At 36.4% G+C, this 65,592-nt stretch overlaps 1 protein-coding gene across 4 annotated transcripts; it reads left to right on the plus strand.

Moving 5' to 3' along the window:
• Positions 1-25,590: 25,590 nt before the first annotated feature.
• Positions 25,591-56,451, plus strand: RIPK2 (receptor interacting serine/threonine kinase 2). Of its 4 annotated transcripts, none has more exons than XM_025870802.2 (11): positions 25,591-26,091; positions 30,543-30,696; positions 33,294-33,449; positions 40,294-40,451; positions 41,350-41,399; positions 42,232-42,393; positions 46,608-46,693; positions 50,926-51,015; positions 51,865-51,958; positions 53,590-53,745; positions 54,331-56,451. In XM_025870802.2, the coding sequence occupies exons 1-11, from the start codon at positions 25,919-25,921 to the stop codon at positions 54,666-54,668; spliced, it is 1,617 nt and encodes a 538-aa protein (XP_025726587.1). In that variant the 5' UTR covers positions 25,591-25,918; the 3' UTR covers positions 54,669-56,451. The 4 variants fall into 4 exon arrangements, with proteins under 4 accessions (XP_025726587.1, XP_025726588.1, XP_073749042.1 ...); XM_073892941.1 differs by having other exon boundaries at positions 25,592-26,091; positions 50,932-51,015; XM_025870803.2 differs by lacking the exon at positions 50,926-51,015.
• The last annotated feature ends 9,141 nt before the right edge of the window (positions 56,452-65,592 follow it).

The following is a 65,592-nucleotide window of genomic DNA, read 5'->3' on the forward strand; positions in this document are numbered from 1 at the left end:
CTTATGTTTTTCTCCTTAATTTCTTATTCCAACTCATTTCTTGTATGTCTTTCATTCTTTTCCTTTATTCTGGCACCCCCTCTTCAATAAGCTTTTTTTTCCTATTTCCATAAGGATTACTCTAAAGCTATCTAAAACAGTAAAATAAATATTCTTTTTTATTTTTGGTATTTAGTGGAAATTATATATGTATACATCTTTACAAGGACAAGATCTTTAATTCTGTCTAGGTTAAAATGCATCCAGTGCTATATACAATAGGTATTCATTGAGAATATCAGGGAAAGCAATTTTACTTAGACCACAGTATCTCCTGAGACCCTTCAGATATTCTGTCTTGTGCCACTATAACTATGGTACATGGGTTAGCAGCACTGGGCACTCGCTGGGAGCTTGTTAGATCTGCAGGATCTCAAGCCCCACCCATTCTGGTTGAATCACAAGATTCCCAGGTGATTCATATACTCAGTAAAGTTTGAGAAGCACCATATTAAAAACCATACAGAAACTCATTTTGACTTTTCTGCTAGAGGACTGTCAGTGTCCAGAATTTCATAAATAAATGCCACTAGCTTAGCACATCAGAGCAGAAAACTAAAGGCTATCTTGGTGGCTTCAAAGACTTACTGTCATGTAATATAACCTACAATCTAAGATGATGACCCAGGCAGAAAGGAGAGTAGAACAGGTTAAATGTTTGGTACTATTGCAGTGGGGGGTCATGAATAATTGGATATTGTTCTCAATAAAGGGTACTTGTGGTTATAGTCCGTACAAGTGTGCATAAACAAATTACATATTTCCTTAGTTTTTATTTGAATGTCTGACTTGTTGGAGAAGCTAGACATGTATAACCAGTTTAGTGTTAACAATCATGTTCAGGAAACAGTATGTAGACTTCCTCCTAATTCTTCTATGGAAGGCCTCCCATGACCTTAAAGGAGTCCAAAATTCTCATGGTACTTTTGTGAATTATTTTGCTTGATTCATATATGTATCTTCATATAATGGCTTTTAATAATAAGGGATATTAGGAAATGAAAAGATTAGAGTAACTGAGCCCATTAAATTGGTAGGTTGCCATCTTTTATAAGGATTTACCCTTCTGGTATACCATGTTTTCATTACTGTTTTTTGTATTATTTTTGGCTTAGATTTTGAGTCCTCTATTTATGAAAAATCAAATGAAGTCCTTTAGCTATGCTGCTTTGTAATTAGGAAGCATAATGTGAATACTTGTTATCATTCTCCAGTCACACACTTACTAGAGATAAAAGGTAGAATTCAAACCATAATTCAGGTGATCCAGGCTTTACTGTCAAGTAACTTGACTGAAAGATTATAGTTTTTGAATGACTAGGAACTGCTTTTCTCATTTTGAAAGAATTATTCAAAAATATGATCCCATGGAAAACACAGAGGGTGTTAAAAATGCAGAGTTTGTATCAACCTTTAAGAAATTCTGTAAAGAACCAGAACAATGATGCTCCTTACAAGGAAACATATGAGCTTCCTTATTCACGAATAATTTGATCCTTTATGATAGGCATTGGAGAGAGGAGCTGCAAGGGTCAAAATTCCAATATATAACTCCTTAATCCAGAGAGGGAAAGAAATGAAGCAGCTTCTTTTCACCATCCTTCTGTCTTCAAGAGTAAGAAAAGAGATCACAGAATATGAGGTATTAGAGACATGACATGAGGCCCTCTTGGAGAGCTGTAAGATATCCCTACTTCAAGAGAAGAACCAGCTAATTAGTGAGATGCTAAGACACCAGGTCAAGAAAGGAGGACTCTCAATCAGTGCACATTGCACTGAGAACTAAAAGGTTCTCAGCAGCCCCACCAAAAGCAGTTTTCCTAGAAGCACAGGTAAAACAGATATCAACTTTAAAGGAAATTAGTATTTATTAATCTTGCTATTTCTGGTACCTTACATGGTGAATAGTGGGTACTTAATGAATAAGGAAAAGACTCAAGGACCACAGCAGATGCAAAAGAATTAAAATGTTGGGGTTTTTCTCCTTTTTCTCCCATATTAGAAAGATGAAAGTTAAGGAAAATAGTACTTTTTTACAACTAAACAGCAGGTGTATTTAGTAAGGATACCTAAAGTGTCTGCATATTCATTTGTTTTATCTTTTTCTACTTTATTTTTCCATGTTTATATCTGGCAAAAATGGTTAATTACACATAGTAGGTATGTTGTATGCTCAGAGAAAAAATGATATTGATTGGGTACTTACTGATATTAACATAAAATGTTAACAATGGTTATCTTGTAGGAGGTAGAAGGAGTGATTCTTTGAGAATCAGGAAAGGCTTTCACTTATTGCATTATCCACACTTGTTGAATATTATGTACAAATAGGACTTTTTAAACATTTTTCTAAGTTTTATTCATTTAAGTAATCTCTACACCCAATGTGGGGCTTGAACTCATGACCTCAAGATCAAGAGTCTCATGCTTTTCTGAGTGATCCAGCCAGGGACCCCCAAATATGAAAGGTAACTTCCACTCCTTTGCCTCATGTTTACTTAAAGAGATTATACTAATATTCCTTGCATCGCTCCTTCCCAGATAATTCAGATAATAACTGAATTAAAACAAGAAACTGAGACAGTTCACAGACACTCTCTCAATCTTTTCAGAGCCAGTCTGTCAACCAGAAGCATGCATTTCTTTTTTGTTTCTGCTGCCTAAGGCACCCTGCTTTACCTCCTTTCCCCCAGAAACAGAAGAAAAAAAAGAAAAACATACAGGAGAGCAAGGATTTTGCCTCTTTTATTCAGTGCTGTGTGTCAGCATCTAGAACAATGTCAGCACTCATGGAGTGCTCACTAAATAAATACTTTTTGAATAAGTCAATAAATTCCCTCTACTCTCTACCGTGTGGTGAGGTGCCTGCCCCATCTGGAGAACCTGGCAGTTGTCCATCAGTGCTGAAGGCTGAACCCACTAACCTAATTCAGAGCTGAAGTTGTCAAGTCCCCTGTGGCTGCACCAGGCCTTGTGTGTGTATTCAATCCATTGCTCCTTCACATGACAGCTGGTATTTGGTACCTACCTGCTGATCACTGAGTTCAACTCTTACTTGGCTCCAAGTTCAAGAAGAAAGATATCATTTGTTAGGTATATTCAAATCACAATATTTTTATCATTAAAACTTTTGATTTGAAATGGACTTATTTTATTAGAGAGCTATATTACTTTTTAAAAGCAACGTTAACTACATTGTGTGCTCCTACCACTCTCTAACATGTATGAGTAACCAACATGGATATATAATCAAATAGAAGGCAGGTGTGAAAGGATACTGGGATGACAGAAAGGAAAACTGAATTCCATCTAAAAGGCCAGCACACTTTTGCTTTTTCTGTGTTCTCACAAAGCCAATGACCATCCAGCATATTTCAGAGGATCAGAGACCTACCTCCACATGTATCTTTGTGAAACAACTTGCCCAATCCTTGCTGCAATTCCTATGTACCTACCCACTGAAGACCAATGAGAAACATAGCTCAGCTTCTCTAGGCCTTTTACAAATACAACATAAATTGGGTTACAGAAGTCTGGGGTCAGCTGCTGGAACTGCATGCTTATAGATAAAATAACCAGTTCCACAGAATTCTTTGCAAAACTATACCCACTAAGTGACCAAAATGCTTATTGGTTTAGGTCAGTGCTGATCTCAAAGATTGTTCATAGACTTAAAAAGAGACAGAGAAGGTGGGGCACAGACACTTTCAAAGATGCATTGGAAGTTTCTTTCAAAACTATACATACTTTTACCATATGATCCAGCAATTGAGCTCCTTCATATTTACCCAAAGGAGCTGAAAACTTATGTCCACACAAAAATCTGCACATAGATGTTTATGGTAGTTTTACTCACAATTTCCAAAACTTAGAAGCAATCAAGATGTCCTTTGGTAAATGAATGGATAAATAAACTGTGGTACATCCAGGCAAAAGAATATTATTTGGCTAAAAAGAAATGAACTAGAAAGCCATGAAAAGACACGGAGGAAACTGAAATACATATTATTAAGTAAAAGAAGCCAGACTGAAAAAATTACATATTATATGATTCCAGCTATATGATATTCTGGAAAAGTCAAAACGATGGAGACAGTAAAAGATCAGTGGTTACCATGATGGGGGGGATCACGGGTGGGAGTGTGTAGCACAATTTGTAGAGCAGTGAAACTATTATGTATGATACTACAAATGATGGATATATGCCATAATATATTTGTCCAAACCTACAGAATGTATAACACTAAGAATGAACTCTAATTTAAACTATGGATTCTGAGTGGTTATATATGTTTATCAGTTATAATCAATGTACTACTCTGGTGAGGGATATTGATAATGGGTGAGATTATTATGCATGTGTTGTGGGGTAAGGATATATGGGAAATGTCTGCACCTTCCCCTTAATTTTGCTATGAGCCTGAAACTGCTCTAAAATTTTAAATCAAGGGGCGCCTGGGTGGCTCAGTTGGTTAAGCGACTGCCTTCGGCTCAGGTCATGGTCCCAGGATCCAGGATCGAGCCCCGCATCGGGCTCCCTGCTCCGCGGGAAGCCTGCTTCTCCCTCTCCCACTCCCCCTGCTTGTGTTCCCTCTCTCGCTGTGTCTCTCTCTGTCAATTAAATAAATAAATAAAATCTTTAAAAAAAATAAAATAAAATTTTAAATCAAGAAAGAAAAGAAAGTGAGAGAGAGAGAAAGAAGAGAGAAAGAAAGAAAAAAAAAGAAAGAAAGAGATCATACTCTTCAAGAAAAAAAAAAGTGAAAGAGAGGCACATTCCTGTCAGGAAATTATTGGCACTATTTTCCCTTCTACTTAGCATTCTAAGGCAGCAGGGCCATATGCTTGCAAATGACATTTGAACCAACAAAACAAATGTTAAGATGAAGGAGTGGATGTGTTGAAATGGGGCAGAGGTGTTGAATATACCTCCTTCCTTTCCCTGCTGGTTCAAAACATAGCTGTCTTCTTGCCAGGTCCTAGTATACAGTTTAGATTCATACCTTCCCCAATCTTAAAGCCTGGAAACACATCTTCCAGCAAAACCTTAAGTAGCAAAAAAATAACTCTACAGTCAAGCAACATGGAAATGGTATGGAATTCATTTTAAGTTGGATATTGGCTGAATATTAAAATAACAGTTTAAAGGCCCAGAATAATTTTATTAATTAAGACTTACCTATAACTTGAGAGTCATTAGTGTCTTAAATTCTTAAAATTTCAGAGACTATAAAAGCAATACAGCCCGGCAATATATTTCAGTCAACACTCAAAGCACTTAACACTAGGTAGGGTCAAAACATTTTTAAGAGACTGATAAAATGCCTGAGTTGCCTGCTAAAGCAGAGGAGGAAACAAAGCAAGAAAAAGAAGACAAAAATAAAACTGCAAAACAAGATCAGAATTCCAGTCACTTGATATGCTTTTAGATAGCTGACCTCCCTCCAGATTCCTGTAGGATTTCTTACTTGATCTGAGTCCCTTTATATATGGTACCCCTACTGTAATGGCTTAAGTGAGACATCCATTTGTTATATATGCCACTGAGTACCTTTTATATATTCTTCTCTTGAAACTCCAAGAACAAGTCACAAAGCTTGTTTTCCCTCAGAGACAAGACTATCAACTAGGCCAACTTCCTGAGGTTAACTTGCTGGTAACATTGTAAAGGGAGACTTATTTTGTTATTTATTTGTTTGTTTTGAGGAGACAGCTAAGATAGCAAGAAATGCCTTAGATTTCAAACTCAAGACTAGACTTTGTCAGACAGAACAGGAATCTGCCCGGTTCCCTGCTTACTAACCATTTGGCATGGGGAAGTAACATTAACCAACTATTACTTACTAGGGCATTGTTCTAAGAGCTTTGCTTGGATTAACCCACTCAACCCTCAGAAAGATCTTACAAGATGGGACCCTGTAAAATGAAGTAACAGAATAAGTAACATGCTCAAGATCACAGAGATGATAAAATAAAGAATTGAGATTAAACCCAGGTAGTCCTGTTGCTAGAGCCTATACCTCAACCACTTCATTGGTGGTTTGTTTTTTGTTTGGGGGTTTTTTTAGAGGGAGATGGGGGAGAGCAGAAGGAGAGGGAGAGAGAAAGAGAATCTTAAGCAGGTTCCACACACAGGGCTGGATCTCACAGCCCTCGGATCATGACCTGAGACGAAATCAGGGTCAGACGCTCAACCAACTGAGCCACCCAGGCACCCCCGTTGGTGGTTTTTAAAAATTTTAAATATAACCTAATATAAGAAATATTTTTACTATAGCCCATAGAAAGTAAGAAATATGTTCTATAACACAACCCAGTACATGCACATATACGTATTATATATAATTGAAACCATTTTATGAAACCATTCTTACTCTTACTTCAAGCAATGCATTGATAGTTTCTATTATATTTTATTTTTTTAGAACTGCTGATCACGCCTCATCAAACTGATTTCAGGATCCACTGAAAGTCATAACCTGAAGTTTGAAAAACAAGGCACTACATTTCTTTTTACCACCATAAGAATTTTGTGAGGATTACATAGGCTAATGTGTGCAGAACATTTAGTACAAGGCCTAGTGCATACTGTGTGCTCAATAGATGGCAGTAATTATTATTGAGCTTGTAAACTAGCTCTAATTATGGGAGGCAGAGACACTGAGGGAAAAACCATGACTGGGCTGTAGATAAATTTTATTGCCAGTTAGCATCTATCCCTGGCAGTGAGATAGGGAATTTCCCCAGTATTTTTAACTTATACTATAATAGAAATCCATATTCAGAGAACTGACTGGTGGCTAACTCTGGTTTCCTCTTCTTCACTAGAAAGAGCAATTTACAAATTGCTATGCCTCTCTGCTGGAACCCTCAGTGTACCCAACTCATTGATCTATGTTTACATTCAACACTATTCTGGACACTAGGAACTATACAAAATTGGTCTTCATGAAGGAGTCCGGCTGAAGAGATGTATTCATTTCCTACGGATGCTTTATAAATTACCATTAACTTAATGGCTTAAAGCAACACAAATAGATTATCTTCCAGTTCTAGAGGTCAGAAGTCTGAACTGGGTCTCCCTATGCTAAAAGCAAAGGTGTTGGCAGGGCTATTTCTCTCTGGAGTCTCTAGGGGAGAATCTATTTCTATACATTTTCCAGCTCCTTTTAGGGTTTATTTGTATTCCTTGGCTCCTGGCCCCTGGCCCCTTCCTCTACCCTCAAGGCCTGCAACAGCAGGTTAAAATATCACATCAAATCGCTGCTATAAACATTGGGGTGCACGTACCCCTTCGGATCACTACATTTGTATCTTTGTGGTAAATACCCAGTAGTGCAATTGCTGGGTTGTAGGGTAGCTCTATTTTCAACTTTTTGAGGAACCTCCATACTGTTTTCCAGAGTGGCTGCACCAGCTTGCATTCCCACCAACAGTGTAGGAGGGTTCCCCTTTCTCTGCATCCCCACCAACATCTGTCGTTTCCTGACTCATTAATTTTAGCCATTCTGATTGGTGTGAGGTGGTGGCTCATTGAGGTTTTGATTTGGATTTCCCTGATGCCGAGTGATGTTGAGCACATTTTCATGTGTCTGTTGGCCTTTTGGATGTCTTCTTTGGAAAAATGTCTGTTCATGTCTTCTGCCCATTTCTTGATTGTATTGGTTGTTCTTTGGGTATTGAGTTTGATAAGTTCTTTATAGATTTTGGATGCTAGCCCTTTATCTGATATGTCATCAAATCACTCTAACTTTGACAATGACTTGTCATCTCATCTCCTTCTCTGAATCTTCTACCTTCGTCCACCCTTTAAGGACCCTAGTGATTACATTGGGTCCACCTAAATAATCCAGAATAATCTCCCTATTGCCATGTAAGATAACCTTCAAAGATTCTGGAGATTAGGATGTGGACATTTGGAGGTAGAGGAGGGACAACTGTTCTGCCTAACAGAGGAGACAAACTACCCACAATAAGATATAACAAAAATAATAACACATAACATTTATTGAGCATTTACTAGGCATTGTTCTGAGTGCTTTACTTGCCTTGACTCATTTCCTTGTAGAGAAACCAAGGCTCCAGGAGATAATGCAAATTGCCCAAAGTTATACAGATAGTGTCAAACCCAGGTCTGTCTGATTTCAAAGATCATGCTCTCTACCCCTTCACTACATATAAAAAAATATTAAATGTGTATACATTTAGTGGTTTGCAGCTTCTCTCCATCATGAACTCCTTTTACTCTTTTTCCCCAGGGACCTTATTTTGAATGATTTTGTATATTAAATGTTGTTCTTCATTAATCAAAGACAAATTTCTAATTGTAACATCTGGTAGCTTTGAGCTAGTCTCTTTGCCTCTTTTTGGATTTACATAGTTCCAGGCAAAATAATGCTACATAATGTTTTATTTAATATATTTTGGTATCATTTTGGAATAGTGAAAATGGGAACTCAAATAACCCCCTTTGTAGATGCCTAGGAGTTCAGAGAAGAAGGAAACCAATGGGGATGGAGAACTGTCAGAAAAATGGGGTCTGACTTCAGTCTCAGAGGAGATATTTCAGACAGACCAGAGAAGAACAAAGAACATGAATGATGTCTAGGAGATGGGAAAAAGTATATGTAAAGATGAAATGTAGGCACCTTGTTAGGGAGAACTGGAAAAAGAGACTAAAGTGGAATAAATAAAGCATCAAGGCTTTGAAAGAGGTAAATAAGGTTAAATTTAACCAGCCAGGAAAATGCAGAGGCTGGAAAGATTCTGAGCAGGAGTTCTTGGGCTTGGAGAGGTTAACCAGGTAGAACAAAGAGCAAGAAAGAAGGAAGAAAAAAACTGGCAATTGTAATTCGCCTTCCAGGAGAGATATTTGGGTGGCTGGGAGGCATGGGAGGGGGTAGGGACTAATTTTTCACTATATCCCCTTTTGATTCTTCTAAATTTGATGCAATACACAAATATTAGCTAGTAATATATAGATACATATAAGTACATCATATATATCTGAAATATATTAATACATGTATATAAGACTATCTTTACAGACTCAAAGTGCCATATAGGTAAAGCTAGGCATCTAAGTACACTTAAGAGCTCAGGATAAACCTCTCTGTCATCCTGCCCATTCCTGCCCCCTTAATAAAACAACTTCATCATTTTCTCATTGGCTTAAAAAATTGGGTCTCTTATTTACCAACCTCATTCTAAGCATCAACTCAAGGTTAGGCTAGTGCCCAGGTATTTTGCATTACTTTTATATGGTTGCCCAACTTGAATGAAAACTTACTTCAGAAATGACTCAGAAATCTCACAGGCTCATGTCATTTACCCCCAGGATCCATGATCAGTAATAGAATAACAAGGCCTACACATTCCAACCTGCCCAGAATCCTCACACCCTAGGCTCCACTTCATCACCAGTGGATTGTCATCAGTATTTATATTTTAAATTAGTATGCAATTTAAAGGAATTTTTTTTTGTCTCATAGATCAACAGGTATCCTACAGTTATCTTGTTTTTAAGAGTTAACTAATGAAATAACTCCATCACTGGGACACCTGGGTGGCTCAGTAGGTTAAGCTCTGCCTTTGGCTCAGGTCATGATACCAGGGTCCTGGGATCCGCCTACATAGGCTCCCTGCTCAGTGGGGAGCCTGCTTCTCCCTCCCCCTCTGCCCCTCTGCTGGCTTGTGCTTGCTTGCTCTATCCCTCAAATAAATAAAATCTAGAAAGAAAGAAAGAAAAAGAAAGAAAGAAAGAAAGAAAGGAAAGAAAGAAAGAAAGAAAGAAAGAAAGAAAGAAAGAAAGAAAGAAAGAAAGAAAGAAAGAAAGAGAAAGAAAGAGACGAACTCCGTCACTATTTTTGTGGTAAGATGTTGAACCTTTGCACTTTCTTAATCCATGCTTTATTTGTAGTACTGGAAAGCTCAACAGTCAAAGCAAGAACCCTATAATGCCGAGGCAGCCAACCTGCTGCATTCACTAATGTTACGTGCAGTAACTGAGACATATGAGGGCTTTGGAATTCTTTAAATGTTTTGACATTTAGGGAAAGAGTTGTATTAGAAAAGATTCCTTGGGGGCACCTGGGTGGCTCAGTTGGTTGCGTGTTTGACTCTTGATTTCGGCTCAGGTCACAATCTCATGGTTGTGGGATCGAGTCCCGCATCCGGCTCCGTGTTGGGCATGGAGCCTCTCTCTCCCTCTGACTCTCCCCCTCCCCTTCTCTCTCTCTTTCTAATAAAAAAAAAAAAAAAAAAACTATCCTTAATCAGGTTGTGACTTACCTATATTCAAAAACATAGTATTAAGCTTTTGTTAAGAGTTTAGAGATGACACATGAGATTATATAAACAAACAAGTTACAGCAAGCATAGGAGATATAATAAACCAAAACTGACTGGCACAGCTAGAACCCCAAAGCCAGTTTGGTTACTCTTTGCACATTTTGCCAAATTCCATGTGTAAGATTAAATGCTTTATTATATGAATGAAGGTGTTATATCAATTACCTGATCCCTCTGCCTTATGTTAGTCAGTGGAGAAATCTTCATTGAGCTCCCCACAGATGAGTAATTTTAGAAATTATGTTAGCAGACAAACATCCAAGGGTGAATAATTGCTAAGCCTCTAAAAACCGCTGTCTCTTCTCTTGGAATTCCTGGAAGACGGAAAATACCCCGTGTTTTTCTATATGTGCCTAGCACAGTGCTTGCCCTCAAATGACACTAAACTAGAATAAAGAAAATCTTAAAGCAGAGCCTTGATTCAAAACTGAAATTAATTAATGTGTCCCAATTCATGAAGCACTTCCATATCTGTTATCTCATTCATTCCCCTCATAACCCCTATGAATGACAACAGCAAGTTTCAGTAAAGATAAGCAATGTGGGTACTAAAATAGAGACTGAGCTTGCAACCAAGCACAATATTATTAACATGTCTTTATATGTGGTTAAGGCCAGGCACACATTATGCAGAATTAGAGCCCTTGGCCATTTACCCACAAATTATAGATAAGATATTACAAACTCATATTATGGAACTCAACTCTTAAAACATTTTATTGCCCCAGAGTGTAGTAGAGTACAGACTTGACTCACTATTGCTTTTCCTCCCTTATATCATTCAGGCCCATGAGTGGTCCTGAAAGACATGGTTTTCATTCTTGGACCTTGTAGTCCTCTCTAAACATACCAAAAAGTTTCTGGGAACAACTTTTCTCCTATCTGTAATACCAAAAATGGTCCCTTCCTTTGAACTGCATCTTCAGATCACCTCTTTCCATGTTTTCCCAATCATTTAAACTCTACAAAACAACAGTGATTCAATTCATCATCCATTACCTGTCTAGCAACTGCCACGTTTTAGAATGAATATTACTGAATCTCCTTAGGTATTTCTGTTAAATATTTATATGTTTATACATATGTACACTCTGCTATGTCTCCAATGTAACCTTTAATAACTGAGGTATCTCAGGCACTTAGTTCAGATGTGCCATTTGAGTACTCACTAAGTAAAAATATACACAATGCATTTTTTTCTACAGAGTTCATCAACTAATAACAAAGAAAATACGAAAAAAGATGCAAATTTATGATATTTGGCTCTTTTATATTTGTAGGTCCTAGCTTTACTATAACTCTAGGATATACATCACAGATTTAGTTACAAGAGCTCTCTGATGCAATGAACTTGAGTTAGACTATCTGCTTAACCCAGTTCTATCACCTTCTACTTTTAATACTTGAGGCAGGAACTCTACTTTTAGGCTCAGTTTCTCCATTTTTTAAACTGGGAATTGTTGAGCAAAACACTGACCACCACTCCCCCATTCTAGTATTTCCTTCCAGGAGAAGAGTTTTTTTATTGGAATAACATACCTGACCTCTTGCTGCACCCAGTACTGCTTCCTAGGGGAATAAGAGTATCTTGCCTGACTGGTGAGTTTAGGAGCACAGTAGCTCATCCCCTTTCTTTTCCTTGTCTCTTTGGAATCTTCCTGACTTCAGAGAGAATACATTCTGCCTAACTCCTACTGTAATACTGCCTAGATGGGAGCAGGCCTCAGTTTGTTCTTCCTACGATTAAGTGGGTACAAGATTAGCAAGCCCACTTGCCCAATATCTCTAAATCATGTTCTCTAAATTTAGTATAAAATAGGTATTTTGGTCTCCATCCCCACTGCTCTTTTGCTTGCTTCTCAGTTGGCCCTGATCTTTGAGTAAAGAATATCATTTATTAGCCCCATCATATCCCAATACAGGGATAATAGTTACAACATAAGATTGTCTTATGATATTGTATTTTGTAGAATGTAAAACATTTTTATGTGTAAGGAAGTACTATTGAAATTTTAACACTTCTTTTTTTTAAGATTTTATTTATTTATTTGAGAGAGAGACACAGCAAGAGAGGGAACACAATAAGAGGGAGTGGGAGAGGGAGAAGCAGGCTTCCTGCTGAGCAGGGAGCCAGATGCGGGGCTTGATCCCAGGACCCTGGGACCATGACCTGAGCCGAACGCAGACGTTTAACGACTAAGCCACCCAGGTGCCCCACAATTTTAACACTTCTTTTATCTATTTATTTCATAGCAAATTTTTAAGGAGATTCATTTATTCACTCAATGAGAGGACAGAGTTTTGACTAAATCTGCTAGAGGAATAAACTTAAATTAATATCTAATTATGTTTGAAATAAAATATCTTCCATCCAGTGTTTTCAGTTATATATGGTTTATTTTTTTAATATTTAATAAAATTTTAATTTTCTAAATAGGTGATAGAAAATACTACTGCACTGGATAGAATCTACAGTTTAGATAACCGTTGGAACACTGGCTGCAAAGGTGTTTTAAAATCTGGTAGTTTTGGGGTGCCTGGGTGGCTCAGTTGGTTAAGCGACTGCCTTCGGCTCAGGTCATGATCCTGGAGTCCTGGGATCGAGTCCCACATCAGGCTCCCTGCTCAGCAGGGAGTCTGTTTCTCCCTCGGACCCTCCCCCCACTCAGGCTCTCTCTCTCTCTATCTCATTCTCTCTCTCAAATAAATAAATAAAATCTTTAAAAAAATAAAATAAAATCTGGTACTTTTTTCATAGCTCTACCTCTGGGAACTATAAGGATTTTTAAATGTGAACTTATAGGTTTGAATAGACAAAATCCTGAAATGAGCACACCAGATAATCCTGCATGCTTTTAACCAGAGAACTGCAGCCTTTGACTAAGCTATAACAACGTCCTTCCACAGCTTAAAGTGATGGTTATTATCACTCTCACTCATTGTCTTAGGCACTGGTGAGCAAAACAGACATGGCCCTTGTCTTCACAGAGCTCACATTTGAAACAAGAACATGGCTGCATACTATACTTGTGGTGAGCATAGCATAAAGTATGAAGAAGTGGAATCACTGTGTTGTACATTTAAAACTAAGGTAACATTGTGTGTCAACTATACTCAAATAAAAAAAAAGGTTTTAAGAAAGAGCATGGCCATATAGTTTTCAAATCACTTTTCAATATTTCACAAGCTAGCCTTAACAGTCATTTTACAATGACTAAACTCACTTAAACTAAAACTGGCAAGGCCCTAAATGCTTCATTTTGAAAAAGGAAACAAGTATGTGTTGGATATAACCTTATACACATAATCCTGTTTGATTCTCATAACACCTTTAAGGAAGGTATTATTATCACCATTTAATAGATGAAGGAAAGAAGGCTCACTGAAATTACATGTTACCAAAGAGGTCACGCACATCGGTTAAGGAGGAAGGAGACTTTTAACTCACAGCCATCAGATTCCAAACACCCATATTTTTTTCTGCTAAAATGAATCAGTTAATGTCAATTATATTCCAAGACAAAGTTGTTATTATAATGAGAAAGATTTTTAAAGGATAAAAATGGTGAATATAAAGACTTTAGTCATCACCTTTGTAGGTAGCAATGTAGAGAGTTTATTTATCCTTGTGTGTCCCATATCATATATCAAAGATCCATTCACATCATAGACATTCAATAAATGTTGGATTAAATTGTTAATATGTAAAAGAAAAAGCAAATTATACTCAATGGAATTAGTTCACAAATTTTAAGTTATTCCTAACAGTAAGCTATTATTAAAGAGACATATTGACACTTTACAGTTACCAGACTGAACTGCTTTAAAAGATATTCTTGCTCGCATATAAAATAACTCTTCATATTATAGTAGGTTGAGCTTTACCGTATCATTCACACTCCATCTCTCAGCAGTCTAATACCACTTCATTAGAGCAGTTGAACAGATTCAGGATGCAGCCATATAATTTTCCTGGTTCAGATCCTGGCTCTGCCACTTAATAGCTGTGGGATCTTACACAAGTAATTAACATCTCTGTACCTCAGTTTCTACATCTGCGAAATGGGAATGACAACAGCATCTAATGCATAATACTGTTGTATTAAATGAATTATTATATGTAAATTGCTTAGAAGAGTGTCCGACACATAGCAAACATTAAATAAATGTTCTGTTAAAGCAATTGTTGTTGTTTTAGAAATTCAGTACCTGATGTCCATATCCTCATAATCCACAAAGAACTTGAAAGATGAGATTACGGAGATTATGGCCAGCCAGAGTCTCTTCCTCTGGAGTTCTGGGCTCTGAAACAGCACCAACACCACAGACAAGTGACTAGGGAAGTCAGAGGAGCTAGCTCGCTGACTGAGATGCAGATAGTAGGATTCCTGGCTGGGTATTAACTGCTCTATGAACCTGTCAAGGTCCTCTAGTCAAAAACCACCAGAGCACATCTATAGTTCTATAAAGCTTGGTGTATTGACTCATTGCAAGAAGAAATGTATACCATGGGGAACCGTGGGGTATCTCAGTAATGTTAGAAAAAACTTATTGCAGGACTTGGCCTTGTGTTAGATTATTTGGGGGAGCATTCAAGAAAACAGACATCTTTCCCACATTGGATGCTGTCTGGAAGCAGAAGTAATTATCTGAGTACCTTAATAATTCTTATCTGTGAGAGGAATGAAGTTGAGCTAAAGTAATCAGTAAAAAAGTGGCAGTCACTCATTATTAGCCAGGAAAGGGGGATATTTACTCTCTTTTCTGGTTTGGACAATGTTCTTACTTCTGTCTGTTCAGACGTGATCATGAAATGGTCTAATTATTTGTCTGGCTCCATTACAGTCACAAAGCAGTCTTGTCTGAGGTTGGTCTTAAAAGAAAGTGTTTATACTTAACATGAGAACTTTGCAGATTCACTGTGAGTGTCTGGCCAGCTCCCATCTAATAGGGGGCTGCCTTTCTCTTTCTCGAACTAGATGAGAATGTTTTGCTTGAAGGACAGGGCTGACCAGGAAAAGAACAACTATTATTATTATTTATACATATTGACAGGTTTCTAGTTTATAAAGTCCCTTTAGAGTCATTGTATAACTTGAGACTCTCAGAACAATCCTGGGAGATTGCACAACTGTAGGGGCCCAATTCATAATGTATTCCATGTGACTGGCACTGCCCCAATGTGAAGAGTGACTTCTGCAGTTGTGCAATAAGGCTACCCCATTCTTCTTTACAATTTATGAAAACTGAGTCAGAGCAGCTTCTTGAGTATTCTTTATTTCCCAATAAACCCTAGAGTTCTCTCTGGCAAACTGCTCAGCCACTGATGTTTTGATCCTTGATTCAGTCATAGTTTCTAGTTCCAGACAATTTCTTCAGCCTGTTCTGTCATAACCTAGACTATACTGGCTACCAAATAAAAAAAGCTCTGCCTTCTTCTACAACTTTGTGCCTTCCCTAAACAGGATGCTAAAAATGTTACTGAATTTACAACAAACCTTTTTCACACAGTCACTTCCTAGAGAGAGAGAAAAAAAGTGTATGTGTGTTGCCTAAAAAGTTGATATACCATAGTATATGTTGCTTGCAATGTCAGAATGGCAGATGGAAAAAATGATTTTGAGTTCTGAAGAAATTTTAAAAAGTAGAATATCCTACTAATTTCAGGGGCTGAAATTTTTAAATGCAAACTGAGTTGCTAGTAATATATCTTTCCATAGTCTTGGAAACCTACCAAGTAAAATGTCAAAGGAAAATGGAATTCCCCATGAAATGTCCCTTAATAGTGATTTTTTTTTTTTTTTTTTTTTTTTTTTTTGTCTAGCACCATCTTTTTGAAACTGGGAAATTCCCTCTTGCTACTAAATTTCTCTCCTGAAACATTCAACTGAAACTGAAAATGGAATATTCTAGTGATAGAATAGGCAGTTCCCAGAAAGACTAGGGGCTCTGATTCAGATTTGCTCAGGAAATCCTGTCACAGTAATTCACAAACTCTGTGACCCTGGGCAATTCATCTACCCTCTCTTTCATTAAGTTACCATGCATGCTTCTCTCCTCTATTATTACCTGAGAGTACCCTGGACTTCTCCTATCAGAACATTTATCACACTCTATGTTCAGATTTCTATCCTACTTGGAACAAAAAATGCATTTAGAGGACAGAGACCATCTGTATTTTGTTGTCCTTATACTTCTAGGCCCTAAAGTTATGGCACATAAAATATTTATTAAATTTATTTGTTACCTTAGGGGAAACGGAGTGGAGATCTAGAGCATCAGGAAGGTTTAATTTTCTTTTACATACCTTTTTATAACTTTGAATATTTTACCATGCCAATTTGGTGCATATATTTCTTTTTAATTAAAAATAACATTTACATGAAAAGAAGAAAGGGAGAAAATGTTTCTTGCCAATAAATATTTGGTAAAGGGATAGTAGTCACTCAGTACTTTTCAGCTGCCTTTCTTATTTAAGCATGGGATCAAAGTAGATGATTTTATGGCAAATTATTTTCTCTATTCTATATAATAACCAAATGTATAATTTGAGGACTAAGGTATAAATTTATTCAGCTGTGATTTTTCTTTTATTATGAAAAAGTGATAGACCAGCCAGTTCTATCTTAAATCCAGAACATTCCAACTTGAAGCTAGATGGAAGAAGATAGTGAGGGCGAAGATTCCTTGGACCTTTTGCCTAGCACTCCAGTCAGCCAATCAGAGTTTTAACAATATAGTACCACTTTTCCTTCTTTTGCCACTACTCTTTGTATGAATCACTCTATCAGGGCACCTCATGGAACAAGATAGCAGGCTACTGAGGCATGATATATCTACTTCTCAGTTCCTTGTCCAAATGTTATGAAATAGCACCAAAATCCCTAACTCCACCCACTAACAATTTGCACGTTTTCACAAACAAGTTTCCCTGCATGGAATACTTCCAAAGATTTTGATTGCTGATCATCTTACTCCGAATGATCACAATAAATCCTTTAGTCTTCCTAAAGGACTTCTGTTTCTTTAGCCACATAACTCAGATCATGCTGATATGGAAGGATTTGAGTCAGATTTTACATACTAATTGAATGTTTTCTGCCAAATTATGCCTTATATTTGCACTTCTAAAAACTTAACAAAAAGGGGCACCTGGGTGGCTCAGTCCTTAAGCATCTGCTTTGGGCTCAGGTCATGATCCCAGGGTCCTGGGATGGAGCCCTGCCTTGGGCTCCCTGTTCAGTGAGGAGTCTGCTTCTCTCTCTGCTCCTCCCCACCGCCCCCCACCTCATGCTCTCTCTCTCTCAAATAAATAAATAAAATCGTCTATAAATAAATAAATAAATAACAAAAAATAAAATAAAATAAATCTTACCAATATGATTTGTTTCAATGAGCAAATAAAACAAGCACTTTTCCCAGGCTATAATCTAAAATGTAAAAAAAAAAAAAAATTCCTAAAGCTTTATAATCTGAGTGAAAAATATTTCCTACATAGTGGTTTATTTGGTTAATTAATGAAGAGGGGTCTCTAGTAGTGACCTCTAGATTCTGAACTTGAATTGTTCCGGTCCACATTTTTGTTGAATTGAAAAACAGAAGGGAATGAACATAACATCTATTGAGGGTATGCCACATACTAACCATTTTATATGCATTATCTTACTTCATATTTATAAAATTTGTTAGAGGAATAATTTCACAAAAGGAGAGAAGAGGCCTTAAAGAATTTAAACAGGCTGCCCACAATTACACAGTTCATAAATAAAGAAGCAGAGAACTGAAGTCAGAGATGTATAATCTCAAACATCACATTTCCTGGAATAGCCAATACAGCAAAGTACATATTTAAGAGAATCATGGAAGGCTGGAAGAATGGATCTACAAAGATATAGCAAAACTTATTATGAATAAATTCAAAAATTGAATATGGGTCTACAAATGAGACATTATGATATACTTATTAGACAACTAAAATTAAATATAGTGAAAATACCAAATGCTGGCAAGGATGTAGGAAACTGGAATCCCTTATCTATTGCTGGTGTGAATTTAAAATGGCACAGTCACTTGGAAAATAGTGTGGCAGTCTCTTTTAAGAAAAACTCAGAAATTGGGGCACCTGGGTGGCTCAGTCGGTTAAGCATCCGACTCTTGGTTTCGGGTCAGGTCATGATCTCAGGGTTGTGGGATGGAGCCCCACGATGGCTCTGTGCTCAGCAGGGAGTCTGCTTGGGATTCTCTCTCTCCCTGTCCTTCTGCCCCTCCCCACTGCATGCTCTCTCTCTCTCTCTCTCTCTCTCTCTCAAATAAATAAAAACAAAACAAAAAACACTCAGAAATCAAAATTTATGTCCACACAAAGACCTATATATAATTATTCATAACAGCTTCATTTGTAATAGCTAAAACCTGGAAACAACTAAAATGTCCTTCAATAGGCGAATAGTTAAACAACTTTGGTATACCAATACCATGGAATACTGTTCAGCAATAAAAAAGAATCAACTACTGATACAAGAAACAACTTGATGGATCTCAAGGGCATTATGCTGAGTTGCCAATCCAATCTCAAAATATCACATACCTATCATTAACATAACATTTGTGAAATGATAAAATTATAGGTATGGAAAGCAGATTTTTGGTTACCAGGCTTTAAGGATGGAAGTGGGTGGAGAATGAGGGGAGGGAGATCTTTGTGGTCATGTAATAGTTCTGTATTTTGACAGAGAGAGATGGTGGTACAGGAATCTATGCACGTGATAAAATGATACAGAGCAACCACGCACATTGGATGAATGTTAAATTGCTAGTTTTGATATTATATTTAAATTATGAAAGATGTAACCATTGGGGAAAACAGGGTGAAGGATACTGGGACCTCTCTATATTACCTTTGTAACTCCCTGTGGCTCCATTTTTAATCCCAAATAAAAAAGTTTTTAAAACTTGCACCTGGGGATCTTAGCTTCCTGGGGCTACCATAAGGAAGAACCACAAACTCGGTGGCTCAAACCACAGAAATGTATTCTCTCATATTTCTGGAGGCTAGAAGTCCAAAATCAAGATGTTAACAGAGTTGGTTCCTTCTGAGGGCTATGAGAGAGAATTTGTTTCATGACTATCTCCTAGCCTCTGGTAGCCTTAGGCATTCCTTGGCTTGTAGATAGTTTTCTTCTTGTGTCTTCACAGTATCTTCACTTTATATGCCTGTCAGCATCAAAATTTCTCCTTCTTATAAGGATACTAGTCATATTGGATTAGGCCCCATCCTAATGACCTCATCTTAACTTGAGGCAGAGACCTGTTTCCAAACATGGTTAAATTCACAGGTACTGGGGGTTAAGACTTCAACATCTTTTTAGGGTACACAATTCAACCCGTAACACTGCGTCTAAAAGCATCAACTGCACAAATGCAGGAGAGAAAACCGGATCTCAAGGCAGTTTATATTAAAAACAAACAAAGAAAGAAACAACAAACAAAAGCTCCAGTTTTAGTTGACCACAGGTTCAACCCTAAATTAATAGTTTAACAAGACTGCTTAAAAAAATTAATATTGTCTTCCATTGTACTAACAGATTCAGATCAGAGACAGGCATAGCCACATGTCCCTCTCACCTATCAAACCTCATATGGAATTTTCTAATCTATTTGGATTTAGGGGAATACTGGTGAAGTTGAGTAGATTCATAGGAAAACCACTGTGAGTCTGAAAACCAAGTTGAAATAAACAAGATACATTAGATGCCAAAAACTAAAGATGACATAACTGCTTTCAAAGTATTCAGTTTTTAAATCCCTCATATCACCTTAAAAAGTGGTATCCCCTTTAGGGGCACCTGGGTGGTGCAGTTAGGCATCAGACTCTTGGTTTCAGCTCAGGTCCTATGATCTCAGAGTTGTGTGATCTCAGGGTCATGAGATCGAGCCCTGCGTTTGGCTCCACACTCAGGGCAAAGTCTGCTCGAGACTCTCCCTCTCCCTCTGCCCCTCCCCACCGAGCGCTCGTGCTCTCTCTCTCAAATATATAAATAAATCTTTTAAAAAAAAAGTGGTATCCCCTTTGTGTTTGCTGAATGAATGACAAAGCTCAAATTGTCTAGGTAGAAGAATTAGGTCAATTTAATATAGCATAAGCAGCTAATATGAAGACCAGAACTTTGTAAAACTCAGAATGTTAGAGAATTTTAATAATAGAAACTTCTAATCAATCAATGGAAACACCTTGTTCAAAATGTAGTTTATTCCCTATTGTCAGGAAATGTTCAAAGGAAGCTGAGCAACCCTTTGCTAGGTATTCATTCAATGGGAGATTGTACTAGCATCTTCAAACTTTTTTTTTTTTTTTTTTTTTACTTTTCAGCACTTTCACAGAAAGATACATTAATTTAACTTCTTAGGAATTTTTAAAAATAATTTCACCTTTTTCTGAATGCTAAATGATAAAAGTGCAACTCTAGATTGAAAAATGTTTGAGAAAACTATTATCAATACTATATTAATAGGTTGACTTTAATGTTCTTTATTAATAATTCTAGCATGAGAACTGTTTACTTTTTTCCAATTGAGATGAAGAATTTGGTTTAATTTAGCTTATCAGAAAAAGCATCATTTATCAACAATTTTAAAATAACATGTTCAATTTTAGGAGTGAGCACAATTAGAATGCTAAATGAGAAACATTATGGTGCTCATTAACTGCAAAATTGTGTACTTCTCTGACTCTCCATAACAATAGACTCCACATCATCACAGAGTTTATCAGGTATTTTTTGAGATTTTTTTAGGAAGAAAATGTACCAAATGTACCCCAAATGTTAGTTTTCCCATGCAAACTGTTCACTATTATGTAATTATAGAGATTTTCCCAGCATTTGTATTATTAAAACTTACTAGGTGCTTTCAGACTGAAAAAGAGAAAAAATTAGAATGAGATGTTTGAAATTCTTGGATTTGTACTTTACGTGGTTTATTTTTTAATTTTTCCATCTTTTTTCTAATTGAAATATTAGAGATTTCAAGCTATTTCATAAAAGAGCATCTGCAGTATAAATAACCTTAATTCTCAGTAAATAGAAAAATCTTAATGTGACTTTAAAGAATTTTTTTTAAGATTTTATTTATCTATTTATCAGAGAGAAAGAGAACAAGCAGGGAGAGCAGCAGGCAGAGGGAGAAGCAGGCTCCCCGCGGAGCAGGGAGCCCGATGCAGGACTTGATCCCAGGACCCTGGAATCATGACCTGAGCAGAAGGCAGACACTCAACAGACTGAGCCACCCAGGAACCCTTTTTTTTTTTTTAAGATTTTATTTATTTATTTGTCAGAGAGAAAGAGTGATTTTACAGGATTTTGAACAGATGAATTCAACATACAAATGTGGTAATTGTTTTTTACCTAATTTGTATAACTATTCTCATTTTTTCTCATTTAGTTGATGTAATTCAGCATCAGTATTCTTTAAGTTTTCTGTCTTTAGCCAATTAATTATGGGAACTAAACAATACATATATGACTAAGAATACATTTTTAAACTCTGTCATGGTGAACACATTCATGAAAGCTAAAGGTTTGAGGTTGTGATAAATAAATTGAATCAACCATTTAGAAGTCTTGCAATGAAAAGAATCTTAGCATTTAAATGAGTTTAAATGAACTCCAGCAATCATCAGGCCAAAATTGCACCATCTATCTCAAAAGAAAATGAAAGCAACTGTGTGGAGGAACAGTACTCTTATTGTCTGCAGGAAAAAATTTGGTACAACCTCAATGAAGAGCAATTCGACAATATAATTTGACGATATAAACCAAAATTACATATGGGCATAACTCTGGTTCAACAATTCACTTGTAGGAATTAGATATATAGATATATTTGCGCAAGTACACATGACATATGTAAAGATTATTTATTACAGCATTATTTGTAATAGCAAATATGTGGAAACAATCTAAGTGTCCACTAATGGAGGACAAATTATGGTATAAAGAAAGGATAAGGAAACTTATGCATTCACATGGAAAGGTATCCAAGATAGACCGTAAGTGAAAAACAAGTGAGGTGAACAGGGTACAGTGTGAAACTAATTATATAAAGTGAGAGACATAATATACATCCACATATATATTTTATATTTAAACCTATTAGCTTTTTATTGAAGTATAACAATACACAGAAAAGTGCATGTTAAGTGTAACCTCAAAGACTGTTCGTAAAGTGAATACACCCATTTAACTGGCATCTAGAGTCTAGGTCCTAGATCAAGAAACAGAAAATTACTATCACCCCAGAAGTCTCATCATGCCCCTTCTAGTCACTACCCTTCTCTCTACAAGATAAGTCAGTATCCTGATTTCTAAAAGCACAGATTAGTGTTTTTTTGCACTTAATAGAAACGGACTCATACAAATATATACTCTTTTGTGTCTGATTTTTTTATCCAACATTATACTTCTGTGATTCACCAATATTGTTGTACACTGTCCAGTCTCATTGCTGTTTAGTGTTCCACTGTGTAAATGTGCCACAATTTATTTACCCAATTCTACAGTTTATGGGTATTTGGATAATTTCCAGTTTGAAGCTATTATAGATAGCACTGCTATGAATACTCCAGCATTTGCATATACATATTCACATACCTAAAGGAGGAATTGATGTTATAGAATCTGCATAGCCACAATTTTAATAGAAACGGCTTTACAGTTTGCAAAATTGGTTGTACCAACTGACACTCCAACCAGCAGTGGGTATGAGAGTTCCAATTGCTACAAATCCTCACCCACACTTGGTATATTCTGTCTTTTAATTTTTAGTTAGTATTTGTGTAATGGTATCACACTGTGGTTTTAACTTGTAGTTCCCTGATAACAGTGTTGAGCACGTTAAGTCTTTCATTTGCTATTTGCTATTTAAATAGCCCCTTTTGTGAGATGTCTAGGTCATCTGCCTAGTTTCCCATGGGATTATCTCTTTTATACTTTTAAATGTTGAAAGATGTGCTTATATTACTTATTTTTTAAGTACTGTAATTAAAATATAAATTTTATAGCGTTCTATGCTTCATGCTCTCTCCTTCTTGGAGATTTACAATATACTGATATTACAAAAGCTCTGAAAAGTCTTACCCTTTTCACCATCACCAGTTTGTAGAAATGTTGTTTCTGTTTTTGTATGATTTTTATTTCTCATAGACTTAATTGCTTTTCACTTAGATTTTTTAAGTTTTCTCTCCAATTTTATCACACATTTCATTAGATCTATCAAACATCAATATAATTTCCCCAAAACTCAAAATTAGATAATGTATAAAATCAATTACTTTAACTAGAGTCTTTCCCTTGGAATCTGCCATCTCCCTGCTCCAGTGAAAAAAGGTTGCTCTCTAATTCTGCTGCATCCTGGGGTTTAAACCTTCACATCCTCCTGGTTCTGTTTTCTGGATCCCATGTCTTTCTCTTTCTTGATTTATTCCCATGTTTTGTTGGAGCACATGTTCCACTCACTTTCTTTCAAAAAAAAAAAAAAAAGAAAAGAAAAAGGTGGATGGAAAGAAAAGAAACATTTGCATCCTTGTATATGTGAAAATGTTTTTATTCTGCCCTTATACTTGATAGTTTGGCTGACTATACAATTGTAGGTTGGAAGCTACTCTCTTTTAGAATTTGAAGAAATTTCATTTCACTGTGTTTTAGCATAAAAGTGTTATTGTTGAGAAATCTAATGCCATTCTAATCCCCATCCCTTTATTCTTGTTTCTTCCTTCTGAAAACCTGTAGAATCTTCTATTTGTTCTTAGGGTTCTGACCTTTTTAAAGGATGTGCTTACATACAGGTCTTTTTTAATTCACTGACGGTACTTGGTGGCCCTTTCAATATGGAGACCCCTGTCCTTCAAACCTGCCAAAATTTCTTGAATTATTGTTTTGATCATTTCCTCCCTTCCTATTTTTTGTTCTTTTTCTGGAACTCTTAGTTTATTAAGTGACTGGAAAATTAAATGAATGAATGAACGATGAATGAATGAATAAATGGGGAAAGTTTTCTGAGCACTTTTTGTAGCAAAAAGCGTATTAAGCAATAAAGCACAGAGTATCAGACCAGATCTTTAAAACTAAATATTTTATTTTAAATCATCAAAATTTTAAAATACAGTGTTTCATCACAACTTCCCAGTATTGTAAAATATAACATTGCTATTCTCATTTCAGGCAACACAAAGATATAGGAAACATTTGTTCTCTGCTGACAAAAACACCCCATTCAAGTCAGGTATTCCTTATTACTGTAGCCTTAGAATTCATTAAAATGCCTAGTATGTACTTAGTATTGTATACAATATTTGCACTCACACTCTACAAAATAATCAAGTAGAAAGGTGTTTGTTCTAAGGTAAAAAACGGAAAGATGTTTGGTTGTTTTTGGTTAAAAATGAAATGCATTCCTCCCAGATCTATGAAAAAGAAATTTTTGCAGTCTTACCTGGAATCAGAGGGACTGACTCTTCTCAAAGTTATTTTTCAATCTCCGTATAGTTATGGACGCCAGAGAGAAGAGAGAGAAAAGTAGCTCCCTAGTAGAGGAGCACGGAACAGGAGCTAAACACCAGAGCTTGTTAACAGAGTCAGCCTCTGACAGGATTTATCACCCACCTCTCACTCCTGACGCACCTGGAAGTGAGGGATGATCGGAGTCCAGGTAGGCAGGTGAATTTACACCCTACCTGACCCGCGGGGCTCATCAGTGCCCAACTCTCGAAGTCACCACCACGCCCACCCCCTCACCGGCGCGTTTCGCGCAGGCGCGGAGTCGGTAATCCGGCGTCCCCGCCCGCACCCCGCCACCCCTGGAGTCTGGCGACTCCCCCACGACTATGAGGCTCAGAGAAGATTCCTCCCTGGTGTGAGAGCACGTTGACCAAAATCGGACACCAGGCTGCTGAAAGGAACTTTTTTTTTCCCCTCAGAGAAAACTTTCCCAAACCTGGAAAGTTGGGGGGAAAGAAGACAAAACGAGCGTCCCTGGCTCCCTTCCCCACCCCTAGCCCCCGCCCCAGCCCCGCGGGTGTCGCCCAGAGCGTGGGGGCCGCACCACATAACGCAGACCCGAGGGCCGCGGGCCGGGGGCCCTCTCCCCGCCTCAGGGTCTGCCGCTGACGTCACCTGAGAAGTTTGGGGAGGGAGGAGCTTGGACTGCCCGGCTCTGGTGGCTGGTGCGCCTGGGAAGGCCAGGTCGGGGGAGGAGGCTCCTCCTCGACGCGTAGTCCCGGCAGAGTTGACTACGATACCCAGAAAAGTCCGCTCTGACTCCAGAAAAGCAACGACTGGCGTGGGCCGCGGAGGCCATGGGCTGCCTCGTGACCTAGTGTCCCGCCGCGGGAAGTGCCCGGGTGCTCCGGCTCCGGCACGGGGGTGGGGAGGCGAGTGCGGGCGCCCGAGCGCAGCCGAGGAGCCACGGAAGCCGCCGAAGCGGCGGGCACACCCAGAGCCGGCCAGCGGCCTCAGAGCCCGCGCCGCCCGCGACCATGAACCGGGAGGCTATCTGCAGCGCCCTGCCCACCATTCCCTGCCACAAGCTCGCCGACCTGCGCTACCTGAGCCGCGGCGCGTCGGGCACCGTGTCGTCCGCCCGCCACGCAGACTGGCGCGTTCAGGTGGCCGTGAAGCAGCTGCATATCCACACCCCTATGCTCGACAGGTAGGGCACCCCCGCGGAGCCCCGAACACCAGCCCCGAGCAAGCGGGCTCTAGAGCCCGAACGGCGGCGACACTTGCGGTCGGCCCCACCCCTCGTCACCTCTGGGCAGCCCTTCAAGGCTCGGGGCTTGCGTGGTGGGGAGAACTGGCTTCGTTGGAGATGCAGCTCTCGCATTCCTCTGCTCACCCCGTCTCTCCACCGCCCTCTCCTGCTCTGTCCCTCTTACTCCTGGACTTCCTTTCTCCAGAACACCAAAAGTCAGGGTGTTTCGGTGTAGGCCTGCGGTTGTTTTTGTTTTGTTTGTGGTTTATTACGTATGGTCATGAAAGTTGAGATACCAAACTCTACTTGCTTTAGTTTCTCTTCTCACTCTCGCAGGGAAGCCTGTCCCCAGAGGATAAGTGTATTATTTTGCTAACAATACGCTGAATCAGAAGACAAACGACCAGAAATTTTGAACGTCTTTCACATCCTGAACAATTTCCCTGCACTGTCTAGGTTTTAAGGGAAAGTTAGTATTAGTTTCTGTTTCCAGAAAAACATTTCATTCCTGTACCATTGACCTGGGATCGAAGGTATTAGTCAGTGGGTCTAGTCATTTAGTCTTGTGTATTTGCCTTCCAGTAGGCCCTGCATTCAGTCCTTAGTGAGTTAACATCCATGATTGCAACACTCTCCTCTCCTCCCCCTCTATCTAATGTCAGAATTCATCATGCTGGGTGCCTGATTGGTCAGAGGCTGTTGGTGTCCAATGTGAGATAAATCCCTCAGCTTCAGCTCTACCAATGTTACTGGACTTTCATCTGCCTGTAGCTTTACTTTGCTGTCTTGCTATCAGGCTTGGGTGGGCCAGATCTCACAGTAAATTTGAGACACTTGTGGAGATTGTTCCCACTTTTTGTATATCATAATCCAGATCTAGTGATAGATAAGATGTGGTGTCTGTTTCACCTGGACCTTGAGTTCTGTGGAGCAAGTGCTAGGCAAATGTATGTATGTGTATGTAGTCAAGTTTGAAGGGTGGTGGTTGGTTAAAAAGACTGAAAATATTTTAGAATCAGCTCTGTAAATTTATGGATATCTAACCCTAATGGACCCTTTAGGTATTCTAAAGCAAGTTGATCTTCCTGTTTTGGATGCTGCTTCTCAAGATTTTAATTTATCCAAGTTTTGTGCTATTTGGGAGCAAAGAAATGAAGAGGGGGTTCCCTTTCTATTCTTATTAACAGTTTTCATAACCTAAAACTCTTCAGTAAATTGGTAGGAAATTCTGTTGTCCAAGAAGTCATAAGGACCAGTTAAACCCTCTGGCATTACTGCCTCAGGTTCTTTTTCCCACTTTGTTACCTAAGATGTTAACCTTAGCGGTATTCTTGTAATCTCAGCATAGGACAGGGCTATGCAGTTGACTCACAGGGTGTCCATTTCCTCACATAAAGTGGGAATAATAAATGCATGGACTTGGGCTCTGGTGTGGAAAAGGTTTGCATTGTTCTTTGAGACCATCTGGAAGAAAAATAAGTTTATGTGCAGTTACGTGTTCTTATTTTAGTGATTGGTGAGTCATTCTCCGTAACCTGACTTCTCCCCAATGAGTGGGCCTTCCCCAACAATCTCCCGACTGTTTATGTGTGGATGAGTCTGATTGGTTTTTCAAACACTGTGTGGATGACATAACTGTTTTGTGACTGAAATTTTGAGTTGGGTAATTTTGGTGATATGCCTATGAAAACTGTAACTTTTAGTTTTTAAAAATATAAAACCTATTTTAGACCTATTTATTTTTGGCTTTTTCTGTTTTGCCACTTACTCGATTTTCCTGAAATCTGACTTCAAGAACTTTCCTTGATCCTTTCCTTTCTCTGATCAAGCGGTGGAATGGAGAGAACACAGGCTTTGGAGTCCCACAACTGCAATTCAAATCTGACTCCAACCCTACCACTTAATGTTGGCCTATTAGAAAATTATTTATCTGAGCCTCAGTGCCCTCAATATAAAGTGGTGTTAAGGTAACCAACTTTAGAGGGTTGGTCTTTGGATGATAGTACATATAAAGTGTATGACACATAATAGGATCACAGTAGAAGGAAGAATGCCTGATACTCTTAATGAGAGAAAGAACAAGTGTATTAAGTATCACTGAGACTTCAGCGTGCTCTCTCTATAGTTTTTTTTTCTCAGTGTATCCAGAAATCTTCAAGTCCATCCTCTGTCTCTCTGCAAGAGTGCTAAACAATAAGATGTAGTTCTTGTTGACCTCCATCTCTTACCTTTCAAATTAGGGAAGATAAGTTTAATTAAAACAGGTCTCATAAACTGAATAATAGGTTGCCTCACAGAGTATTAAGTGGCTGAGAACAGGGAGAAGGAAAAAAGCTTTTTACTTTATGTCCTCTTGTAACTCTTGAATTTTAAAACATATAAATATATTACCTATTCAGAACATAAATAAGATTTTTTGCTTTATTTTGCCTTTTGTTTGCTTTTAGAGCAAGCCTCATAGTCTGATGTGGAATGTCTGTTTTCTTATTTCAACAGCCATTCATCCAGAGCTTGAGTGGTTTAAGCACCAACTAATCATCATTGCTTACCCAATAAACTTCTGGAAATGTTTCTATTTTGTTATTGCTGCTACCAACACATCTGTCTATGGTAAAAACCAGTGACATCTCCAATTCCCTTGCTTTTTTTTTTTTTCTTTAATTTGTCTACCGTAGTCACCACCACCTGGGCATTCTATTCAGCTAGTGTTTTTCTTTCCATTTTCACTGTGACCTTTATAGTTTCAGACTCTCATTGCTTCACATCTTTAATTAGTATTGTAATATTCTAACACATGACTTTCAAACTCTGCCCATTTCTGCTGATTGTACATCCTTCTGCCCAGATAATTGTCCAGAAAGTTTGCTCTGCTCATGTCATTACCCTGCTCAAAAACCTACAATCACAATTTGCTAACTACCAAATAGAATGTAAATACCCTCACCTGGCTTTAGGGCTCGGAGATGAGGCTCTAGCCTACCCTATTCACCTTCATTCCTTTCACATGCTCTTTTAGGTATCCTGATTCATATTAAACAATCTGCCATTTTCCAAACACAACCTTCACTGTAACTTCCTTGAATACATTTGATACATATCTACCAAGTGCCGGGTCCTGTTTTCAGGTCTTAGGGACACACAGATGAGAAAGAAAAGCAAAAGTCCTCCCATCTTGGAGGCCATATCCATCTTGGCCCTTTTACCAATGGTTGATGTTCTGTCTTCCCTTAAAGTACAGTTGAAATCCCTCTTTAAAGACTGTCAACTCCCCTAGCCCAAAGTTTACTCTTTTTCTGAGTTCCCCATAGTTCTCTATTTATTCATTTGCTTACTTACTTAACTTGCTTGCTTATTTATTTGTTTATGATGGTACTTATCACATTCTGCCTTATGTTTTAAGTATGCATTTTCTTTCTTTTTTTTACTTGCTTTCCTTTTTTTAACTTTATTGAGGAATAATTGACACATGTAATTATATATAAAGTGCACATTTGCACTTTATATATAATTACATGATGATGTAATTATATGATGATTTGATAGACATATGCATTGTGGAGTGATTACCAAGATCAAGATAATTAACACATCCAAAGAATACCTCCAAATGGCCAATAGGTATATATGAAATGGTCTTCAACATCACTAATCATTAGGGAAATGCAAATCAAAATCACAATGAGTATTTATTTTTCTTAGAAAATTTCTTGGCAGCTTGAGGACACAGACTATGTTTATCTTTATATTTTCCAAAATGTTGAGCATAGTTTTCATTCATAATAAATGTTCAGTATTTATTTGTTTTGTGAATAAATAAGCAAATGAACCTGGGATCCAGAGTTGCCCCAGGGATCTGTTATAAGCATTTACCTGTCCTAAGTGTTCTTTTCCTGAGTTCCATTGTATAATTTCTAAGCATTTTTGACCCGTATGCAACTGTTACCGTCTAGTCATTTAAATCTACAACATTTAAATGTATTATTTAAATATTTGGGAAAAATGCACATGGTATGCAACCATGATATTTAATATAATATTCTAATCAAATATCTAATACAACATAAACTTTAATTCAAACAGCAATAATTCTAATATCAATAGACTTTATAAACTTACTCAAATATTGTGTCCTTTTCCTTTCCTAGGAAAGTACAATAATAATAACCTGTGTATATCGCACTTTTTTCTGTCAGTGGCTCAGAGAAGTTATTATGGACTCTAAACAGACCTGTGGAATGTATAGGGCAGATATTATCCCTACTTTAAATATGAAGAAACTAAGGGACAGAGAAGTTGCATAATTTACATGAGGTCAATTAATGGGGGAAAAAATCTAGTCCTAATGTTATAGGCATGATTATTGTGTATTTTTCATTACTTTGAAATAATTACGCATTTTCTTTCTTTAGTGAAAGAAATGATGTTTTAAGAGAAGCTGAAATTTTACACAAAGCTAGATTTAGTTACATTCTTCCAATTTTGGGAATTTGCAATGAGCCTGAATTTTTGGGAATAGTTACGGAATACATGCCAAATGGATCATTAAATGAACTCCTACATAGGGTAAGTATTGTGCATTTTTAGTAGCTATCATTCTGTTATTCAAGCTATCTAGTGTTTTGGTTTTACATATGATCGGATTATTTGGAGAGCTGTAGATGAGTCAAAATAAGAATAATGGAAAACAATTACATTGGTAAAGTTAGACAAGTTATGGCTTCTTTTGTGTTGTTAAAAGTATCAGAGAGTCAGGCCCTACATTCTGCAGGACTGAGGTTATTTTGCTTAGGTTACTGTTCCTGAGGTGTAACTGAATTCCAGTAACCACATGTGTATATACAGAGGTAGGAGAGGGGGAGAGAACAGATAAACTCTGTACACTATATAACCTCCTGTTAGTTAAGCCAGATTTTATTTTATCTTAAAAACAATTTAGGATTCAAATTAAATGTTAATAATACCCATCCATAAAGTTCTAAATAGGCCAAATAAGTCTGTCTCTGAGTACCAAATACATCGGTTTTTCCAATAATAGACAAAGGCATGAGCCATTTACCTTTTTATCAATGTACTAGTTACTCTGGCTTTGATTGTGAATCCCATCAGTAAGCAAACTGGAGGGGTGGGTCCTCATTCTTATCAGTAAGCAAATTTGTGAATCCTTAGTCTCAAACTGTATGTATTCATCTATTGTTTGCTTGATCTTATATTATTAATACTATCTGCAACCTGCAGTTTCTGTTGAGAAATCTTTTTTTAAAATCACTGGGTCTCTGGGCGCCTGGGTGGCTCAGTTGGTTAAGCGACTGCCTTCGGCTCAGGTCATGATCCCGGAGTCCTAGGATCGAGTCCCACATCGGGCTCCCGGCTCAGCAGGGAGCCTGCTTCTCCCTCTGACCCTCTCCCCTCTCATGCTGTTTCTCGCTCTCTCAAATAAATAAATAAAAATCTTTAAAATAAATAAAATAAATAAATAAATAAATAAAAATAAAATCACTCGGTCTGTTTTGTGAGTGTTGGTTTAGTTAAAATCTGGTAACATGATCTATAAATTCCAATTAGTGGATGCTCCTAAAGTCTGATACATCACAACGTTCTGTAAGCAAACGAGAGAATGGATGCCACTCATGGAGTGACTTCGTCTTTATTTCAGCAGATAATCACTTTCTATTTATGACGGGACCATCTGAGACAAGGACAGAGTACGATAACTGGTGTCTGTGTATAATATTTGTATAACAACACAGCAATTGATATAAATATTACTTAAGCACAATTTCCTTTTTAAAAAAATGAATATAAGTATAAATTCTAATATTTTCTTCCCACACTCCAGTAGCCATTAGATACTCTGATACCCAAAATTGGAACCCATTAGAAATTATAGAGCCTCCTTCAGGGGACTGCCAACTCCTAGAAGGAATCATAACATATAGAGTGAGTGTTCTACCTCTGTCTCCATGATCAAAAGCCTCCATGTGATACTATACTGCACAGAGGCCTTGTGACTCCTTTGAACTACATAATTTTCAGAAGAAAATTACCTTTTTACAGACTAAAAGATTCAGTTACTCACTGGGATGGAGGTCTGTGTATACCAGAGGAAGTAATGTCTTATGTTTCTTTTGGTTTTCTTTGTTGTATTATTAGAGCGGGATTTATCTTGAAGTACTCTCCCCCAACCTCAAAGAAGATTGTTAAAAAAAAATCAAAATAGAATGTAAACAGCTGGTTAATCAAAGAGCTATACACTTACCCATTTGCAGAAAAAATTCTCAAGAACAGATTTGAGCTTTCAGTAAAAGCATACTTTTTCATGTCATTTAGAATGTATCCAGTAGCTTGGTGCCTGGTGATTCATTGCCAGATCTTCCCAAATTATCTAATTTTTCTGAGTATGTTCATTCTCCTAGGAAGCTACACTAACTTTTATGTTCAAAAAGTTCAGATGAATATCACTTGTAAGTACCAAGATATATAAAACATTATATTTTAAATATGTCTGTATTGCATACACTTAAAAATGAAGATGATCTTTGTCTCTTTCACAAAAGCAAAACTTCCAAAGGCTAATTTTTCAATCTAGAATACAAAAATTGTATGATAAGAAGTATGAGAAATTCATGCTTAGTAAATAAATATAATATGGTCATAATTTTAATTGATGTAATGATTATTGTAATAAGGTATGATTTTATATCAATAGGAAAATTAAAATATAAATTTTGAGTTAATGGTATGTACCAAGAAGAAATTTTGTGTGTGTGTGTGTGCATGTAGTTTTTTGATACAAACCATAGAATGAGAGATAGGTGTGAGTATAGGTAATGTGTTTGGGTATTACACAGAAAAAAAAAAATTGAAAACTGTTTAAATGAAGAAAGAAGAGCCAATACCATGTAGTTGTATTACCAACATAAACTAAAAGGAAATAACAGAACTATAAAGTCATCATTATTTTTTCTAAAAACTGAGGAAAATAAGATATACATGGATGTTAAATAATATCAAATTGTACCGTGATACTATGTAATAAAAATGAACATATGTCTTGACTTTTGTTTATACTGTATTTCCACATAGAATATTTAATTTTCTAAGTGGAAATGTAATGAATATGGTCACTTATTTTCATTTTGTTTATTTTCATATATCTGAAGAAAACAGAATATCCTGATGTTCCTTGGCCACTGAGATTTCGCATCCTGCATGAAATTGCACTGGGTGTAAACTACCTGCACAATATGAATCCTCCTCTACTTCATCATGACTTGAAGACTCAAAATATCTTATTGGATAATGAATTTCATGTTAAGGTAATTACTTAAAAAAAAGTTTATCTGCATCCTTGAGATTAATCGTTTTAAAGACTTTTTAGTGTTTTTTTCTCAACCAATTTAATATCTTTCCGTTTTCCATAGCCTATAATTCTTTTCTTCAGTGTCCCTTCTTCCAGCTTCAGTGGCTTAGTTATTCCTAGGCTTGAAAGATAAATAGAATTATGGTACAAAATACAAAGTCATTATGTCCTTAATTGAAATGATCAAGTAAGCCCTTTTTTTTCTTCTGATTTTGCAGTTATTATAGATTCACAGGAAGTTGCAAAGATAATACAAAGAGAGTCCATGAACCCTTCACTCAGTTTCTGCCAGTGATTACATTACATGTAATTACAGTACAATTTCAAGCCCAGGAATTTGACATTGGTACAGTGCATGTATATAGTTTATGTGTTACTTTATCACATGTGTGACCATCACAGCAATCAAGATATAGCACTGTTCTATCATCACAAATATATCACTCATGCTACCCCTTTGTATTCACACTCATCTCCTCCCTTCCACTATCCCTAACCACTGACAACCACTAATCTGTTCTCTATCTCTATGATTTTGTCATTTTGAAAGTGTTGTATAAATGGAAACATACAGTATGTGGTATTTTGAGATTAACATTGTTTACTTAGCATAATACCTTTGAGATCCATCCAAGTTGTTGCTTATGTCAATAGCGGTTCTTTTTTATTGGTAAATGGTATTTCATGGTATGTGTATACCAAAATTGTTTAACCATTCACCTACTGAAAGGTATTTATATTGTTTCCAGTCTTTGACAGTTACAATAAAACTCCTGTGAACAATCCTGTGCAACTTTTTGAATGAACATAAGTTTTTGTTCCTCTAGATAACCAAGAGCTAATGTCTAGGAGTGCAATTGCTGGGTAAGGGTTTGTTTAGTTTTTTAGGAAACTACCAAACTATTTTTGAGGGGCTGTACCTTTGTACATCCTACCAGCAATGTATGATTGACCCAGCTTTTCCATATCCTGACCAGCATTTGGTATTGTCACAGTTTTTTATTTTAGCATGATAATAGGTATATAGTGATAGCTCATCATAGTCTTAATTCCATTTTCCTAGTGGCTAATGATGTTGAACACTTTCTCATTTGCTATCTATATCCTTTTCAGTGAAATGTCTCTTCATGTCTTAAGCCCATTTTCTAATTGGATCTTTTGGGATTTTTATTACTGGGTTTTGAGAGTTCTTTAGATTTTTAAATATGAGTCCTTCATCAGATATGTAGTTTGCAAATATTTTCTCCCACTTGGTGGTTTGTTCTTTTCATCCTTTTAACAAGGTCTTTCACAAAGAGAAGTTTTTAATTTTGATGAAGTCCAATTTATCAGGGTTTTTTTTTCCTTTATGATAATTCTTTGCTGTCATATCTAAGTAGCCTTTATCATGCCATAGGTATTAAGGATTTTCTTCTATGTTATCTTCTAAAAGTTTTAGAGTTTTATGTTTTACATTTAAATCTAGGACCTACTTTGAATTAACTTTTGTATAAGTCATAAGATTTAGGTGCCTAAAGGCACCAGGTGTAGTAGTGATTTCATAGTTTACCCTCTATCTAACTGATGACAGCAAATAAAAAGTAGTTGCTAAGTAACTAACACTAAATGTAACTCACTTTATTTTTATGTTATTTTGTTATACTTCTTATAATAATATATGTAATTAGAGATTACTGTAAATATCAAAAAATGTTCAAAGAAAAAATAACAGGGAAGTTGGAACAATAGAAAAATTAATACAAAAAATGTGAGAAAAGTTAAATAAAAAACAAAACCTCTGTTAAAGGCACTTCCTCTCCCTAGAATAAAATGGGAGGGGAAAGGAAAAGAAGCAAGCTGCCATCTCAGTACTACTAAAAAAAGAAACTAATCTATTACATCAGCTATGAAACCACACAGGTAGAAGTGCCTTAATGGTCAGCAAGTCCATTCAAGTCTGGATCCTCACTATAATAGTCCCTTATCTCCCAAGGCAGTTAGTCTATGACAGGGGAATCTTAATCTCCATACTTAAATGACTGTGACATTTTCTTATATGATTAATCAAAATGCCTTCCATTTGTTTTCATCCATGGGTCCTAGTTCTATTCTTTGTGATAAACTGAATAAGTCCAATTCTACTTCCCATATGACAGCCCTCTCAATGTTTACAGATGGCTATAATCCCCCTGCCCCTGACATACACTTGTGTTTTGTTCTTCTGTGTTCTGAACATCCTTAGTTCTTTCAACCAGCTTCCTTATTACATTGCTTTTAATCACAGGTTCTATCCAGATGCTTCTGTGTTTAAATCTCTGTTAAATTTTTATCCTCACAATGAAACAAAATACTCCTTGTGACCTTATGAATATAGACTTGAATGGAAGTGTCATTTCCCTGGTCCCTAAGCACTTTGTTTAATAATTAATGAATCATTGGCTTTTGGGGGGTGATCGTTTCACAACGTTTAAATTGGGCTTAGCATCAACAAGCCCTGAGAGGTTCTTTTGTTTAGGTATTACTGCTTAAGCCACATCTCCTTATCGTGTACTTTGCAGAATACTTTCTGGACATCATCAAAGTTTATTTTGTTAGATTTGAGCGATCACTTCCACCTCTTAAGATCTTTTTCAGCATTATTTCTGTAGCTCAAGGGTTTTAACTTTGTCTCCCAGCTTTATGTCATCCTCAGATTTAATTAGCTAGTTTTTGTATCTTTAAGTCATGATTAAATATTAACCAGTACAGAGCTCAGATCAGAGCCTCACAACATGGTGCTTAGAACCTCCTTCCAGGTCAGTATCAATCCTTAATTAGCACTTTTGGAGACTAATCATTAATTTTGTGTGGACTACTTTGTGCAGAACTGTTTTACATATTTCTCCATTTTTTTCCTTGAGAATATCATCAGGAGTCCTTGCTTGACTAGTTTCCCAGGTGTCCTCCTGGCTTATTCCCTCACCTTCTTTAGAATGGCTTTCCCTGATGACCTACCCAGTTCCTCTGTGCCTTTGCACCTTGATTTATGCTTCTGCATATTATTTTTCACCATCTGTCATATTTTTATTAATATGTTTATTGACTGTCTCCCCCAATTAGAAAATAAACTCCATGAAGACTGAAATTTAGTCTATTTTATTAAACTGCCACCTGCTCAGCAGTTGCCATATTGAAGCATTAACTAAGTATTTGTTGAATAAACAAATGAATGAATTCCAGATCTTCTATAATATATGGATAGGCCTGATAACTTAATAGTCAAGCATGTTATTATAAAATATAAAGTGTTTTATAATATGCAAACTGTTTTAACATTTACTCTTTGACAGTACTATTGTCAAAAAAGGAAATGAAATTGGTCATAATTTTAGTCAGTAAACATTTATGGAGCAGCAGTGGCATTGTGCCAAGGACTTGGGATATAGCATGTGAGACCTGAAACTGACCACTGGTCTGATATGATTTGTTTTTCATGAATTCTTGCTGGTATCCCTTTTATTAAATTTTCTAAATTTTTAAAGCAGGGATTAAGGATAGTGTCCACCAATAAGTAGATTTGCAAAATCAACATTTTCTTTCCTTTTTGAAAGTCAGAATGGCATTTATTTTTCTCATATCCTGTAGTACCTCTCCATTCTGTCCCACAAAGAACGCTGATAGCACCATGGAGATATTTGCAAGTATTCTCAATAACCTGAAATATATATAAAATAACCTGAGATTTGCACTTTTTAAACCTTTCAGTGTCCTTGGACTATACTTTCTTCATCTCAGTCTGGAAACTATACTTAGCAGAGTAAACAGAAGCAAAGTAATAGGTAATGATTCTTACTTTCTTGTTTTCACTGATCAACAGGGTGTCCTTGGACTTTCTTTGATATGAATAAAATTTAGAATAGTTTGGCTAGGTGTAGTTTTTATAATTTTTATTAATTTAGTACATACAGAGCTGTGACCTTTCTAATACTATTCTTACAAATTAGCGACATTCTTTTACATGCATCTTATGTGTCTCTACTTTGTACTTTATAAATGTCCGTTAAAAGTCAAAGTTCATCACTGACTCATGAAAAAGTAACAGTTATTTAATCTACCTATCTTCTTGGAAAGGCCTTTAAATGAAGTGCAAAATATCTTTAAAAATACTTAATGAAATTAAATGGAAATTTACACCTTGCTACCATTTTCTGAAGTTATCTCACTGGAATGCTGACCAGAAACATAGTATCTGAAAGAAAAATGTTTACTACTGATTAAGGTCAACTGAGACTTTTCTACTTTAAAAAGGATACATTAGTTTGGTTATCTGCCACGTGTCCATTAGCGCACCTTAGATACAAATGAACTAGTAATAGGCTTCTTTGAAATGAAAATATTTATATGTGCCATATTTGCTTTCTCTGCTATTCTCTCAGTCCAGTGTGGAAACCAGAATACTTCAGGGTTATTCTTCGTAACTTCTTACTGATGATAACTTTATAGTTTTATAGATATGGATAGTATATGTAAATGAAAATAGCTATTCTACTAGGGTGAGAGGATTGTGGATTTTTATGAGTAGTGTGTTTTAATTTCCTCTAATTTTTAAAATCATCTTTTTAGTTAAAAAGAAAGCCCTTAGCTTCGAAATGCATATTAAGATCTTGTGTAGAATGGGAAAGTTCTTATTCTCTGTCTTCATGGCTGAATGATAAATTTATCAAGACCTTCAAGAAATCGTGGCATTCATATTCCTTCCCTCACATTATTCACTTTTATTCTTCTGTTGAAGATCCAGATTTAATGAGTCATGCCTTTCATAATGGTATTATTTGTAACAGAGAAAGGGGAGAATTATAGTTCCATGTGAAAACCAGACTAAATCAGCTCATAGAATTCTGATTAAGGTTTTTAGGTCAGGTTTGAAAATAAAGATGAAGATCTTAGGTGAAGGAGCACATAAGGAAGCAAACTCAGGAATACATTTTCTACAACACTGTATTCAAACCAACATTTAGCCCAGGAATTTGCAAATTATAGTTCAGGTATAAGGTGAGACCACGTCTCAGGTTTTTTTTTTTTTTTTTTAGCATTTTTCACTTTTGGGGGCACCTGGGTGGCTCAGTCAGTTGAGTGTCTGCCTTCGGCTCAGGACATGATCCCGGGGTCCTGGGATGGAGCCTCACATTGGGCTCCTTGCTCAGTGGGGAGCCTGCTTCTCCCTCTCCCTCTGCCCTTCCCTCCTCTCCACTTGTGCTATCACTCCTGTGCTCTCTCTTTCTCTCTCTCTCTCTCAGATAAATAAATAAACATTTTTCACTTGTGGCATAAAAATAAACTCTATTTATCATAGTAATGCTTATTATTCTAGCAAATGTGCAACTGGAGTGCTGTTTTTTTTGGTTTTAGAGGGTAGGTGGGAAGAACAGATTGTATTGAATAAGAGCAACCTGTATATAAAACAATAATATTAACACATATGGAACACTTATTATGTGATAATGTTTTGAATGCTTTGCTTAGAATAAGTTATTTAATTTTCTCACTACAACCCTGTGATAATAGTGTTATTATCCCCAGTTTGCAGGTGGGTAATCACACAGAGGCACAGAAAACTTTAAAAACTTCAAGTTCACACACAATTAAGTGGTAGAATTGGAATATAAATGTAATTTAACCTTAGGCTCTAGAACCCATGTTCTTAGCCACGTGGTATATTGCCTTTCAGAATCAATCCAGCTTAGCTCTTCATGTATTGGCACCATGTTTTCTCTTGGTCTTTTCTATTTTTTTTCTTAGACTTACCCTTTTATTTTAATAATGTATGAAAAAATTCATATAGTCTGCCCCCTCCTTAAATGTAATGTTTTTTAATATCAAATTCATCTAAACACTGAACAAATTTTTTCTATTAAAATTAGTAAAAGTGTATGAGTTAAATAATTGAAACACAAATGGTGTGCTTGATAGAATTCATTTCCCTCTGGTGGCTCTAACTTATGCAGTGTGAAGATCTAAATAATTTAAATTAAATGTTTTTAAAGATTCACTACACCCTTTTGTCCATTAAATACTGTTTTGTTCTTATATTTTGTCTTCCATTTTTTAAGGAAACCTTTAAATAGAGTTATAAGATGTTATATAACATCTATACAAAATTTACAAGTGAAGCAAAACTGTAAAGGATATATCAAAAGTGCAGAATGTCACCAGTAATTCTTTAGGCAGTACTTGTCGTGGACATAAATATGTTTTATATGCTAAATAGACTGTTGCCAACAGATATGATTCTTTTAGTGGTACGCATAAATCATGTAATATTGACCTATACTATATTGGAATTTTACTTGCTTCAGAATTTAAGGTTACTATTTTTAGGGCATTGTAAATAAGAACATATAAACCTTAGTCACAAACAATGCCCAGTGGCAGTCGTATTGATATCGTAAGATACCAGTAGTTTAGCAGTTCTGTGAGGTGTAGGACAATTTTGAAACCACATGCTGTAAAACTACCTGTCTTAAAAAGTAGTGTTTGGCATATATGCTCATTCAGAATTTAAGACAAAAAATACTGTGTTTAATTTTTCAAAACTCAGTTTCCATTTTAAAATTTGTGACATGAACTTCAAGTCAGTATATATTGCTTCTAGAGTTACTGGGTTCAGCACTCTAGAATTTAATGTATTAAGAAACTGATAGTATATGTAGAAATAAAATATTAATATAGAACACTTCCTCTGGTCTCATACTTAAATACAATGAATATAAACAAAGACAGTTCTTGTTTTTTTTTTTAAGAAAAAATTTTTAAATTCAATTATTTATTCTTTTCCCTTACAGATTGCAGATTTTGGTTTATCAAAATGGCGTATGATGTCCCTCTCACAATCACGAACTAGTAAATCTTCACCAGAAGGAGGGACAATTATCTATATGCCACCTGAGAACTATGAACCTGGACAAAAATCAAGGGCCAGTGTCAAGCATGATATATATAGGTATAATATGTTATTTTTGCTCAGAGTTAACCTTGTCTAAAAACAAGATTAATCAGAATTTTGAAGCTACATTTTAATTTAAAATTTTTTTAAGATTTTATTTATTTGAGAGAGAGAACATGAGCAGGAGGAAAGGCAGAGGGAGAGGGATAAGCAGACTCCCCAATGAGCAGGGAGCTGGATGTGGGGCTCCATCCCAGGACCCTGGGATCATGACCTGAGCTGAAGGCAGACGCTTAACTGACTGAGCCACCTAGGTGCCCCGAAGCTACATTTTAAAGTGTGATTTTTAGTCTTCTCTCATAAGTGTGGTGAAAATAAAGTAAGAGACCACAATGGTTAATATTTTTCAAATTAAAGATGCCTTGCTTTAAGCCACTTTTACATCCTTGAAAAAAATTTATATATTATTCTGTCAATTTATAATATAGTACTAAAAGGTTTTTATCTTATGTGACATTGATGGAGGAGGGAGGGAAACAATGTGGTTAATACTTAACACTACCAAAGGAGACAGTACTTCGACCAGAAAAAAAGTCAGTGGAATAGGGCTACATGAGATCATCTTTTTTATTGCTCTTTATTTTGTGTGAATAATAGAATCATGTAATTAGAGGTGATTAAGAATCATCCACAACAAGTTATCCTTGCCTATAACTCCAAATTTTTTTATTACAGTAATTTGTTAATTTTTCAAATTAGATTAGTTCCCTTTCAGAACAAAACTGTATATAAACATTCATCATTTTGATTATGGTGATTCTTTATATAGCATTTCCCTACCTTATTACTTGCAAAAACGATATCTCCACAGTCAGCTTTTAAAATCAGTACTATTTTAGTTTATTGTTCATAGTTAGTTTATAATGTCCTGTATGTATATTTTTATCTTTAAAAGCTATGCAGTGATCACATGGGAAGTCTTATCCAGAAAACAGCCTTTTGAAGGTAAGTGTACTTTCACTTTCTTATTCTAGATGACAGCATGTTGGTAGGCCATATTCAGAACTATCTAAATAAAGCCCATCTTATTTTAAATCTGCCTACCATTCATTTTTTGGAAAACACACTATAAAAACATAACAATTTATCAATTCTGAATCCACTGTATATTGGAAACTGTACTGGATTAAGGGTCAGAAAAATGTAGATTCTGATTCTTGTTCTGACAGTAATTAGCTCTGTAATCAAGCCACTAAATCCCGTGAGTCTTCATTTCTTTTTAATTTGCAAAATGGAAATTTTGAATTCTAAGATTCATTCCAGTTCTAAAACTCTTTATTTGAAAATTTAATTAGTGCTCCTTCTATAACAAACTTTAAAGAATAACTTTTAAGTTTTCTGATAACATTGTCCATTTCTTTATTTTGAGGATTGTATGGGTCAGCTTTCTGTGTAGCAACCTCAGAATCTCAGTAGCTTACAAAATAAGTATATGTTCCTCATTCACATTAGGTGTGAGTGGCCATCCTTGGCTGTGCTAGGTTCCACTCAATTCTGCCGAGCTCTGCTCTATTCTTGTTCCATTGGCCAAATCAGATGACCAAGCTTAAAATTAATGTGGTGAGCTGAGGCTATAAATACCACAGGAGGCAGACGAATCTGTCACTGGCTGGGATATATATGTGTATATATGTGTTTTTAACAGAAAGGGGGGTAATGCATTATTCCTATGATTTTAAGTTTCCCTCATTTTCATTTGGTTGACTTTAGAATGTATTTAATTAATGTAGTAAATCATAATATATTTCTAATGAATGAAATATATTTGTTTTGACAGAAGTCACCAATCCTTTGCAGATCATGTATAGTGTATCACAAGGACATCGACCTAACACTAATGAAGAAAGTTTGCCACTTGATATACCTCATCGAGCACTTATGATCTCTCTAATAGAAAGTGGATGGGCGCAAAATCCAGATGAAAGACCATCTTTCTTAAGTGAGTGTACAGTTTTAGTATGGACCTTTTGAATTACAAAAATAGTAAATATACTGTGAATAAAATGTTCCTTGAAAAATCACACAAGTTAGATGGCAAGCTTAAAGTTTTTTTTTTTAATTCAGTTGCTGTTTTTATTTTATGAGATGAGATTGGAGAGATAAGGAGGGGTTTTGGCTGTCATTAAAAGGCTAGAAATTTATTCCAAGTACAATGGAACACCATTAAAGTGTGTTTTGTATGGAAATGACATCTAATTTAAGTTTTGGGGAGATCACTCTTGTTGCTGTGTGGAAAATTGACTGGAGAAGGGTAGGCATGGAAGCAAAGAGACCACCTAGGAGACTCTAGCAAGAGTTTATTAAGGTGATCCATGATAGACAAATTAGATAGAATTAAGATTTATTTCAGAGGTAGAACGGATCATCATCTAAATGTAAATACAGGAGAAAGTTTTTATGATCTTCTGTTAATCAAAGAGCTCTTATATATGACATCAAAAACAAGATCCATAAAAAAATGATAATTGAGCTTTGAAAAAACTGAAAATTTTTGCACTTCAAAAGGTGCTATTAAGAAAAAGTGAAAAGATAAGCCACAGACTGGGGAATCATCTTTCTAACTAAAAAAGCAGTGAAATATATTTTTTATTCAAAATTTGTGTCCAATGCTCATTAGTACTATATTTAAAAAAAATCAAAAGTTGCTTGTAATGGATTCACATTTTATTTATTTCCCAGAGCTATGTGGGAGGATATATATCTCCTTTGTCCCCAGTGCCACTTCCAAATATTCATTTCTTTTCCATTCTCTAAAAATTCCAGCTTCTCTGCAGATCATACCATTAGGCCATACTTTACAGACTTCGTGGTTTTTCCCTATTGTTCTTTAAAGACTTTTGCTGAATACTTAAAGGAGCCTTCTGCAGATCACAGAGCTCTCTCTCTGTATGTCTCCCCTCTCTGGTACTGCCCTATGAACTCTCTCTGCCTTGGTCTACCCAGACTTTCAACCCCATCTCTTCAATTAAGTTTCCAGTCAATTGAGAAGTGAGGTTCCACCTCACTTCCCTCTTAAGCTGCAGCTAGAAACTCTCAACACAGGAAGCGTGGGCAATAATAAGGCTCACCTGATTTGTTTCCCATCTCAGTGATCACTGTCCTTTGTTGTCTGGTATCTAGTATCTTGAAAACCACTGTTTCATGAATTTTCTCTGGCTTTTTTGGTTGTTTTAGGCAGAGTGGCAAATCAAACCCTGTTGCTCCATCTTGGCCAGAAGTAGGAGTTATTGGTTTCTCTTTAAATTAATGGCCAGGGCACCTAGGTGGCTCAGTTGGTTAAGCGTTAAGTATCTGCCTTCAGCTCAGGTCATGATCCCTGGGTGCTAGGATTGGTGCTTAGGGCTCCCTGATCAGTGGGGAGTCTGCTTCTCCCTCTGCCCCTCCCCCTGCTCATGCACGTTCACTCTCTCTTTCTCTCAAATAAATAAGATCTTTAAAATTAATTAATTAATGGCCAGAATTGGACACTAAACACTACTTAGCAATTCTGTTATGCTTCTCAAAAACATGTACTATTCCATTTTCATAGATCAACTGTTCTAAAGGTGTGTACAAGGGCCCCTGGGGTGGTTGGTCCCTGAGACTTTCAGAAGAATTCACAAAATCAAAACTTTTCACCAAAATAATAAATACTAAGATTTTTTTTTTTTAATTCTCATTCTCTCATGAGTATATAGTGGATTTTTCCAAAGGCTAAATGAGGTATGATGGTTTCATTGCTCCAACAAATAATGGAATGTGTTCTCACATATATATTCTGATGTCTTAAATTTTTCTCAGTTTTAATTTGTAATATAGTAAATATCAATAGATATGACACAAACGTACAAAAGCTATTTTGGAGTGTCAATAATTTTGAAGAATCCCAAGACCTAAAAGTTTGAGAATTGCTTCCTTATATCAATGATCATTTTGTACTATTGTAGGAGATACCTAAGGCCCATTCTTTATGTTTCCAAAGTGAAGATGAAATTCCAGTTCAGTCCCTAAGAAGGAAAGTATAGAAAGAACATTTCCAGCTTCTATGTGCTCCTCAGCACTCTTCCTCAGACTTACCTCATTTGTTAATTTTGGAGAAAAACTGAGCATGCTTATCTGGTTCCTTCTCAGTTTTTTTCCTTCTTTTAGAAGTCAGCCTGTCTAAAGGATGCATACATTTTCTGCTCCCACATGTGGAAGTAGATGAGGCCTGTGGCTGAGTAAAGCTGTGAACTCTTTCCAAGCCCATTGGCTACAGATCTAAAGGTAAATTCTCCAGTTATCTTTATCAGTAATAAAGGTTGATACTTTGATCATCATTTATCATTATTCTGTGGCTTTTCTTGATAGATTCTGAGCTTAGGAAAAGAAGACAGTGGTTAATACCTTAGCCTCCCTTCTTAAACCTCCAGCACTTCATGCTCCATCTTTCCTTTGAGCTGATCATCTGTTCTCACACTACATTAAGAAAAGAGAAACCATGAGAGAGCACTACTGCCTCATAGATCCACTGCCACATCTACAATCTTGTTGTACTTGTATCCATCTTTCCTGCCTTATCTCTTTTACAGGGGAAAAAAGTATCCATATACTTAGACAAATGTAAATGTATCACTTGTGCTCTGGATACCATTCCCAAGCCCTCTCCAGCTTCTGTTCCTTTATATTCTTGCTCTACTCTGGCAGTGCCAATCTCAACCTGTCTACTGGATCATTCAGCTATCACACAGATATATTCCATTATTATCCCCTATTTTTATATAGAAAAAAAAGCTCAACTTCATATGTTGACTTTAGGTACCACCTCATTTTTTGGCTCCCATTCAAATCTAAACACCTTGTAGGAATTGTCCATACTTGTTGTCTCTGCTTCTTTCCCTCTAATTCAGTTTTTAACAAACTTCTATCAGTCTTCTGTTTTCATATCTCCACTAAAGCTACATTGTTGGGGTTACCAAGGATGGCAATGTTAGAGAATCCTGCTTACCTTACTTGGCTTCTTGGCAGATTAGACATGACTAACTAGCTGTTCCTTCCTTGAAACTTTCTTTCTGGTGGCTTCAAGACACAAGAGGCTACACAATTTAGTATCCTCTCTTCCTCAATCTCTTTCTCTTCCTCTACTCAATTTCGAACTGTTGGAGTGCCTCAGAGCTCTAACATGGGCCCTTTACTATCTGTATCCTATCTCTGTTCACCCCCTAGATAATCCGGTCCAGACCATGGCTTTATATACCATCCATATGTTAGTGATGCTCAGTTTTATATCTGGAGCCCTGACCTCTCCTTTCAGCAATAAGTTCATATATTATGTAGTAGTTGTAGTAGTAATTATGATTATTTCCATTTGTTGGCTATTATGAATAATGCTGCTATGGCTGTTCATATGCAAGTCTTTGTGTGAACATGTTTTCATTTCTCTTAGATTGCTATCAGTGAGTTGAATTGCTGGGTTGTATGGTAAATTTATCTTTCATTTTTAAGAAACTCCTAAATGTTTTCCAAAATGGCTGCATCATGTTATATTCCCATTCTTAAATGTGGTTATCTGTCTTATTATTGTCAGAGTTCTTTATATATTCTAGATATAAGTCCTTTAGCAGATACATGATAGGAAAAAATGTCCTCCCAGTCTGGGGCTTGTCTTCATTTTTCTTAATAGCAGCTTTTTGAAGTGCAAAAGCTTTCAATTTTTTTGAAGTGCGTTTATCAAAATTCTTTATGGATCCTGTTTTTAATGTCATATCTAAAAATTCTTTGCCTAACCCAAGGTCATGAATATTTTCTCCTATATTTACATTTAAGTGCATGATCCATTTCAGGTTAATTCTATGTATGGTTTTAGGTAAGAGTCTAAATTTGTCTTTTTTTATGTGGATATCCAGCTGTCCTAGCACCATTTGTTGAAAAGATGATCCTTTTCCTGTTGAATTGCCTCAACAACTTTGTCAAAAAGCAATTAACCATAACTATAAGGGTTTATTTTTAGACTCTCAAGTGCATCCCATGATGTATATTTCTATCTTTATGCATATAATAAAGACTCTTAAGAGGGTTAAATGTCATCAGTTTGGGGAAAAATTGACTTAGGGCCTTATCAGTGAAATATTAGCATTTATATTTTGTAGTTTAATGATTAAAGCAATCTGAACTCAATTTTTTTTTCTTATGTAGAATGTTTAATAGAACTTGAACCAGTTCTGAGGACATTTGAAGAGATAACTTTTCTTGAAGCTGTTATTCAGCTAAAGAAAACAAAGGTAAATTCCTAAATGAAATAGTAGAAATTGAATTTAAAACAATCATATATTATTCATGGAGATTTTCAGCTTAGTTTAATTTAGTTATTATCTATATTTTTCACATATATAGGCTACAGTTTAACAGAGACTATGAATACTGTTTTCTCTGTCACCAAAGAGCTTTTCCATTTCATTCAAATGCCACTTCTAGATTTCAGAGGCATTTCCAGAACTCCCATATATCAAATGTAAGCTTAAAATGTGTAATGAATGCCCGTTATGTACAATGAATGCCCTAAATCACTAGGATTTTTTAACCTGTATTTCTTAACCTAAAGTTTTAGTATATACAGAGTAATAGAAGTCTGGGTTCTTACACTTCTTTTTATTCAATATTCTTGGGCTTTTTTTGAGATTTATTGCCAAGTTAAGATATAGAATTGTATCAATAATTGAAGCCAAAAGGTATAGTTTTAATGCTTTATTTTCTTTTGTTTTCCCACTCAAAAACTCCATATTATATAAATCAAAGTAACAGTTGATATGAATTACTTAGAACAATTGTCTTATTTACTCATTCTGGCATTTGTAGATTAGAACAATTGAAAGGACCTATTACTGCAAGGTTTTCTTAATATTATCAAAATTTGTTTAAAAAGCAACTACAGGGGCCCTGGGCTGCTCAGTCGTTAAGCGTCTGCCTTCGGCTCAGGTCATGATCCCAGCGTCCTGGGATCGAGTGCTGCATCACTTCTCCTTTTCCCTCTGCCTGCAGCTCCCCCTGCTTGTGCTCTCTCTCTGACAAATAAATACATAATATCTTTTTAAAAAAATAAAAATAAATAAATAAATATAAAAAGCAACTACAGTCCTTTAGGGACAAAGTAAGCATAGTTGAATACTTGCTGAGTTTCATTAAATTGCATCTGAGATATAATAATAAAAATAATCAGTTATTAACCAAAGTCTTGAGTTGTAAACAAGCATAGTCTACAGTTTATGTGTCATTAAATGACATTGATTGCCTCTTGCAGTTTGCTGGATCTTTTGACATAACCTTTAGTTTAAAAGGGAAATGCATGAAGAAACAGCCACCTTTAGCCAAACTAAAAATTGATGGTGGCAGTATTAGTGCCTGTGTTTTAAGGAACTAGAGAACTGTGTTTTCATTCTTTTGATAACTTTTCACTGACCTTCCTGCTTCTGAGTAGGTACAGTCTTTTCTAGAACGTTCCAGTCTCTCCACTTCTTAGTAGCTACAAACTTCTGTAATTTTTTTTTTTTTTTGCTTTATCTTTTCAGTTCTCTTTTCTCTCCTTACAACTTTCTCTTCTTCTCCCAAGCAAAGGTGGATAGAAGAATTTGTTCTCTTGGTTATAAAGTGGAAGAGAACCATTCCAGTTCTTTTTTTTTTTTTTTGTCCCCAAACAACTTAAACACTCAGATCTATATTTTTTCACTTTTTTAAATTTTAATTCAATTAATTAACATATAATGTATGATTGGTTTCAGAGGTGCAGGTCTGTGATTCATCAGTCTTATACAATACCCAGTACTCATTATATCACATGCCTTCCTTGATGTCCATCATCCAGTTACCCCATTGCCTCACCCCTCTCCCCTGCAGCAACCCTTAGTTTGTTTCCTATGATTAAGAGTCTCTTATGGTTTGTCTCCCTGTCTGGTTTCTTCTTGTTTTATTTTTTCCTCTCTTCCCCTATGGTCCTCTGCCTTGTTTCTCAAATTCTACATATCAATGAGATCATATGATAATTGTCTTTCTCTGATTGACTTACTTTGCTTAGCATAATACCTTCTAGCTCCATCCACATCATTGCAAAACACTACGATCTATATTTAAAACTGTTCATTTTTTAGGAGAAATTTAGGCTTTTTATATAAAATAAAGTACATATTTTCAAATACCTGAATACCATTTAATAATAACATTGCTAAATTACTAAAAAAAGCATTACTTTCTTTGTTGTTCTTAAGTAGCTATATTGTTTTTACTCAGAATTTTAGTATTTTTTTCTATTTAAAAATATTCTTTATCAATTCTGTGAAACTGGTAGGGGAAGAATATCGTCTCTATTTATGGGTAAGACACTGAGGGATAGGAAAGTTACACAACACTCTACACAGCTAGCTAATGGCAGGACCAAGAGTAGCATACAAATTTGATAAGATTCTTCATCAGAAAACTTCTAGGGGCACCTGGGTGGCTCAGTCAGTTAAGCTCCTGACTCTTGATTTTGGCTCAGGTTGTGATCTCAGGGTCATGAAATCAAGCCCCACATCAGGCTTCGTACTCAATGCAGAGTCTGCTCCAGGTTCTCTCCCTCTCCCTCTGCCCGTCCTACTTAAGCATGCACGCATGCTCGCTCTCTCAAATAAATAAATAAATAAAATCTTTAAAAAAAAAAAAAGAAAGAAATTTCTGAAAACCTGGGGCTCCTGAGTGGCTCAGTCAGTTAAGCGTCCACCTTCGGCTCAGGTCATGATCCCAGAGTCCTGAGATCAAGCTGGCATCAGGCTCCCTGCTCAGCGGGGAGCCTGCTTTTCCCTCTCTCTGCTCTTACTGCCCCCCACCCCGTGCTCATGCTGTCTTTTAAATAAATAGATAAAATCTTTTAAAAAAAGAAAGGAAAAGAGGGAGGGAGGGAGGGATTTCTGAAAACAAAGACCACCAGTTAGGGTGACTTGTTTTGTTTGATGTTCCTACATTTTTTTCAGTTCTTTGAACCAGGTCCCATAAATCATGTTTTCACAGATAGCCTTTCCTATATCTTAAAAAGTAAAAACTGAACCAAACGAAGTTTTTCCTTAATATTCCATTTCATTTCTTTCTAAGGGTTGATTTACTAGTCAATAAATAATTTGAATTATCATAACATCAGTTATGAGAAATGATGTTATTAATTCAAGGATATTGCATTATCAGAAATGTTTCAATAAATTTAAAAACACAGAAAAACTTATATAACAGAGACAGATCCAAGGAATAATTCTAAAGGTTCACATAAAAAGGTATTTAACAAATGTTCATTGGACTGCTTTGTGCAAAATACTATGCTGGGTGGATTATATATACAGATGAATAGTGGTTTTTTTCTAAAATTCCTTACCCGTGTAATGGAGCAGACAGTCATAGGTATGAATAATGGAGGGCTGGGTGTAGTACCCACCAATTTCTAAAGTTCTGTAGAGCAGTTGACATTATGTTGGTTTGGAGAAGAGAAGCATACTAACAGGTTTGTTTTTTAAATCACTCACTAATGATGGCAGCTAATCCTACTGGTTTATAGAGATGGGAGTAAATCACTAAATGATTTTAATACAGAGATTTAGCATATAAATAAATCATCTGCTCAATAGCTAGCATGTATTGAACGCTTACTAAGTAATCTTAGGACTTTTTTTGTTTATAATCCTCCTTACAATAATCCTGCAAAATAGGTATTCTTATCTCCAGTTTACAGATTGGTAAACTGAGAGTAAGTCTCATGCCTAAAATCCAATTAGTTAAGTATCCTGGGATTCTAAATCAGACCTGACTGGCTACATGATCCCCATCATTCCATTAGGACACTCTGTATCCTTTACTTTAGCCCTCAGTTTCTTATCCGTAAAATGAAAATAATACTTGTACTTACCAGCACAGTGCCTAAAATACAGTAAATACTTAAAAATTATGGTAGATACATAGATACATATACTTACACAAATTGAAATTTATTAAGTACCTAGTTTATACCTTCTGTTCATTATCTCACTTAATCTCTTAAACAATCCTGCATGTAGGTATTAGTCCATCTTTTTTTTTTAGATTTTATTTATTTATTAGAGAGCAAGTGAGAGAGAGAGAGCACAAGTTGGGGGGTGGGGCAGAGGGAGAGGGAGGAGTAGACGCCCAGCTGGGCAGGGAGCTCAAAGCGGGTCTCCGTCCCAAGACCCTGGAATCAGGACCTGAACTGAAGGAAGATGCTTAACCAACTGAGCTACCCAGGCATCCCCAATATTAGTCCATCTTTAAAGATAAATTTGCTCAAGGTAACCAAATGATACGAGGCAGGATTCAAAGTTTGTTTCTCTAGTTATTACCTTTAGGTTATATATTTATATCCTTAAATGATTTAACTTTACTTTCCACTGATTCTGTATAAACATATAAAGTATGTTAAGCAGATTGTATTTTACATAATTTCCTAGTCACCTTCAACTAAAGGACATATATGCATTCATTCCAGTTACAGAGTGCTTCGAGCACTATTCACTTATGTGACAAGAAGAAAATGGAGTCATCTCTGAACATACCTGTAACTCATGGACCACAGGAGGTAAAAAAATTATGTTGATAAACTCAAAATATGAGCAGAAAATGAAAAATCATTTAGTCTTAATTCCTTCCTTTATATGTGGGAAGCTAAAGCCCCAGGAGATTTTAAGATTTATTAGGTAGCCAGTGGCAATCTCCATTTCAGACTCCAACACTCCTAATTTTCATGCCACTGTTCATTTCGTTGAATCATACATAGTCCTTGCTTCTTTGTTTGCCATTAACTTTAGTCCCTGTCATTGTTTCATATAATGAATGGTGTTCCAATGTGTCCATAGGCAAATCATTGATTACATTTTTACCATTATATTTATGCCTTCTTATCCAAATGTAAACTAGCTATAATACTGCTTTGTCCTTACCTCTTACAATGATTAATGAAAGGCAAAATGCCATTTCCGTGGCTATCTAAAAGGAAAGATTTCTTTTTTTTTTTAAAGATTTTTTATTTATTTGAGAGAGAATGAGAGATCAAGAGCACGAGAAGGAAGAGGGTCAGAGGGAGAAGCAGACTCCCTGCTGAGCAGGGAGCCCGATGTGGGACTTGATCCTGGGACTCCAGGATCATGACCTGAGCCAAAGGCAGTCGCTTAACCAACTGAGCTACCCAGGTGCCCAGGAAAGATTTCTTTAGTAGCATTCATTCATATTTCAAATTAATAATTTCTCCTAAGAATATATAAGATTTGTTTTATATAGGTGTTTCTTTAATTTTATAAGGTATAAATTGTAATAGTTTTTATTCTTTTTTATAGTAAACCAAAATCAAGAACTATTTAGAAATTAAAGCTATGTATCTTTAAAAATGATTTTCTATTAATCTAAATAATTTATCTTCTCTTTACTTTAGGAATCGTGTGGATCCTCTCAACCCCATGAAAGTAGTGATTCTAGTAGAGCCTCAAAGTCCCTGTCAGCATCTCCAGACAATGATTTTTTATCTAGTATGTAAATTTTTCAGTCAGTATTACTTGCATGTTTTCCATTTTTTTTTTAAGATAATATTATTGGTCAGCAGTCATGGTTTGTATGGAACACAGCTTTCATCTGCAGCCATCACTCATTAGATTTAAAAATGTTAGAATCTTAAGTTGTGAAAATAGTAGTGGGGTGTTCCACAAATACATTAAAATATTGAAGGCATTGTGTTCGACTTTGTGAAAAGATATTTTAAAAAATACCTTCTAAGAGAAGAGAAATGTTTCTGAGTAACCATAGTATGAGATAGAAAGTGATGTAAAGGAGATACGGATGGAGAGCTATGATAATACACTGGAAAAGTAACATTTTTTATAAAGCATTTCACAACAACCTTGTGAGGGAGATATTCCTCATTTTACAGATTTTTAAAATCAAGACTTCCTGGATCACATAGTTAGTAGCTGGCAAATCCAAGACTTGAAGCCAGGTCTTTTGATAAATATTTTCATGTCACTCCACTACACCATGTTGTCATCATGAAGAAATTGTTTCTGACTGAAGGTTGGACCTATAGTTATAAAGATGGGCATTCCAGGCAAAAGGAACAACATAGAGGCACAGAAGCAAGAAAACACAGAGAACAGTGAGTAGTTGGTTTTAGCTGGTAAAAAGGATGAATGAAAGGAGATAAAAGATCAATAGGGTGGAGTCATATCATCACAAATTCTAACACTTGGCGGAGCTATTTGGGCTTTTTCACTTGGGTAGGGAGCAACTATTGCAGATATTTGAGCAAGGGTGTGACATGACAAAAATTTTTTGCTTTAGGAAGATTCGTCCTGGCTGGAATATGTATTGGAAGGAAAAGGAGAATGCAGGTGGGGAAACCAATTAGTAGACTGTTAGTCTGTTACTGTAATATACATGAGAGGTTGTGAGACCTGATCCAGAATACAAGAAGGGAGAAATGATGAGAGAAATGTTATGGAGGACACACTGAAGGAGCTTATAGAATTCTACTTGTAGGAAGAAAGAGAGAAAAAGCGAACAAGTTGTCAAACCTGGTCACTGGGAGAACATTGATGCTATTAACAGAAATAGTTGAAATAGGTTTTAGAGTTAGAGGAATAATTAAGTTTTTAATTTTTTTTTTCAAATTTGAGGTGCTTAGCGCATATGAGGTTGATGTCTAGTGGACTGTTGAAAATGTAAGACTAAGGTTCAGTGAAGAAAAATTTAATTGTATAGATTTTGGAAGAGAGGTGACAGTTGAGACCCTGAGGTTGAATAGGATTACCGAGGAAGAGTGTAGAAAGACACATATCATAAATAGATTTAGAAGACACATTTAAAGTACAGAAGGAAGAAGACACAGTAGAAATACGGAATTATGTGAAGAAGTAAAGTTTCATGATTTATAATTTACATAAAACAGGCAAGCACAGACAGAAGTGTGGTAAAAACATTCATTATAAACACATTTTTGTTCTAAAATATATTTACTTGTGGAATTAGGTTTATGAACCAGCTTTAATAACAGTGAAAATTTAAACACATTGAATACTATCCTCTGTGTGACCCAGATGTTGATATTTTAGCTAATAGGAATAGCTAAGGACTATTCTACCCCTAATGAAGATACTGTGTTTTGTAGGAAAAACTCAAGACTTTTCTACGCTGTGTCACTATCCTGTAAATCACAGTTGCAATAGTAACATTTCTGCAGCTCAGAAGGGGACATTTTGTGATCACAAGACCACCCTGTGCTCTTTAGCAGTAATAAATCCACTCCCAGCTGAGGGAAACTCAGGTAAATATTTAGCACTTTGTAAATGATGCTGTTTACCTCGCAACTCTATGTTCAGTATATTTGCCATGCAGTAAGTTTTGTCTTTATTTCTTCAACATGATAAATATATACCTTCTTAAGTAGGAAAGTACTTCCAATCCTAGGAGATGAGTGCTAACATGTAATAATAGGCCCACATGGTATTCCATGAACATCTAACATCTATGTAGGGAGGGAATGCTAAAAGGAGGTGTGACTTAATATGTTGCTAAAGGTGAAGTTATTTTTGTTTATTTAAAAAATATGCAGATATCCTTTATATTAAAAAATATATATATCTATAACATAGATTGGGTTTTGCCCCCGTGGATTTATAGCATATAAAAAGTCTTTTTCTGGGAAGGGAACTGAAGGGAAAAGAACAGATAACCCAAATATCTGAGTGTTTCCTGAAAATTAGCAGCATCTCCCAAAATACTTGTGTTCCATATTAGCATAATCGTAGAAAATTAGGGGTTTTATTCCTTGTTACTTCTTTGTTCATCCAGTGTTACTCATAGCTGTTTACCTGTCCTCACTCATCTGTCATGCTTTGCTCTTCTGCAGCGCAATCACAGCCTGGCATAGCCCAACAGTGGATCCAGAGTAAAAGGGAAGACATTGTGAGCCAGATGACAGAAGCCTGCCTTAACCAGTCGCTAGACGCTCTTCTGTCCAGGGACTTGATCATGAAGGAGGACTATGAACTCATTAGTACCAAACCTACAAGGACCTCAAAAGTCAGACAGTTACTGGACACCACTGACATCCAAGGAGAAGAATTTGCCAAAGTTATAGTACAGAAGTTGAAAGATAACAAGCAAATGGGTCTTCACCCTTACCCGGAAATACTTGTGGTTTCTCGGTTACAATCTTTAAATTTATGTCAAAATAAAAGCTTATAAGGGACTCTTTTTCAAGAAGAAAAGTCATTCTATAAAAGGGTATTTTATATTTCTGTTGCCTTTATCTTATTGGCTTTATAAAATCCACATGAGTATTGGAAGCTTTAATGAAGTTTCTTCTTCAGGTAAATATTAGTCTTCTTCCATGACATAGTATTTTTTAAAATTAATATATTAGTCTGCATTTTGCTACAGAGTTCAATTGTTTGTCTCTTTGGTTAATTGAAATTATTTTTTAAATGTAATAATTATATTCTTGTATATAACAATGTCTTAAGGTGTGATGCATTTCTCATGGAAGCCATTTTCATATTCACTTTCTTTATGGGTTATTTATTACTTGTCTAGATGCAGTTTGGCTTTTGGAAATGTAGGCTTTATACATAAATTAGAGCTAGTACAGCATTTCTAACCTGTAGTACCAGGTTCAAATCCTCACCAAAAGTTGTTCATTAAACTTTGTTATCCAGATTACATTTTTAAATCCTATTCATTGAATTCTTCTTTAAAAAAAAATGTTTCAAAGGTAAAATGACAAAGTCTATGAAGAAAAAATTTAATCTTTCAATATATGTTTCTACCTTCATTTCTAACCTCAACTAGCAACCAAGGTAACCAAAAATTAACAGCACACTGTTCATCCTTCTATATCCTTCTTCCTACTCATATGTATACATTCATGTGGGAAAGGGTCTTTCATTAATATTATTATAATACATGATACTACAACCTAATTTTTGCACTCAATAGTACATCATGTGCAGCCTTCCAGATCATGAATAAATCTAACTCATTCTTTTTAATTACTGCATAATGTCGAGGCTGCTTTTTTTTTTTTAACTTGTTCACCAAGTTTAGCCAAAACAATATAGTGTGAGTAATTTTTTTGTTTAATAGCTTATGTCACTAAGTGAAAATTTACAAGGCATAATCCCCCTTCTGAAAATGTTTATTAATAATGTCAGCAAAAAGTATGATGCAGGTTAAATTCTAAACAAACTTTCAAGAAGCACCAGACGCACTGTATGAAAAAAGAAGGAGAAGGAGGTTGGGGCAAGTAAATATTTTATTAAAATTATAAAATAAGTATTTTAATCTCCATTTGAAGCTTGACATTAACCTGTGGTACCTTATTACTATGTCTCTGAGAAATATGGAAATTAGGTAAAAATGGAAACCAATTAAGTATATGAGTGATCTATTATATCTCTTATTTTTAAGGTGTTAGGATAAAGATTTAATTGAGAAATAAGTTGAGAAGATGGGATTGATTTAGGTTGTACATAGACACAGCACTAAACATTTAAGTCAAATAGGAAGTTCTTTTCAGTTCTTCTTTGAACCTTCTAATTAAGTAAAGGAGAATGTCACAATTGTGCTGTCATCTTTTAATCCCCCTTGTTAAGAAAAAGAATAGGCTTCAGAACTTCAGAAACAATATTTAGCGGGCGCCTGTGTGGCTCAGTCAGTTAAGCATCTGCCTTCGGCTCAGGTCACGATCCCAGGGTCCTGGAATCAAGTCCCACATCAGGCTCCTTGCTCAGTGGGAAGCCTGCTTCTCCCTCTCCCTCTCCCCTTCCCCCCTGCTCGTTCTCTCTCTCTCTCCCTCTCTCAAATAAATAAAATCTTAAAAAAAAAAACAATAGCAAGAATTTTATAGTTTTTTAAATTGTATTTTATTTGAAAATGACCTACCTATGACAAGTGGTACTGATTTTGTATTTATAATATATAATGTTTCATTTTATAATATTCAAATAAAAAGACAAGCAGAAATACTAAATTGTAATATAGGTAGTATATGAGTGTGACAGCAAACATAGAAGTAATGGAAGGATGACATTAAGATTGTCACTCAAGGAAGGGACCTAATAATCTATAATTATCTGGGTTTTTTTAACTAGATAGTACTAGATAATCTGAAAATGGCATTCTTTGCAGTGTATTTTAAAAGAGTTTTACCCATAAGTGTAGTCCACAGAGCAGCTGCATTAGCATCACCTGGAGCTTGTGAGAAATGCAGCCTCATGGCCCCTATCTCAAACCTGAATCAATCCCAGGTAGGAAAGTTTAGAAATCTGTTTTAACAAACCATCCAGGCCATTATGTGTGCTAAAGTTTGAGACTCTGGTTTTTTTGTTTGTTTGCTTGCTTTTTTTACTGTGAATTTTTTTTTTTCGGGTAGTTGTCACTTTGGTCTTTTTTTTTTTTTTTTTTTTTTTTTTTTTTTTTTCGGGTATTAGTCACTTTTTTTTTTTTTTTTTTTTTTTTTTTTTATGTTATGTTGGTCACCATACAGCACTTCATTAGTTTTTGCTATAGTGTTCCATGATGAAGGGGGGAAATTAGAGGGGAAGATGAACCATGAGAGACTATGGACTCTGGGGAAACAGAGTTTCAGAGGGGAGGGGGTTGGGAGGATAGGTTGACCCAGTGATGGGTATTAAGGAGGGCACGTACTGCATGGAGCACTGGGTGTTACACGCAAACAATGAGACTCTTTGTTTTAAGAAATGCAATAGAATTATGCATAAAATAATTGCCCTTTAGGTTCACAAATCTGTTTTCCTTATGTCCGTTTGCCACGTTGTCTTCACGATGTATAGTCTCAGAACTGAGGTTTGATTAGTAAATTTAACTTTTTTTTCTTTTGCATCCACTTGAATTCCCAAAACAATTATAGACATGTTTTACATTTTGGAAAGATCATTTAAACATGATAATCAGATCAGTAGATTGAATCTACCACTCAGCTTTTTAAAGAAGTACTTAAGAACGGGGCAAACACTCAAATTATGACAGCAGAAGAGCAGAGCTGATGTGGGACAAAACAAGAAGCAAGAATAAATTTGCTGAAAGTTATACTAAAGGAATGGGCATCACTATGAAAGACTGGGGTGTGGCAGTGGCAGTATCCAGCAGTGGGAGCTGGTTTTTATCTTCTTCCTCTGTCATTAAGTCTCTGCTCACCCTCCCCCACCCCAAATACTTAATTTCCTAATTTACAAAGAAAAATTATCAATTGGGAGAACAGAAGAATCAGTAATCTTTCATGTTAAGCCATCCTCACAAACACGTCATTGGCTTCAGAAATGTGTTTCTTCTCTACAATCTCAACTCCCATCTCTCAGAGCCCAGTTCCCAATCTCCTGCTTTTCCACCCCTTCTCCCCTGGACCCTTTCTTTTTTTTTTTTTTCCCCCCAAAGTCAAATACCCAGATTTCTTTTAAAAACAAAATTCCTTTGCTTGACTTGTCTGTACCTTCTCCTTTTCCTGGAAAATTATGCTGCCTTTACTCTTGTTACCAATTTCATTCTTAATTAAAAATTTTTAAAGGGACGCCCGAGTGGCTCAGTCAGTTAAGCATCCAACTTGATTTCAGCTCAGGTCATGATCTCAGAGTCCTGGAATCAAGCCCCGCATCAGGCTCCAAGCCTGGCAAGGAGTCTGCTTGAGGATTCTCTCTTTCCCTCTCCCTCTGCCACCCCCCTGCTCTCTCTCTCTAAAATAAATTAGTAAATATTTAGAGAGAGAGAGAAAGCACAAGCAGGGGGAGGAGCAGAGGAAGAAATTCCTCAAGCAGACTCCCTGACCAGCTCAGAACCTGATGCAAGGCTCGATTCCAGGACTCTGAGATCATAACTGATCCAAAATCAAGAACTGAATGCTTAACTGACTGAGCCACCCAGGTGTCCCTAATCTTTTAAGTTTTTTTTTAAAGATTTTATTTTTATTTTTGTGAAAGAGAGAGAATGTGCATGTATGAGCAGGGGAGAGGGGCAGAGGGAGAAGCAGACTCCCCACTGAGCAGGGAGCCTGGTGTGGGACTCTCTCCCAGGACCCTGGGATCATAACCTGAGCCAAAGGCAGACACTCAACAGACTGAGCCACCCAGGCGCCCCGCTTTTAAAATTTGATGTCATAGAATTAATGAATCTCTAGGTTGAAAGGATTAGTTACACATGGTTATGCCTCAAATTCCTCAAAGACATTAGATAGACAAGTATCTCATGATCAAAAACTTCTATTGATGTTGGAGGAGCCTATTACCTATTCAGGTCATGTTCTTCATGTCTAGACAGTTCTGTCAGTTCTTTCCTACATTGATTTAAAAATCTATTTCCCTAGTGTATGTGTCTATCGCTCCTGGTTCCAAACATTGGGATAGTTTATATAGAGAACATCTATTCCCTCCCCCACATGACAACCCTTTATAATATTTCCAGGTAACTCTTCTATTCTGAGGACTCTTTTTTTTTTTTTTACTTTGAAATAATCCCTTCTTCCTTCAGTTGCTATTTAAGAGGTATGTACTGTGTTTCTTTCAAAGTATGGTACCCGTAACTGCATGTGATACTTCTAATCCATTTAGGTCTTGTCAGCACAGTTGGATATCTCTTCTCTTGAAAGTAACATATTAAAAGCCTATTTTTTAACAGTCACATGACATTGCTTAGTTGATATTTAACTAAAATGAACTAAAAATCCTCTGTCTTTTGTAACTATGCTGTTTTGCCTCATCTCCCCTTTTTTATACTCAAAGTTGGGTTGGGTTTTTAGTCCACATATAACACTATACCTTTATCCATCTTAATTTTTCTAAATTCATTTTAGTTCCAGCAGTGCACTCAGTATGGTTTTGATTCCTAAATCTGGAATCTCCCAGCTTGTCATCCACAAAGACAAAGTTTCCTTTTGTAATTTCATCCTAGTTACTAATTGTTGAATGGTACTGGGCCAAGGAAAAGTCTGCAAAATGCCACAGGCTTGCTCCCTTCAACATGACAAATCTCAACTAATCATCATTATTAAGGTACAACCATGTACCTATTCACTAATGAATATAATTGAAATATTTTTAAAGTGTTACACAATATCATAAAAGACTATGTAATCTACAAGTTTAACCAAATAATCTCTTTCCAGGTCAGTTTTTAAAGCATTGGCTTATTTTTTCATCCAAAATGTGTGTTTCAATGTAAGCACACTTTTCTTAAGGGTTTGGGGGCTGAGTACATTAAAATATTAAAAAGGAACATGTCTCCTATCCTTACATAGAAAAAATATGGTATTGCTCAGGCTCTGCTTATGAAGTCTAGATGCAAGGCACTGTGTCCACCAAAATCTCATGATTTAAGGATACCAACTGTATAAAGAATCCCCAAATTAAACATCTGAAGAAAAAAAAACTAAGAAAATTAAAGATTACACAGAAAACAACTTTAAAATAAGTATAAATAATACCCTTAGAGAGATTTGACTGGCTATATCTTTAAAATTACAAGTTGCTATGAAATAGAAACAAACATCTAGAAAAAGTTCAAACTATGATCCTCAAAATAATAACCCAGAAGCTGTTTATTCATTTTTTTAAATATTTTTATTTATTTATTTGAGAGAAAGAGAGCGTGCATGCATGAATGGGGCGGGAGGTGGGGAGTGGGGGGGAAAGGAGAGGGAGAAGCAGACTCCCCACTGAGCAGGGAGCTGGATACAGGGCTCCATTCTAGGACCCTGAGATCATGACCTGAGCTGAAGGCAGACGCTTAACTGACAGAGCCACCCAGGGGCCCCCATAAACGGTTTACCGTCCCACTTCTCATTCCACTACTGACCTAGGGAGTTTGTTATGGTAGATAATTAGTCTGCAACATCCATAGTCTGTGGCTAATTCCTTTATGAGGATATTTTGAGACCCTGAGCAAATGGGGAAGTACCAATAAAATAGCTAAAAGTGTTTTCATTTCCAGTTTGAAGTCTCTTCCCCTAGTTAAGAATACAAAAAAGAAAAAATTAATCAGTTCTTTATTGATTTATGTAGTTAAGTGAGAGTATGGCTTAAATGACCAGATACTCTGCTTCTTCAGAAAGGACATAAAGAGGGGCGCCTTTGTGGCTCAACTGGTTAAGCGTCTGCCTTTGGCTCAAGTCATGATCCCAGGTTAAGAGTCCACCTTCGGCTCACGTCAAGATCCCAGGGTCCTGGGATCCAGCCCCACATCGGGCTCCCTGCTCCGCGGGAAGCCTACTTCTCCCTCTCCCACTCCCCCTGCTTGTGTTCCCTCTCTCGCTGTGTCTGTCAAATAAATAAATAATCTTAAAAAAAAAGAAAGGACATAAAGAGACTGGATGGAATATGATTTAGTTTCTGGCATTTTACCAATCAGAAATTAAGTTTCAACCTGTGGCCCTTATATGACTTATTAAGATAAAATCATGCTCTGGATTTTTCCGTTATTCCACAGGGAGAAACTACTTTGCATAGGCTGTCAAACCTTAATTTTTCTCTTTATTTTTTTCACTTTTCTTGGTGAGAAATTTTAAGTTCTAGTCTCAGCATATTTCAATTAAAAAATATCGTCATGTCAGTTATAATCACCATGTTTACCATTGGATCCTCAGACCTTACTCACCTTATAGCTGAGAGTTTGTATCCTCTCACAAACCTTTTCTTATTTCTCCTACTTCCCAGCTCCTGGCAACAACTTTTCTACTCTGTTTCTGTGAGTGAGTATAACTTTTTTTTTCTTTCTAGCTTCTACACATAAGTAATATCATTCAGCATTCATCTTTCTCTGTCTGGCTTATTCCATTTAGCATAACGCCCTCAAATTCCATCCATATTGTTGCAAATGGCAAGATCTCCTTCTTTCTCATGGCTGAGTGTATTCCAGTGTGTGTGTGTGTGTGTGTGTGTGTGTGTGTGTGTGTGTGTGTGATATCTTTTTCATCCATTCGTCCATTGTAGTACATTTAAGTTTTTTCTATATCTTGGCTATTGTAAATAAAATTTTTCTTTTAAAAGAAAAGAATAAAAAGCCGTTTTCTGTACTATTTCTTTACTGTTTCGATACCTTTTTACTGCTCTGATTTGCTTCCCATTAACCCGACCTTGATGAGTTTTCGGTGATTCATATGGCATGTCTGGTCTAGACAAAAGCATTTTAGAGGCTAATAAATACAAACTATTTTCAGAGACTCAGAGAAAAACTTTTGTATGTTTCCTTCTAGGCAAACTCAGATTTTGGCATAATTGTTCTTCAATTTGGTGATATGTATTCAAAATCGTTTCCTTAAATACTCTTTGAACCTCAGAAATAATTAAATATTTAGGGCGTTAGAATGGAAGAAATGCAATACTGATGGATAAATTGTAGTGAACAAAGTATTTATTAAGGGAAAATTTCCTCTCAGTAGACATAAAAAGCCCTACAATCTCTACCAAAAGCCCCAACCTACTTTTGAGATTATAAAAAAGTTTTTCACTGGAAAACATTGCAGAAATTCCCAGTGGGCTAGTAGAGGGCGAAAGGATTTAAAAGTCGTAGCTAGCTGACACCCTGGGCACATTCTGCTAAGGAAAAAAAAAAATGCCACAATTGCCTCAGACAGTATCATCCACAGTGTTAGATTTCTTGACTTCTTGCTGATGTACCCTCTCCCCGACAAGGAATGTAACAATGAAATTTACTATTCATTCATCCTAGAAATCACTAGTGAATACTGACCATGTGTCAGGTAGTAGAGATGTAATGAAAAAGGTAAAAAGCCTGTCCTCAAGGGATATATATTCTAGTGCGAGAGGAAGACGAAACACAAACAAGAATTGGACAAATTTATTTAAGTGAATAAGAGCCCATCAAATAACAATTATGTTGTGAAGAAAACAAAGAACAGTGGGTTTCAGAGGGATTGGAGGAGAAGGGCCTACCTTAGATTAAAAAAAATGATTAGGATACTTTTTAAAAAGCAAGGTCTGAGAGATTTCCCCCAGTGAAGAGGAGGTGCCTGACAGGTGAAGATTAGGAGGATGAGTGAGGCCAGTGTCGTTGGAGGTGGTGACTGAGGACAAGGGAGCTGCGAGCCGAAGCCACAGGAGTGAGAAGAGGCCGGAATCACGTAGGACTTTGGGGAAAGAGTTTGAATGTCATGGTAGTGTAACGGAAGCCACTGGATAAATTCAAGCAGAGAAATGATATGATGTACTGTAGTTTACATATTTGAAGATTACTAAAGATGACTAGAGAGGGGCTAGATGATGCCTGGACTGCAGTGGGTAGAAATGACCAGATTTCAAAATTGAATTGATGGGATTTAACACATTTTTTAAATTATTGTAAAGAAATGCCCATTCAATGCTAGACTTCTTTCATCTTTCTAAAACAGAATGTATCATGCCACATCTGTTTAATCTTCAAAGGTCCCCAAACATCCACAGGACAATCTCTTTATGGAAAGAAACCCTTTAAGTTAGCAGCTACATAGCTTTGCAGGCTCTGCTCCTAACATCACCCTCTATGCCCTGAACTTCAGCTACACCAAACTACTCAGTTTTTCTTTTGTCATTGCCTTGCACATGCTGTGAACATTACCTGGAATGCCACTTACCCTCCTCTCATGCACCCAAGAACTCTGAGTCACCATTCCCAACCCTCAGGACGCTCTCATAATCCCAGAGACAAGTTAGTTGCTGCTTCTCCATGAGCTCATTGCAGCCCAAGTGATTTTTTTAATTGTATTCTAACAGGCTGATATCCCTGAGGGCAAGGACTATGCTTTGTTATTTGTATTCCTAGAACCTCTCTCTCCTTCTGCTTTGTTATTTGTATTCCTAGAACCTCTCTCTCCTTCTGCTTTGTTATTTGTATTCCTAGAACCTCTCTATCTCTCCTGAGTTCTTTAACTGCTTTGGAAATGAATAAATGAATGGGTGGATCACGCTGAAAACTGTGTCATACGATGTATTCACTCAGTAACAGAATTTCAGGAACATTCTTCACATTATTGTTGGTTTGAGAGTTGCCAAAAGTTTTTGCCATTTTCTTGTACCATCTCATGAATGGCCACTTTTTTCTTCTCATCAACCCACAGGTATGCTATTCTAGCACAAAACGGCTGGTCGCTTTTCTCTGTGCTGTGGTAAACATGTCACACTCGGTAATGGAGAACCAGGAGAAGGCAAGCAAGACAAGGACCAAGAAGAAAACGTCCAAATGAAGCAGAACATCACTGTACTAAATAGCATGGGTCTCACGGTGGGGCCTATGAGGCTCAGGCATACTTCTATCGCCCAAGAAGGTTCTTAGAATAGTGTCTCCTCTAGGCTTTTCCTGATTGTTTGGGATATTACTGGACTTTTTTCACTGTTTGGGACTTTATATTATGCAGAGCTGGGAACATACATCCAGAAGTCAAGGACAAGCTGTGCATACGTCTTGGAAGCATTTCATAGATTTACCATCTTCAGCTGATTTTAGTCATCTTTACTCATTGAGCCAACAGGACAGGCCATAAAGGCACCCACATTTATGAAATTTGTTATCACACCTGTTTGGACAAACTATGATACCCCATAGGAGGCCAGGAAATGGACCCTGATTGCCTGCCTATGTGAATATAGTACTTTGCCCTTCAGGCTCTTAGAATCTTACTCTAATCAAGGAGACCTCATAGCTATCTTTAAAGCCCTGTCAACCTAATATTTCAAATTTAGCTGAGAGCCCGTCTATTTGTGGGAAGTGGTCACTTGTATTTCTGATAATACTGAATGTTTAAATTTAGGGCCTTCATGTCCCTAAAAGTTACATTCATTTATTTCATCTTGATTTTACTTACAAATCTTATGAAAAATAGCTGGTAACTTCAGGTTCATTATCCACTAATAATTTATGAACCTGGACTAAGAATCTAAGTCCCAGGTTTAATTCTATTCTATGAATCTTCTACATGTTATAAACTGTGGGGACATAGAAATAAGGTCTTCCACAATTAGCATATATTCTATTGAGAGTATAAGACACATATAAAGAACAGCATAAGCAAAAATGATACTCCATCAGAAAAAGTATAAATGAGTGCTATAATATTTCAAAAGTGAGGGAGCTCACATTTGCATTGGGGATCAGAAGAAGTTTCTTAGAGAAGATGACTCTCAAGATAGACTTTGAAAGACTGGATTTTGACAATATAAGGGCATGTACAGTAGAGCATTCGATGTGTAGAAAACAGCATAAGGAAAGATATGAGGACAAGAAAGTGAGAGCGGTGTCCTATGTGAGTGTCCTCCTTGAGATGCTGCAACAGGTACCAGTGTTCCCCACATAAGCGGAAGAGGATCCTGGTGAGATGCAGTGAGGCATTGCGACCAAATTCTACTTTAGGATCATTTTCCAAACTCATCAGGCCACTTTATTTTTTGTATTTATTTATGTTTTTTAGTAGACTCCACACCCAGCATGGAGCCCAATGTGGGACTTGAACTCACAACCCTGAGTTCAAGACCTGGGGTGATATCAAGAGTCAGATGCTTAACCTACTGAGCCATTCAGGCACCCCAAGCCACTTTACTCATGGGTTGTAGAAGGGTAGGAAAAATGAAAGTAGATAAATTCTTAAAACACTATATAAAACTGTTTATCAAATGGAAAGTGTACGATTTTTGTTTTTTAAACAATGGACTTTTATCCTATTAAGAGTCCGTCCTGAACACTGATTCTTGTGAGCGGCTGTGCCTGTGATGTAAGCAGCATAATGCTGTGTTTCCCGTACTGTGTTCCTTCTTTCTATAGGAACTATAATATTTATTCACTGCAGGAGTGTTAACTAGGAAAGCAGAGTTCAGGATATCTTCATGTATGTAAAGATCTTGACACTCATCTTAGTTATAACTAGGAATGGCTACTTTGTTTTTAAAAGTTAGACCAAAAGCTAAATAAACAAACGAATAAAAATACCCATGAAGTAGTTAAGCAAATATGAACTACTATATTACATGAATATCAACCTACAATATAGTTCTCAGAGTCTAAGCTAGACTGTTTAGTAGGTTCCAAGTTGTGTCACCAAGTTTCAAATATAGCCACTATTAAATGTTCTGACCATAAAAAAGTAAATCTATCTAGCTTTTACATTTTCAATAGCTTT

Source organism: Callorhinus ursinus, unplaced genomic scaffold (genome assembly GCF_003265705.2).
Source record: "Callorhinus ursinus isolate GAN/ISIS: 27379988/994484 unplaced genomic scaffold, GSC_fseal_2.0 scaffold5, whole genome shotgun sequence".
Lineage (NCBI taxonomy): Eukaryota > Metazoa > Chordata > Mammalia > Carnivora > Otariidae > Callorhinus > Callorhinus ursinus.

What these genes read in the sequence shown, in the direction of transcription:
- RIPK2 (XM_025870802.2), top strand. Translation starts at nt 25,919, where the DNA reads ATGAACCGGGAGGCTATCTGCAGCGCCCTGCCCACCATTCCCTGCCAC. An exon ending in TTCAGCTAAAGAAAACAAAG is followed by an intron (nt 46,694 to 50,925) that starts GTAAATTCCTAA and finishes CATTCATTCCAG; the next exon opens with TTACAGAGTGCTTCGAGCAC. An exon ending in AGACAATGATTTTTTATCTA is followed by an intron (nt 51,959 to 53,589) that starts GTATGTAAATTT and finishes TGTGTTTTGTAG; the next exon opens with GAAAAACTCAAGACTTTTCT.